Source organism: Lissotriton vulgaris, chromosome 6 (assembly GCF_964263255.1).
Source record: "Lissotriton vulgaris chromosome 6, aLisVul1.2, whole genome shotgun sequence".
Lineage (NCBI taxonomy): Eukaryota > Metazoa > Chordata > Amphibia > Caudata > Salamandridae > Lissotriton > Lissotriton vulgaris.
In genome coordinates this window covers 627089011-627161099 of record NC_141694.1, presented here as the reverse complement: position 1 = coordinate 627161099, position 72089 = coordinate 627089011, and positions in this window count along the sequence as shown.

Genomic DNA, 72089 nt, shown 5'->3' with positions numbered 1-72089 from the left:
TGTAGTGTAGGAAAAGCACGAACATTTACCCAACAAGGTAGCACTTACTGCTTTCTCCTTATTTGCTGCTCTTATCGGTCTCTGGCCTTTATAAACAAGAGACAATAACTTGCCCAGAAGCCCGGCCCCACACACACTAGGCTATGCAACCTCTTCCCGCCCTTTCCCCCACTGTGATGGACTGCTCACTCGAGGGACCTCAGCGCCTATGGGCGCGGTTGCAAAGTTACAGACACACGGGGTCACTGGAGACAACTCTTCTGGGCCTTTACGTAGCTGTAGTGTAGGAAAAGCACGATACATTTACCCAACGAGGTAGCACTTACTGATTAGCCAGTAGAAAGTACTCCAGTTGAGTATAGTGCAATTGCCCTGGGAATTTGCGGATTTTTTTGTGAATTTTTGGGAATTTGCAAACCGCGAATTCGCAAAATTCTCGAACCGCGAATCCGCAAAATTCACCCATGCTTAATATTCTCCCCTGTGCAGCCTCTCATGTCCTTGCTGTGCCACCTGCCATGGACACTGGCCCTGCTGCTCTGCTGTGTTGGACTCTCACCTGTGCCATGGACACTGGCCCTGTTGCTCTGTGTGTTGTACTCCTCCCCTGTGCAGCCTCTCATGTACTTGCTGTGCCACTGCCCTGGACAATGGCCCTGTTGCTCTGCTGTGTTGGACTCTCCCCTGTGCAGCCACTCATGTACTTGCTGTGCCACCTGCCATGCACACTGACCCTGTTGCTCTGCTGTGTTGGACTCTCCCCTGTGCAGCCTCTCATGTACTTGCTGTGCCGGTAGGCAGTCTAAATAGCGAGTTTTTTATATCGAATGGAGATAATATCAAGTCAGGAATATCGAGTCTGCAATAATATCGAGGTAAGTAATATCAAGGTAAGTAATATCGATTATAATAGTGAAAAAAAACATATAGAAGGTAGTAATATCGAGTTGTTAATATCGAGTGTGTAAAATATCGATTTTGTTAGTAATTAATTAATATCGAAAGTAAAAATATAGAGTGTCAGAATATCGATTGTAGAAATATAGAATGGCAGAATATCGAAAGTAAAAATATCGAGTATGAAAATATCAAATGTAAAAATATAGAAAGTTAAAATATTGAAATTATAAATATAGAGTGTAAGCATATTTATATATTTTTATTATTTTTTAAATATTAAGGGCTCCATTACGATGTCGGGCGGATTGCCTCCGCCAGGGTGGCGGTGGCCACCGCCACCCAGGCGGAGGCAATCCGCCCGACAACCACTCTCGTTTTCCCCTCCGCCTGATTAGGATGGCGGAGGGGACAATGGCGGACGGAAAGACCGTCCGCCGCTTTACCGCCGCGGTCGCAAGGCGACCGCGGCGGTAATAGATTAATATGGTGGCGGTGTCCAAAGGACACCGCCAGCCATATTACGATGGCAACATGTGTGGGCCTTTCCGCGGCGGCAATGCCGCCACGGAAAGGCATGCGGTGATTGCTGCGGGGGCCCCCTGCAGGGCCCCCAGGTTGGCGCCACTGTCTGGGGGGCACATGGGGGGTACCTATGGTACCCCCCAACATTTGCATATGCAAAGCGGCAGGCACCGCGCGGTGCCTGCCGCTTTGCATATGCAAATGCAAAAGAGCATTTTTAACATTGTGGCGGGCGGTGCAGAGTGCACCGCCCGCCACAATGCAAAAACTACAGGATGTGCCCGTCACTGTGGCGGGCACATCCTAATTCCCCCCACGGGACCCCCGCCTTTATGGCGGGCGGTCCCGTTCTACGATAGGGTGGCGGGCGGACAATGTCCGCCCGTCATCCTAATGGGGCCCCAAATGTAATTTATTTAAAAAAATATATATTATTATATACTTTTTCTTAAATATTTAAAAACAATTTTTTAATTTTTATAAAAAGTATATTAAAATTTAGGAGCGGGATATGGGTTTTTAGGTAAATAGGGTGGGTAGTGTTTTAAAAATTTGATATATTTTTGTAATATTTTTTATAATTTTTTTTAAAAAATATAAATTTTATATAACATTTTAAAATTAATGTATAATAAAATTTAGGAGCAGGATGTGGGTTTTTAGGAGAATAGGTTGGGGAGTGTTTGAAAAAAAAATGTAATTTTTTTTAATTTAAATTTTTTTTTATTTTGATTTAAAATTCAAAAATTAATGTATAATAAAAGCTAGGAGTGGGATGTGGGTTTTTAGGGGAATAGGGTGGGGAGTGTTTTAAAAATTAGTATTTAAATTTTTAATTTTTTTAATTTTTTTATAAAAATTTAAAATGTATTAAAAATGTATAAATTAATGTATAATACATTTTAGGAGCAGGATGTGGGTTTTTAGGGGAATAAGGTGGGGAGTGTTTTAAAAATTTGTATTTTAAATTATTTTTTTTTAATTTAAAAAAAAAACTAAATTTTATTTAAAATTATTAAATTAATATATAATAAAATTTAGGAGCGGGATGTGGGTTATTTGGGGAATAGGGTGGGGAGTGTTTTAAAAAAGTGATTTAAGAATTTTTTTTTTTAGTTAAAAAATTAAAAATATTTTAATGAATGTATGATAAAATTTAGGTGCGGGATGTGGGTTTTTAGGGGAATAGGGTGGGGAGTGTTTTTAAAAATTATATTTTATTTTAAAATTTTAAAAATAAAAAAAAAATTAAAATTAAAATTCTTAAAAAATTTGGGAGCGGGATGTGTATTTTTGAGGTGAATAGGGTGGAGAGTGTTGTAAAAATTTGAATTTTTAAGAAATATTTTTTTTTATTATAAAACAAAAAAAATGTAAATTTTAAAAAAAAAATTGATAAAAACTTTAGGAGTGGCATGTGGGTTTTTGGGGGGAGTAGGGTGGGGAATATTGTAAAATGTGTAATTATTAATAAAGTTTAAATAAAAAAAAGTTTACATTTTCAAAATGTATACTTAGTTTTAGAAATGGGATGTGTGTTTTTATGGGAATATGGACAGTAGTTACCTTAAAATTTTGAATCTTAAAATTTTTTATTTTAAAATTTCAAAATATTTATTTAGTTGATCAAAATTAGAAAAATGTAAATTAAAATTTAAGAGAAGGATGTGGGTTTTTTATGGGTATAGGATGCAGAGTGTTAAAAAAATTAGAAATTGTATAATATTTTACTAAAATGTTAGTAATACATTACAAGTACATAAATATTTTTTTAAAAATGACAAATATAATGGTTTTGTGTACACTATATTAACTGAGTTTGTTGATAGTGGAGTGGGATTACTTAAGAATATTGTTTGATGATCCTGCATCTGCTCTGAGTTTATACTTGGTGGAGTGGGAATAGTAAATTATATAGGTTGATTGTCCAGCACTTTTCCCAAGTTACTACTTGTTGGAGTGGTAATAGTAAATTATATGGATCTTGTGTCCAGGACCTTCTCTGACTTTGTACTTTGTGGAGTGGGAATAGTAAATTATATGGGTTTTGTTTCCAGCACCTTCCCTGACTTTGTACTTGGTGGAGTGGGAATAGTAAATTTTATGGGGTTCGTGTCCAGCACCTACTTTGATTTTGAACTTGGTGGAGTGGGAATAGTAAATTGTATGGGTTTTGTGTCCAGCATCTTCCCTAACTTTGTACTTGGTGGAGTGGGAATAGTAAGTTATATGGTTTTTGTGTCCAGCACCTTCCTTGACTTTGTAGTTGGTGGAGTGGGAATAGTAAATTATATGGGTTTTGTGTCCAGCACCTTCCCTGAGTTTGTACTTGGTGGTGTGGGAATAGTAAATTATATGGGTTTTGTGTCGGGCACCTTCCCTGAGTTTGTACTTGGTGGAGTAGGAATAGTAAATTATATGGGTTTTGTGTCCAGTACATTCCCTGAGTTTGTACTTGGTGGAGTGGGAATAGTAAATTATATGGGTTTGGTATCCAGCACCTTCCCTGAGTTACTACTTGGTGGAGTGGGAATAGTAAATTACATAGTTTGAGTGTCCAGCACCTTCCCTGAGGTTATAGTTTGTGGAGTTGGAATAGTAAGTTATATGGGTTTTGTGTCCAGCACCTTCCCTGACTTTGTACTTGGTGGAGTGGGAGTAGTAAGTTATATGGTTTTTGTGTCCATCACCTTCCTTGACTTTGTACTTGGTGGAGTGGGAATAGTAAATTATATGGTTTTTGTGTCCATCACATTCCCTGACTGTGTATTTGGTGGAGTGGGAATAGTAAATTATATGGGTTTGGTATCCAGCACCTTCCTTGAGTTACTACTTGGTGAAGTGGGAATAGTAAATTACATTGTTTAAGTATCCAGCACCTTCCCTGAGGTTATAGTTGTTGGAGTTGGAATAGTAAGTTATATGGGTTTTGTGTCAAGCACCTTCCCTGACTTTGTACTTGGTGGAGTGGGAATAGTAAGTTATATGGTTTTAGTGTCCAGCACTTTCCTTGACATTGTACTTGGTGGAGTGGGACTAGTAAATCATATGGGTTTTGTGTCCAGCGCCTTCCCAGAGTTTGTACTTGGTGGAGTGGGAATAGTAAATTATATGGGTTTTTTGTCCAGCACCTTCCCTGAGATAGTACTTGGTGGTGTGGGAATAGTAAATTATATGGGTTTTGTGTTCAGCACCTTTCCTGAGTTTGTACTTGGTGGAGTAGGAATAGTAAATTATATGGGTTTTGTGTCCAGCACCTTCCCTGAGTTTGTCCTTGGTGGAGTGGGATTAGTAAATTGTATGGGTTTGGTATCCAGCACCTTTCTGGGTTCCCACTCCACTACTTGGTGGAGTGGGAATAGTAAATTACATAGTTTGAGTGTCCAGCACCTTCCCTGAGGTTATAGTTTGTGGAGTTGGAATAGTAGGTTATATGGGTTTTGTGTCCAGCACCTTCCCTGACTTTGTACTTGGTGGCGTATGAATAGTAAATTTTATGAGTTTTGTGGCCAGCACCTTCCCTGACTTTGTACTTGGTGGAGTGGGAATAGTAAGTTATATGGTTTTTGTGTCCAGCACCTTCCTTGACTTTGTACTTGGTGGAGTGGGAATAGTAAATTATATGGGTTTTGTGTCCAACACCTTCCATGTGTTTGTACTTGGTGGAGTGGTAATAGCAAATTATATGGGTTTGGTATCCAGCACCTTCCCTGAGTTACCACTTGGTGGAGTGGGAATAGTAAATTACATTGTTTGACTGTCCAGCACCTTCCCTGAGGTTATAGTTGGTGGATTTGGAATAGTAAATTATATGGGTTTTGTGTCCAGCACCTTCCCTGGGTTTGTATTTGGTGGTGTGGGAATAGTAAATGATATGGTTATTGTGTCCAGCACCTTCCCTGAGTTTGTACTTGGTGGAGTAGGAATAGTACATTATATGGGTTTTGTGTCCAGCACCTTCCCTGACTTTGTACTTGGTGGATTGGGAATAGTACATTATATGGGTTTGGTATCCAGCACCTTCCCTGAGTTACTACTTGGTGGAGTGGGAATAGTAAATTACATTGTTTGAGTGTCCAGCATCTTCCTGGAGGTTATAGTTGGTGGAGTTGGAATAGTAAGTTAAATGGGGTTTGTATCCAGCACCTTCCCTGACTTTGTACTTGGTGGAGTGGGAATAGTAAATTATATGGGTTTTGTGTCCAGCACCTTCCCTGACTTTGTACTTGGTGGTGTGGGAATAGTAAATTATATGGGTTTGGTATCCAGCACCTTCCCTGAGCTACTACTTGTTGGAGTGGGAACAGTACATTACATTGTTTGAGTTTCCAGCACCTTCCCTGAGGTTATAGTTGGTGGAGTTGGAATAGTAATTTTTATGAGTTAAGTATCCAGCACCTTCCCTGACTTTGTACTTGGTGGAGTGGGAATAGTAAATTATATGGGTGTTGTGTCCAGCACTTTCTTTAAGTTTGTACTTGGTGGAGTGGGAATAGTAAATTATAATATATGAATGTTTAGTATTTTGTGAAAGTACATTTAATGATATTAACTATGTTGAACTCATGTTGTATGGTAAAATTATTATTACAATATTAATTTCTTTTTGTAATTGTTAGTAATTAAAAAAACATTAATTAGAGTCTCAGCATGTTTAAAATATTTTATTATTTTCAAAAAGTAAGTTGTAAAACCAGAAGACATAAAATAATTTTATTGACATTTTTGAATGTTATCTAAACATTTTTATTTTCATTAAATCAATAAAACATATTTACATTTTCATCACAGTTGTACATTTGTCTGAAAACATTTTTGCAAACATAATTTATTACAATTATTTTTGAAGTAATATTTATTCAGTGTACATTTTTTGTTTATTTCACAGATTTAATGTAAAAATAAAAATGTATTTGACACGTTATATATGACAACTTTTTTAGAAATTTCTAACATTGTGTTGTAGTACACATATTTATAAACATTAATACAAAAAGGTAGGTTTTGTTAACATTATTATAATATTTACATTTGTGTTTATTGAAATAAATTAATAATAATAATTTTTACAGATACATTGCTAATGTTTTTAGGTAAAACATTGGTTTATACAAACAGTAAATAATAGTAATATTAATAACAGTATTGTTTATTCATACAGTCATGTAAGTAATTTGTAATAAGAAAAATGTTTTTGTATTTAATATAAAGTCATTGAAAATAACATATAGTACATTGGAATAATATTTATAACAATGTTACATTTTTATTTAATTGAAAAAAATAAAATAGTTACATAATGTATATTGTAACATGTGCAAAATAATTTTAAATGTTATTTAATGTTAATAGAAATTGGACTATTTGTTTGTTTGGGCATATTTTGTAACCGCGCCATGTTATTTTGGGTCATTTCGATTTCGAAGAGCTCGCGGTTGGAGACTGCTTTGCTTGTGATATGGTAAGTTTAATTTTAAGTACTTTATTTAAGTTATATGTTTAGTTTGAGAGTTTGTGGAGTGTGTGTAAGTTTTCTATTGTTTGGTAGTTGTAGTATGTGTGTGTTTTAGGAGGTAGTTAGGCTGCCCGTGTCTGTGTCAGTAAGAGGGGACGAGTTACATTCACAACTGGCACTGCTGAACCTGCACCTGTCCACCCTGTTGCCCTCAGTGCAGAGTCTGTAGAGCTCCTGCGCCAGCTTTGTGTGGGCCAGACTGCCCTGCTCAACGCCTTCAGTAAACATGACAAGAAATTAGGCCAGGTGGATGCCTACATGGAGGGCATACACTCTGATGTGGGTGGGCTACACCGTACAGTCCAGGCTTTGTCATCTTCAGTGACGTCTGCCCTTCAACAGGCACATGCTCTCATTCCTTCTCAGGTGCCTTTGTCCACCCCCCAGTCAGTGGCCACATCAGATGACAGTGACCATAGTTCGCATGCGTCACAGGCAAGATACAGCAAAAGGAGCACACAGCAGACACAACCCAAGCGGTCCCACCCACAGACACCATCCCCACAGAAGCGCAGAGCCACCCCAGAATGCAAGGACAAGAGCCCGTCAGGAAAGAGCAAGGCAGAAAAAGCAATGAGGTTGACATCAGGCTCACATGCATCAGAGGCATCACCAGCAAAGGACTCTCCTGTCCCTAAAACTTCTCGCAGAGCTAGGCGTGCAGTGTCTATGCCCTCTGAGGAGGTGTTCTATAGCAAGGGTACCCTAGTAAGGGCACAGGGCCACATCCCCCCACCAAATCAACTCCAATTTCAAGCCCAGTGAAGCAGGTGGAGGAGGGCACTGTAGGGGCCACTCCTGGCAAAGAGGCAAAGTAGGGCACTGTAGGTGGGACACCTGGCAAAGAAGCAAAGTAGGGCACTGTAGGAACCACTCCTGGCATATAGGCAAAGGGGGGCACTGTAGGTGGGACACCTGGCAAACAGGGGAAGGTGGTCCATAGGTGTAGCCAGACAAAGTGTTCCGCGATCGGGACGAATTTTGCTCAGGAAGCACTTACAGGGTTACAGCAGGTGCCCAAGTTGAAGCTAATTTCTTTGTAACCATTTACAAAATGGTTACAAAGAAATTACATCAATATGGGCACCTGTTGTAACCCTTTAAGTGCTTCCTGAGTGGCGCCTCGTTGCCTCCTTGCAACTATTCTCTGACCCTGCTCTGAACATCGAAGCAGGGTCAGAGAATAGTTAAAATTAGGCAACGAGGCTCCTGTCACAAAAATTAAACCTCAACAGGAAGCACTTACAGATATAAATAAAGCAGGTGCCCGAGTTGAAGCTCAAATTCAGTAATGCATTATAATCAGCCCAAGAATCTAGTTAGCATGGTTGATGCTAGGCAGGTGTGCTTTCTCCCCAGATCTACGTCTACAATTAGCTGTAATCCGTGATGGGGGTCTAGGCATCCACGAGTTTCTCAAGCGCAATCCCCCTGTACTTCCAGTGACCAGAACTTACTGCTTTCTCCTCATTTGCTGCTCTGATCGGTCTCTGACTTTTTATAAACGAGAGGCATGTGAACTTGCACAGAAGCCCCTTCCGTTTGGCCCCTTCCCACACGCACTAGGCTATGCAACATCTTCCCTCCCTTTCCCCCACTGTGATGGACAGCTCACTCAAGGGGCCTTGGCGCCTATGGGCGCGGTGGCAAAGTTACAGACACACGGGGTCACTGAAGATAACTCTTCCGGGCCTTAACGGTGCTGTAGTGTAGGAAAAGCACGAACATTTACCCAACAAGGTAGCACTTACTGCTTTCTCCTTATTTGCTGCTCTTATCGGTCTCTGGCCTTTATAAACAAGAGACAATAACTCGCCCAGAAGCCCGGCCCCACACACACTAGGCTATGCAACCTCTTCCCGCCCTTTCCCCCACTGTGATGGACTGCTCACTCGAGGGACCTCAGCGCCTATGGGCGCGGTTGCAAAGTTACAGACACACGGGGTCACTGGAGACAACTCTTCTGGGCCTTTACGTAGCTGTAGTGTAGGAAAAGCACGATACATTTACCCAACGAGGTAGCACTTACTGATTAGCCAGTAGAAAGTACTCCAGTTGAGTATAGTGCAATTGCCCTGGGAATTTGCGGATTTTTTTGTGAATTTTTGGGAATTTGCAAACCGCGAATTCGCAAAATTCTCGAACCGCGAATCCGCAAAATTCACCCATGCTTAATATTCTCCCCTGTGCAGCCTCTCATGTCCTTGCTGTGCCACCTGCCATGGACACTGGCCCTGCTGCTCTGCTGTGTTGGACTCTCACCTGTGCCATGGACACTGGCCCTGTTGCTCTGTGTGTTGTACTCCTCCCCTGTGCAGCCTCTCATGTACTTGCTGTGCCACTGCCCTGGACAATGGCCCTGTTGCTCTGCTGTGTTGGACTCTCCCCTGTGCAGCCACTCATGTACTTGCTGTGCCACCTGCCATGCACACTGACCCTGTTGCTCTGCTGTGTTGGACTCTCCCCTGTGCAGCCTCTCATGTACTTGCTGTGCCGGTAGGCAGTCTAAATAGCGAGTTTTTTATATCGAATGGAGATAATATCAAGTCAGGAATATCGAGTCTGCAATAATATCGAGGTAAGTAATATCAAGGTAAGTAATATCGATTATAATAGTGAAAAAAAACATATAGAAGGTAGTAATATCGAGTTGTTAATATCGAGTGTGTAAAATATCGATTTTGTTAGTAATTAATTAATATCGAAAGTAAAAATATAGAGTGTCAGAATATCGATTGTAGAAATATAGAATGGCAGAATATCGAAAGTAAAAATATCGAGTATGAAAATATCGAATGTAAAAATATAGAAAGTTAAAATATTGAAATTATAAATATAGAGTGTAAGCATATTTATATATTTTTATTATTTTTTAAATATTAAATGTAATTTATTTAAAAAAATATATATTATTATATACTTTTTCTTAAATATTTAAAAACAATTTTTTAATTTTTATAAAAAGTATATTAAAATTTAGGAGCGGGATATGGGTTTTTAGGTAAATAGGGTGGGTAGTGTTTTAAAAATGTGATATATTTTTGTAATATTTTTTTTAATTTTTTTAAAAAATATAAATTTTATATAACATTTTAAAATTAATGTATAATAAAATTTAGGAGCAGGATGTGGGTTTTTAGGAGAATAGGTTGGGGAGTGTTTGAAAAAAAAATGTAATTTTTTTTAATTTAAATTTTTTTTATTTTGATTTAAAATTCAAAAATTAATGTATAATAAAAGCTAGGAGTGGGATGTGGGTTTTTAGGGGAATAGGGTGGGCAGTGTTTTAAAAATTAGTATTTAAATTTTTAATTTTTTAAATTTTTTTATAAAAATTTAAAATGTATTAAAAATGTATAAATTAATGTATAATACATTTTAGGAGCAGGATGTGGGTTTTTAGGGGAATAAGGTGGGGAGTGTTTAAAAAATTTGTATTTTAAATTATTATTTTTTTTAATTTAAAAAAAAAACTAAATTTTATTTAAAATTATTAAATTAATATATAATAAAATTTAGGAGCGGGATGTGGGTTATTTGGGGAATAGGGTGGGGAGTGTTTTAAAAAAGTGATTTAAGAATTTTTTTTTTTAGTTAAAAAATTAAAAATATTTTAATGAATGTATGATAAAATTTAGGTGCGGGATGTGGGTTTTTAGGGGAATAGGGTGGGGAGTGTTTTTAAAAATTATATTTTATTTTTAAATTTTAAAAATAAAAAAAAAAAAAAAATTAAAATTAGTAAAAAATTTGGGAGCGGGATGTGTATTTTTGAGGTGAATAGGGTGGAGAGTGTTGTAAAAATTGGAATTTTTAAGAAATATTTTTTTTTATTATAAAACAAAAAAAATGTAAATTTTAAAAAAAAAATTGATAAAAACTTTAGGAGTGGCATGTGGGTTTTTGGGGGAAGTAGGGTGGGGAATATTGTAAAATGTGTAATTATTAATAAAGTTTAAATAAAAAAAAGTTTACATTTTCAAAATGTATACTTAGTTTTAGCAATGGGATGTGTGTTTTTATGGGAATATGGACAGTAGTTACCTTAAAATTTTGAATCTTAAAATTTTTTATTTTAAAATTTCAAAATATTTATTTAGTTGATCAAAATTAGAAAAATGTAAATTAAAATTTAAGAGAAGGATGTGGGTTTTTTATGGGTATAGGATGCAGAGTGTTAAAAAAATTAGAAATTGTATAATATTTTACTAAAATGTTAGTAATACATTACAAGTACATAAATATTTTTTAAAAAATGACAAATATAATGGTTTTGTGTACACTATATTAACTGAGTTTGTTGATAGTGGAGTGGGATTACTTAAGAATATTGTTTGATGATCCTGCATCTGCTCTGAGTTTATACTTGGTGGAGTGGGAATAGTAAATTATATAGGTTGATTGTCCAGCACTTTTCCCAAGTTACTACTTGTTGGAGTGGTAATAGTAAATTATATGGATCTAGTGTCCAGGACCTTCTCTGACTTTGTACTTTGTGGAGTGGGAATAGTAAATTATATGGGTTTTGTTTCCAGCACCTTCCCTGACTTTGTACTTGGTGGAGTGGGAATAGTACATTTTATGGGGTTCGTGTCCAGCACCTACTTTGATTTTGAACTTGGTGGAGTGGGAATAGTAAATTGTATGGGTTTTGTGTCCAGCATCTTCCCTAACTTTGTACTTGGTGGAGTGGGAATAGTAAGTTATATGGTTTTTGTGTCCAGCACCTTCCTTGACTTTGTAGTTGGTGGAGTGGGAATAGTAAATTATATGGGTTTTGTGTCCAGCACCTTCCCTGAGTTTGTACTTGGTGGTGTGGGAATAGTAAATTATATGGGTTTTGTGTCGGGCACCTTCCCTGAGTTTGTACTTGGTGGAGTAGGAATAGTAAATTATATGGGTTTTGTGTCCAGTACATTCCCTGAGTTTGTACTTGGTGGAGTGGGAATAGTAAATTATATGGGTTTGGTATCCAGCACCTTCCCTGAGTTACTACTTGGTGGAGTGGGAATAGTAAATTACATAGTTTGAGTGTCCAGCACCTTCCCTGAGGTTATAGTTTGTGGAGTTGGAATAGTAAGTTATATGGGTTTTGTGTCCAGCACCTTCCCTGACTTTGTACTTGGTGGAGTGGGAGTAGTAAGTTATATGGTTTTTGTGTCCATCACCTTCCTTGACTTTGTACTTGGTGGAGTGGGAATAGTAAATTATATGGGTTTTGTGTCCAGCACCTTCCATGAGTTTGTACTTGGTGGTGTGGGAATAGTAAAATATATGGGTTTTGTGTCCAGCACCTTCCCTGACTGTGTATTTGGTGGAGTGGGAATAGTAAATTATATGGGTTTGGTATCCAGCACCTTCCTTGAGTTACTACTTGGTGGAGTGGGAATAGTAAATTACATTGTTTAAGTATCCAGCACCTTCCCTGAGGTTATAGTTGTTGGAGTTGGAATAGTAAGTTATATGGGTTTTGTGTCAAGCACCTTCCCTGACTTTGTACTTGGTGGAGTGGGAATAGTAAGTTATATGGTTTTAGTGTCCAGCACTTTCCTTGACATTGTACTTGGTGGAGTGGGACTAGTAAATCTTATGGGTTTTGTGTCCAGCGCCTTCCCAGAGTTTCTACTTGGTGGAGTGGGAATAGTAAATTATATGGGTTTTTTGTCCAGCACCTTCCCTGAGATAGTACTTGGTGGTGTGGGAATAGTAAATTATATGGGTTTTGTGTTCAGCACCTTCCCTGAGTTTGTACTTGGTGGAGTAGGAATAGTAAATTATATGGGTTTTGTGTCCAGCACCTTCCCTGAGTTTGTCCTTGGTGGAGTGGGATTAGTAAATTGTATGGGTTTGGTATCCAGCACCTTTCTGGGTTCCCACTCCACTACTTGGTGGAGTGGGAATAGTAAATTACATAGTTTGAGTGTCCAGCACCTTCCCTGAGGTTATAGTTTGTGGAGTTGGAATAGTAGGTTATATGGGTTTTGTGTCCAGCACCTTCCCTGACTTTGTACTTGGTGGCGTATGAATAGTAAATTTTATGAGTTTTGTGGCCAGCACCTTCCCTGACTTTGTACTTGGTGGAGTGGGAATAGTAAGTTATATGGTTTTTGTGTCCAGCACCTTCCTTGACTTTGTACTTGGTGGAGTGGGAATAGTAAATTATATGGGTTTTGTGTCCAACACCTTCCATGTGTTTGTACTTGGTGGAGTGGGAATAGCAAATTATATGGGTTTGGTATCCAGCACCTTCCCTGAGTTACCACTTGGTGGAGTGGGAATAGTAAATTACATTGTTTGACTGTCCAGCACCTTCCCTGAGGTTATAGTTGGTGGATTTGAAATAGTAAATTATATGGGTTTTGTGTCCAGCACCTTCCCTGGGTTTGTATTTGGTGGTGTGGGAATAGTAAATGATATGGTTATTGTGTCCAGCACCTTCCCTGAGTTTGTACTTGGTGGACTAGGAATAGTAAATTATATGGGTTTTGTGTCCAGCACCTTCCCTGAGTTTGTACTTGGTGGATTGGGAATAGTACATTATATGGGTTTGGTATCCAGCACCTTCCCTGAGTTACTACTTGGTGGAGTGGGAATAGTAAATTACATTGTTTCAGTGTCCAGCATCTTCCCGGAGGTTATAGTTGGTGGAGTTGGAATAGTAAGTTAAATGGGTTTTGTAACCAGCACCATCCCTGACTTTGTACTTGGTGGAGTGGGAATAGTAAATTATATGGGTTTTGTGTCCAGCACCTTCCCTGACTTTGTACTTGGTGGTGTGGGAATAGTAAATTATATGGGTTTGGTATCCAGCACCTTCCCTGAGCTACTACTTGTTGGAGTGGGAACAGTACATTACATTGTTTGAGTTTCCAGCACCTTCCCTGAGGTTATAGTTGGTGGAGTTGGAATAGTAATTTTTATGAGTTAAGTATCCAGCACCTTCCCTGACTTTGTACTTGGTGGAGTGGGAATAGTAAATTATATGGGTGTTGTGTCCAGCACTTTCTTTAAGTTTGTACTTGGTGGAGTGGGAATAGTAAATTATAATATATGAATGTTTAGTATTTTGTGAAAGTACATTTAATGATATTAACTATGTTGAACTCATGTTGTATGGTAAAATTATTATTACAATATTAATTTCTTTTTGTAATTGTTAGTAATTAAAAAAACATTAATTAGAGTCTCAGCATGTTTAAAATATTTTATTATTTTCAAAAAGTAAGTTGTAAAACCAGAAGACATAAAATAATTTTATTGACATTTTTGAATGTTATCTAAACATTTTTATTTTCATTAAATCAATAAAACATATTTACATTTTCATCACAGTTGTACATTTGTCTGAAAACATTTTTGCAAACATAATTTATTACAATTATTTTTGAAGTAATATTTATTCAGTGTACATTTTTTGTTTATTTCACAGATTTAATATAAAAATAAAAATTTATTTGACACGTTATATATGACAACTTTTTTAGAAATTTCTAACATTGTGTTGTAGTACACATATTTATAAACATTAATACAAAAAGTTAGGTTTTGTTAACATTATTATAATATTTACATTTGTGTTTATTGAAATAAATTAATAATAATAATTTTTACAGATACATTGCTAATGTTTTTAGGTAAAACATTGGTTTATACAAACAGTAAATAATAGTAATATTAATAACAGTATTGTTTATTCATACAGTCATGTAAGTAATTTGTAATAAGAAAAATGTTTTTGTATTTAATATAAAGTCATTGAAAATAACATATAGTACATTGGAATAATATTTATAACAATGTTACATTTTTATTTAATTGAAAAAAATAAAATAGTTACATAATGTATATTGTAACATGTGCAAAATAATTTTAAATGTTATTTAATGTTAATAGAAATTGGACTATTTGTTTGTTTGGGCATATTTTGTAACCGCGCCATGTTATTTTGGGTCATTTCGATTTCGAAGAGCTCGCGGTTGGAGACTGCTTTGCTTGTGATATGGTAAGTTTAATTTTAAGTACTTTATTTAAGTTATATGTTTAGTTTGAGAGTTTGTGGAGTGTGTGTAAGTTTTCTATTGTTTGGTAGTTGTAGTATGTGTGTGTTTTAGGAGGTAGTTAGGGTTTTCATTTTGGTTCCGGTTTACTAATTTTGGGTTAGTATGTTGATGAGATAGGAGTAGGGTTAGAAATGTAACAGAATGATTTGTATTGTGTTTAATAATGTTTTATATTGAATGTTGGGGTGTATTGTGTGCGGGTGGGTATGTATTTTTTCTATTTTACAGGTACTTTATGTGGATTTCGTTTTTGGGAGAACATTGCGTTTTTTTTCATAAGAAGGGTCTCTATTATTTTTTAATACATTAGAGACACACTTTCTACCATTTTCGGTTTTTCCTGGAGCGTTTATTATGTTTTACACTATTTTCGGGTCTTTGATGGCTTATCACTGGATCCATTATGGAGAAGAATCGTTATGGATCTGTTTTTTTAAATTTTATTTCTATTTCATTTCCATGGAGCGTTTTTTCTATTTTTGTGAACTATTTTCGGGTTTTTTAAGGGTTTCCTAGTGGATTATGTTCTGCGTGCAGAATTACGGAGGAAAGTGAGATCCACATTCTTTTTTTCTGCCCAGCTTATCGGGAGATCCGAAGGTTCTGGATTGTTCCCCAATGCAGGAACCTTGGATTTAAGAGGTGTCTGGCCGCCTTTAGAGTTTTAAAAACTGATCTGTCAGACCATATTGTGTTCGCTATGGCCAAGTACCTGGGCGCCCTCTGGTCTATCAGAAGGAAATGTCTTAAAACACAGACCTGAGTGCAGACCGGTTTTTGGTATACAAGGATTCCTTTCCAGTGATGTTTTTATGGATTTTACAACTTGCTGTATAAAATATTTAAATGTACTGTTTTTATAAATTGTCTTTTATGGTAAATTTTTACCGAAATAAAGATTTTTGAAATTGAAATTGATTATGTTGGAGCAGATTTTTTGGGATTCCGTGTTATTTTTGGATGACACCTTTTGGATTGTTTTGGTGGATTATTTCGAAGGAATTAATTATTTGGTTACAAAGGTTTTTCTTCAGCAGCAAAGTGAGTAAGTATTTTTCATTTTTTTATTGGGTGGGATTGTTATGTTATTTGTTATGTAATTTTATGGTATATGTTAGTAATTGTAAGGAAATTATTTAGATATATTTAAATAAATATATTAAATATATTTCAATAATTTTGTTACAGTTTCTAACATGTTTAATATCTATATTTTATGTTTACTATTTGAATATTGTAGGTATGTGAATTATGTTTAAAGAATTGTTTTAACTAAGGTAGATAGGTATGATAGGTCTCTGGTAGTTGGGTATAGGGTTACTTGGCTTTGTAAGGTGTTGTACTTTTTTTGGTTTCTTTAGTTAGTTTTGGGCCTTTTTGTGTTATAGATTGCTCCATTCGGAGTTCTTGATAGCTTTGCTCTTTTTGTAATGCTTGTAGGAGTTTATGTAGGGTTAGGGAACCTCTGCCTGTACTTGCTTGGAAAGCATTGTGCCATCCTTCGACAGCGTTGTTGCTTTTAGCTTGTTTATTTAGTGTACTTAGATAGACGTTCCACCAGGGGATTTGGAATTTGGGTTGCCTTCTGTGTCCAGATCTGTGTAGTCTCCCAACCCATGTATCCTCGAAAAAATCTAAGAGAGGGCTTAGTTTAGTTTCATTTTTTTATAATAGGGGCTGTCTATTAATAAGTTGTAATGTTCCACTACGTCTGTAACTGGAACGTAGGCCAGTGCAATTAATTTTTTTACCTGGTAGGCAAAAGTACTATCAGTGCAGTATTGGGTGCTTAGGGCAGATTTTTGTAAATGTTTCCATATACATTTGTTAAAGTGGTAGTAGCAACCTTGGATTGCTGTGTGAGGGTAGGTTTTTAGAATAGTATTTATCATTGCTTTCTCAAAGTCAATGATAATTTTTGGGGGGAAGTAATTATTTGTTAGGTCTTTTATTTTATTTAGTACCTCAGTATAGGTTGCTTGCTGTTTGTTGGGTAGTAGGGCATATATGAAGGGGATATTGCAGTTTTGATAGTGTCCATGGATGGTGTATAATTGGTAGAATGGTTTTGGGCATACTGAGAATGTGCCATCCATCATCCATGTTTCACATTGGTGTAATTTCACCATATTGTTAGCTGTAGCAAACATTATAATTCTTTTTTCTTTACATGCATTGTCATATATGATGAAAGGTTCATTATTATGGGTTATTGTTAGTTCAGGGGGTATTTGGACTTCCTCAAATGTTTTTGGGGCAGGTGGTGTAGCTGTAGTTATTCTTTTTTGCCTAGCTATTGTCCTTTTTAGAGAATCTATAGAAGGGACTTGACTTGATGCATGTTGGGGGAGAGTTCTTAGATGGTCTTTAAGAATAGTTGTAGATGGGTGGTCTGTGTTAGTGCTTGCTTCTTTTAGTGAGTCAAGAATTTGTCTAATTTCTATTTCTGTAACGTTGGGAGGGTGGTTATGTTCTGTTGTGTTTGTTACAGTTGTTTTATTAGTTATAGCACAACCATAACATTTGTTACTGTAATATTTACTGCATTTCCAAAACACTTTCAATTGATGTTGTTTTTCTTGGGTATATGTGTAGCCCATACAACAAAGGAGCATTTTCCCTTTCTGTGAAGTTACAACTTTAGCTTCTTCTGTCATTGTTCTGGTTTCTTTCTACAGTAAATAAATGTTACATACAGAAATTTAGGATTGTTTTACGTTTATCATTACATGTATCACATTTGCACAGTATATTTACCAGTTTTTCAGTTGTTTGGAGGGCTGTGCTCTGTGTTTTGATGGTTTTCTTCTCTGTTTCTTTTGTAGATGGCTCTGTTTGTAAAAGAAAAATAATTTATTGTATATGTTTTTTTCTCAAGTATTGGATTCCTTTTCACTTGGACGTTTTCTTTCTAAGTTTAGTTTTATAACTTGTCTCTGTTATTTTAGTTTGTATACTTACTTTGTTTTTAGAGTTTATAGGTTTGTAAATGTTGGCCTTTTTTTCTTTAATTGTGGTATATCTGCAATAAATGTTAAAAATGAAAGAAATTGATTAGTTTATTGTTTAATTTAATATTTGTAGTTTGTAGTGTTAAGCCTAGTAGTTAATGTCAGGTACTTACTTTGGTATTCTTTATCCCTTGTTTGATGGCAGCAGTTTTCTGTTCTGGTGAAAATTTGGCAGAGTTTCCCCTTCTTCACGTTTTGTAGCACCAAGTGGCTCTAATTGTGTGTTTTCTATCTTTATGTAGTGTTTGAATTATGTGTTGGTTGATCTCATTGGTCGATGTAAATATTTGGTGTGTTTTATTGGTTGTTTGAGACATTTTGAATTTTTTTGGTAGTTCAGTGAATCGTTTTGTAGATGGTAGGTAATGATTTTATATTGTGGTGCATTTATTGTTATTTTTTTTTATTTAATATTGTTTAGTAATGTGACCTGTATAATGTTTTATGTGATTATAATATGTGAACTGATTGTATTATAAAAATGTTTTATATGTGTTAAATGTTGCAGTTTATTTATTGTTTAATTGTAGTATGTTATATGTTATATAAGTATGCTGATTTATGTTATGATTGAAGTGTTTTATTATAGATATATTCCTATATTTATTATGTATAGTGCAGTCGATAATTATTTTTTTCGAAATTTTAATGGTCTATATTTTAGTTTTCGATATTTTTGATTATTTCTTTATGTGTAATGAAAGTCGATATTTTTTAATTGCGATATTTTTTAGGGTTGATAATGTTGTTTTCGAGGTTTTTTACTATCGATATATTTGAGTCGATATTTTTGTAGTTTTATGTTTAAGTATAGAGAGTCGATATTTTTGTAGTCGATATAATTACGTCGATAATTTTTGTAGTCGATATTCGGTCCGTCAATATTGTTTCAGTGGTCCGTTGTGCCACCTGCCATGGACACTGTCCCTGTTGCTCTGCTGTGTTGGATTCTCCCCTGTGCCATGGACACTGGCCCTGTTGCTCTGCTGTGTAGTACTCTCACCTGTGAAGCCTCTCATGTACTTGCTGTGCCACCTGCCCTGGACACTGGCCCTGTTGCTCTGCTGTGTTGGACTCTCCCCTGTGCAGCCTCTCATGTACTTGCTGTGCCACCTGCCATGAACACTGGCCCTGTTGCTCTGCTGTGTTGGACTCTCCCCTGTGCCATGGACACTGGCCCTGTGCTCTGCTTTGATGGACTCTACCCTGTGCAGCCTCTCATGAACATGCTGTGCCACCTGCCATGGACACTGGTCCTGTTTCTCTGCTGTGTTGTAATCTCCTATGTGCTTCCTGTTTGTAGTTTGCCTGTGCAGATTATCTTGCATATGATCACTATTTTGTGCCTTGCTCTTGTCTACTGTTGTTCTACTGTCACATCTGTGCAATATGTAAAAAAAGACAGTTACTCCTGTTGTGTGTTTTGTCAGTGTCCTTGCTGATTAAAGTTATTTTGGTATGTGCATGTATTGCTTGTGCCCCATGCTCTATGTGCCACTTCAACATTGCCAAGATCTTTGCCCGCATCACATTTTTAAACATGGGTGACAGGGTCTTCAGTCCATTCAGACACTGATACTTGTGTTATCTGTGTTGGCTCTTTTGCCTGAAATGCAGTTCTCTTTTTAGTAGTTTGCTATTGTTGGCTACGTTGTTGCCATGTCAGGTTGGGGTACACTGCCAGCACAGGGTGTGATGCTGTGCACAGGTTTACATGCAGGCTGAGCAATGTCATGATGTATGTGTGTTATTCCTGTATATGTGCCCAGCTGTGTATATGCATGGTCATTTTGTGTTGGCCCTTAGTCCTGGTCCCCTGGCATACATGAGATGTGTGCTCTAGGGTGGTGAGGAGGTGTGCAGTGTGAAGGGTTTGACTTTGTAGTGGGTGTGGATGTGTGTGTGCCCCTGGATTGTGATAGCCACACATGTGTCACCCAGGAGTTGTGTGCCTGTTGTTTGGATTGTCCTGCCCTGTGAAAATGATTGTATGCACTTGTGTGAGTTGTCTGTTGTGCACTGTGCAGTGTGTTGGTGTGTCCATGCAGTTCTGTGTGACTCTTCCTTGTTGTTTTGGTCACTTGTGAGTGTGCAAAGTGTGTTATTTGCATATCAGTGTTGTGTTTGTTTGATCATCAATGTGTGTTGAGTGTGTTTGTGTAGACTGTGTGGCCCTGCTGCTCCTCACTGGCATTGTGTTTGTGTTTCTCATGCATTGCAGGCACATGTGCCTTTTCGTCTCCTGTATGGCATGGTGTGTGTGGTGTAATGCCATCACCTATGGGTACCACTAGTGCCTAGCCGTTGTCGGTCTGCACTCCCTCTATTTGTGTATGGTACACCCCTGATATGTCTACTACTGACATGCAAGTCAGTTGACTGTGAGGTCAGCTGTCCCCTTTGTTTACATGTGTATGTGCATCCCCATCACTTCATTTGTGACACTGTGCCGTGTGGTGCAGTTCTTGGGCTAAGAGTGATGTTCCACTCTGGACATTGCCCCAATGGTTTATGTGTGATGTTCCTGAGCTATTTATCAATGAGGATTGCCCATGTGCACTTGAGCTGTGTGTACTGCTCAGTGCTCTGGTGTAGATTGTTCTGCTCTTGTATCCCAGTGTGGTGCATCCTGTTGTTGTTGTGTTGGATTTATGTGTGTTGGCTGTGGTATTGCTTCACTTCCTTCACTTCCTGGGTGTGGTGTTGTATTTGTGCTGTGCTGATTTGTGGTGTGTGTGTTGAGGTTGTGTCAGTCATGTCTGTGTGTAGCTGTTATGCTTGTTGTGCACACACTGCTTGTTGTGCATACTGTGTTGTGTGTATGTGGGCTTGGCATTGCCTGATGTGCATCCCCTGATGTCCTATGCCGTTTATTGATTTGTGCTTTCATGTGCATCTGTGGTTGGTTTCATGTGGCAGTGTAGTTCCGTGCAGGTGATTTGTGGTATGTTGTGTGTGTGTTTTGTTCTTAAGTGATGATGTTGTGCACTCATGTTGTGTCTGTGCTCCCATTGCCTTTCCATAGTTTTGCTGACAGGGTATGTCTGTTTCTGTTGGGGTTCTGTGTGTGTTCCTGTGGTTTTTGTGTGTAGTTTTTGGGCAGGCATCTGCTCAGGCTTCCCTGTGCAAGTGTGTCTGTTTGTGGATACACCCAGGGTGTTAGTTTGTGTGTGTATGTGCTGGGTAGTATTGGCAGCCTTCAGTGTGTGAGGCACTGGTGTTGTGTGTTCCTTGTCAACCACTCCTACAGTAGCAGTCTCCCTGGTTGTTTGTTGTGTGGTGCAGGGGTTGTATTGTGCTTGCTTGTTGCTGAGCTTGTTGCTTGTTGCTGTGCATGGGGGTGCACAGGATGGGCACCTGGCCTGTGACTTGATGGGGTGTGTTGATGTGTGGTTGGGGGTTGCGTGTCCCTGTGGTCTCTGTGCTCTGCCCATGTCTTGGAGTGGCCGGGAACGGGACGTTGCTGCTAGTTCACGGTTGATGTTTGTCCCGGATGCAGAGGGGTGACTTGATGACAGGTGGGTAATATGTGGGTGCCCTTGTGGATGTGTTGTGACCCCCAGCAGGGTGTCTGCAGTGGAATTGGACCCTGTGTCAGCCTGTGTGTTGTATTTGTGTAGTTGCGTACCTGTGGCAACGTCCGCGGCGGCCCTTTAGATGGTAGTGCTGTAGCAGGTACATCACCGGATCCATATGTAGAGCTGGGTCCATGGCGTTCATGACCGGGTGGAGAGGATCGGGTCTCTGCTATGGCGCTCAGCTGTCGAGTTTCCACCGTCTCTGGTTGGGCGGTGTCTCCGCTGCGGTGCGTCTGCCTGTTTGGGTCATCCTAATATGTGGAGTGGGGCGAACGTCATTCCGCATGGGGGTGAGTCTCCATTGGCTCCCACCGCTGCGGTGGCTGGCGCATTTTGATGGCTGAGCGCGTCGCTCCACGGCGGACGAGAAATCACCTATGTTTTGTTATACTAATATGGCGGATGTGAGTACCGCTGCTCGTGGGTGGAAAAAGGCATTTTTCCGCCCGCCAACACCGTGGTGGTGCCACCGCCCGACATCCTAATGACCCCTAAGTGTTTTTGCAAATGTCACAGTAGGCACCATCCCTTCTCTTCAGTCATATATAAATATGTGCTATAAGTTTCCTTAAACATAAGTACTTATACATTTATCTTGTTCTCTGTTAGCAGTACAGAAATGTACTCCTATATTAAGAATTGGCCTATCCATTAACTCTCATTCTTATTTACAAGGTGAGGAAAGGGCATTCTGTATACCTTTTTTCCATGTAAATATAATCTCATCATACACACCACTTTGCGTTGAAAAGGTGTTCTATGGGTTTTGCTGCGCGTGTTTGCACAGAACAGTCATAAAACAAGACATATGTACAGTTTTATCAAAAATTATAAAATCTGGCCATGTTTGTGAATGCTGCACCATCCTCCAATTGGTGTAACAAAGCACAACAAGGAGAATTGTTTTCACTTCTCCTCATTTTTTCTCTATCAATATATGCTACAATGCACAGCATATATTGAAGGAGAAAAATGCCTTTTCTGATAGTTTTTGTGCAGAAAGGTGTCCCTTCCTGCACAAAAACAATCTCTGAATGACACAGACATCCTTGCACCATGGTGCAAGGGTGCCTGTGTCACATGACTGCAGCTTACGCAGCTGTGCAAAGGAAAACACAGCCTTGCAACACATGTATGTACATATGTTGCATCCCTGTGCTTCGGAAGTACCACAGCATGCTGTAGCTAAACAGTTGACAGTGTCATGCTGCAGCACTTCTTTATAGTTCTGCACTTATGCATTCTCCACAATTCACAAATGCATTCTTTCAGTCAATTATGCACTAAACATACATTCATCTAAACTTTCACACACTAGCATGCAAGTTTAGCTCTTTTTTTTTAACCAGAGTAGGTAGTTCTGAAAATAACTTTTTTTTTGTTTTGTAGTTTTGTATTTTTTTTGTTTTTTTTGAATGATTTTATTGATTTTGTAGGGTTTTACTAAACTGTGAAAAAATTTAAACAGGACAAACAGAACCAAAAACTATGAGGAGAAAAAAAAAGAAACTAACAACGGTGGTTGTCGATAGCCCGACAAACAAGGTCTACTGATTGTTCTCCATAAGCAGTTAGACAATTGCATTGTACGCAATTCATCCTCACCCTCGCAAATTGGGGACGTATTACTGGTGGTGAAGTTGAAGTAGACTGTGTTGTCCCAGATGTGCTTGGAACAGCTGGTGGTGCAGGAACATTTTCTTGTAACCTTCTCATCTCCTCTCGTGCAAAGTTCACAGGATGGCGTGTCTGCAAGGGCTTCCTCATGCTAGCTGTTCCACATGAGTATTTTTTGTTTGAGTCTCCTCTGGAGAGGACCGCCTTGCAGATGTTACATGTGACATTTGTCGCATTTACCTTTTTTTGCCCAGGTGGGTAAGTAAAAAACTTCCACACAATAGATGTATATCTCTCTGGAGGGGGAGGTTCTGGAACAAATTCCTCAGTGGTAGAATGTTCTGAATCTGAAGAAGAAGGTTGGTTTATAGCCATTTTCAAAATTATCAGGACAACCAGGTCTGCAATCTGCAAAAAACAGAAGTTCTTCTCAGCAGGTCTTCTCCTTAGGAAGTTCTAAGAAGAATGATTGAAATGGGTGGGGACCTTCAATACTTACAATAGGAAGTGTAATGAACCAATCAAATCTCTTTTTTTCTGGTCACATGGGGTACGCGTAGGGTGCGCATACAAGGTCGCACTCAACTGGCACCCAGCGTGACTTCGGGAAATTGCATTTAAAAGTAATGTAACTTTTTTGAAAGTTAACGAATATTATTTTTATGAGTAGTTTAGATAATGTCTTGTCTTAATATTTATAATAAAAAAATATATATAAATATGTTTTTGAACATTAAAAATGTTTGCGGGGGTCGCGCACCTATCGCACACCCTACTCGGATCCTATACAGCAATCCTAAAATGGCAGACACGTTCCGCACAGTGAACGAGAAGGGTGCGCTTTGGGTGCGCGACTCCCAAAAAAAAAAAAGGAAGAAAGAAAGAAAATAATATAAATATATTTAATTTCTTTTTAAATATATTTTTATTAAATATGTCTAATGTCATTTAAAAAAAGATAGCTAAAAAAATTAGATTAAAGCAAATGTAGTAAAACAATATGAAAAAAAAATAACAATTCATAAATTTAAAAAATATTATTGAAAAACCTTTGTAATTCATTGAAAAAACATAGGTTATAGACATGTTATAGTAAAAAATTATCATTTAAAAAAACTTTGAAATTCACTGAAAAAACCAAAGGTTTCAGGCATGTTATAGTTAGGAATTATCATTTTAAAAAAACGTTGAAATTCACTGAAAAAACCATAGGTTTTAGGGATGCTATAGTTAGCTGGACATTTCACTCCTACAAAAGCATTGAAATTCCTCCGTTATAGTTAGTTGTACTAACTATAACTCGCGCACCTTCAATCCACTGCTGATGATGTCACATATTACATCATTCATGACATGGTCAGGTACATCACCGCACCCGGAACCAGAACGCAAATCTGAACGGCACCACCGCCGAACAACTCCCCGCATTACGGGAATTCTTCTTTTCTATTACAAAAATCGCTACACTACCTCCATCCTAGAATATGAGGATTCTATACAGTCTCCTAAACCCCGAGGCTTCATAATAACTCAGCATGACTACTGAGTAGAGGATCCCCACCACTAATGTGAGAGAACCTCAATTGAAACAACGATTCGTTACCCTACAGATACTGACAACCCGGTCTCGAGCGGAGCCGGGTCAGAATTATCACCGGCACTGCGACCTGTAGTTATAATTCTCTAATCTACAGCCCTGAGGAGTCGCGGAAAAGTGTGTTTTTCTTGCGACGAAACACGTGTCGGCTGGCTTTCTGGAATCAATAAAAGAAAATCTGAAACACTGACTATCGAATCCTTCGCCTTTAACACATGAAATTTTTGTCCATAGAGACATCTTATTGCTTTAAACTTTATTCTTTAGTGTGCAACAGGTTTGTTTCTATTTGTTTATAGTGTGTCCTCCAGACACACTTGGAGGGGTTTCAGGGACTTGCCCCTCACCTGTATGCACCTTTGCCTTACTGCATTCTCCTGTGCGTCAACCCAAGCAGTGCGCCCAGTATTTCCCTCACACCTAAAACCCTGTCCTTTGTTGCCAGTGACATCACTGATGACATCACTGATGACATCTCAAATGACATCACTGATGACATCATCCACGTGACAATCTGATACAGCTCATCATTCACTAGTATAACTGGCCAACACTAATTGTAAAATATGGAATTCCATATTTCAAATCATTGACACACCAATACAAGTCTCTAAAAACATAGTCAGTGATTCGTACATCTACATACACATCAAAACACTTACCTGTAGATTCACTCATTCATGCTAACAAAGATTAATATAAAACTATTAAATATACATTTACACCTACATCGACATTACACATTAGCACACATCCTATTCTCTTTATGCAGTCATCCTACTCACTTATGCAAACAATTGATCATACTTACATTTGCTCAGCTACACACTTATACAAACACCACTTTATCTATTTACATAAATAGTAACTCATACTTAGTGTGTTATAAAATCACTATTACGAGTATACAGTTTTCAATACAGTCACTGATACAATCACTGAGTCTTATATATACTTATTTATAAACAACAACTGTCACATACAGTACCTTTTATATTTCTACTTTGTTGGATATTTATCATTGAGAAATATGTATATACTCATCAGCACACCCATAAAGAGATTCAGTCACACAAGCAAGTGTTTTCACGTGCAGTCTTAAGCTCATATACCTACTAAATGAACTATTTACACATCTTTGGATAGTCACACACCTCCCATTCAACTACACACACACATTCACTATCCCATACAAATACTTACTTAACTAATTAATACTGATATAAACTTTCACACACCTAGTAACCAACTTATGTAGTAGTTTACACAACAGTTAAAGTAAAACAGAGATCCACACAATTGAATCACTATCCCATATATATTTAGTGCGACACTTTAAATTACTCTCTTAGACAGTTCTACTAAATCCACCATTGAGACACTTATACATCCACTCATTCTTCAATGCACATTGTTACATATGTATTACTTATTTAAATATCGAACCAAACAACATTCACTGGATGATGTCATCAGTGATGTCCTTTGAGATGTCGTCAGTGATGTCACTGACCATGTCATGAATGATGTAATATGTGACAGCAGTGGATTGCGGCGTGTGAGTTATAGTTAGTACAACTAACTATAACGGAGGAATTTCAATGGTTTTGTAGGAGGGAAATGTCCAGCTAACTATAACATCCCTAAAACCCATGTTTTTTTCAGTGTATATATATATATATATATATATATATATATATATATGTATATATATATATATATATATATATATATATATTCACTGAAAAAACCATAGGTTTCACACCAGTTATAGTTAGCTGGAAATTTTACTGACATAAAACCATTGAAATTCCCACGTTATAGTTAGTTGGACTTACTATAACTTGCGCGCCTGCAATGCACTGCTGATGACGTCACATATTACATCACTCATGACATGGTCAGTGATATCACTCATGACATCACTGATGACACCATCCTTGTGACAGACTGACAGACCTATTTTCAGTGTAATGTAACCCTTGAAACACATATTCAAAAATGGAAACTAACATTTTCAAAAAAATAGAGATACCCATACCAGATACAACAACCAATTCAGTAATTCCACCATCTATATACACATCCACTCATTCAGCAACAGTTTTATATAGTCACTCATACATATACTCACTCATCATATGTAGTGATACACATATACATACTGTTACACACGGACAGTCATCCAAAAGTTACTCACACACATACTCACACATGCAAATAAACTATTGAACATCCATTTATTTGCATATACAAGTATACACACAATAGCACCTTACTTCTAAGGAAACTTACACATACTTTCTCTCTTGAGCAATCACTTATAGAAACACATACTTATTTAAACAGGAACTCTTTCAATCTCTCACTCTCACATATACTCACTTATATACATTAATACTCACATATACTAGATTAAAACATATGTAGTTACTGATAAAGACACTAGTGAGACAGTCATTCACTCACTAACACACACATATGGGAGAGCGTCCCATTAGCGCTATTGCCTCAAACGAAAACATCATCGTGACATATTGCGTAGCCGCGTCCACGTGATATGCACGGCGTAAGCGCACCTAGAAGCACTCGAGCGAATACGATCGTGCAATGTAAACATGTGACGCGCTTACGCGACGCGCCCGGGGGCGCGCCGCGTAAGCGCGTCGGTCATGTGACCTGAAAATAACACTTTTTATTGGTGCAGAACAGTTTTGGTTTCATAATGATGAAATCCCTGGTCTTGTGACCTGAAAAAAAAACTTCTCATTGCTTCAGGCCTTTTTTTTTTCCAAATGATGAAAGACCCCACCTTTTTTCCTTATTCTGACTTTGTCCTTTGACTTAGGAATACCTGTTTTGCAATCTTTGAGGTATATTTTGTACTTTAAAATGGCTTCAATAGCAGCAGCAGCTGGAGCATCTGCACCACCACCACCACAACCACCAAGAGGACCACCACAAGATTACATTGGTGGTCAAGAAGAGGAGGAGGAGGAGGAGGAGGAGGAGGGGAGGAGAAGATGGCTGCAAGAACACAATACCCCATACCAGCCAAAACCACACATTGTAGGGGAGTTTTTTTCGATCCCAGGCGGCAAGAAAAAAGTCAATGCGGCCAAGGTGACTTGCCTAATCTGTGGCATGGAACTTTCCAGGGGGAACCCTAATAAAAAATACTCTTTTGGAAACAACACCATGATTCGCCACATGCAGCGCAGGCATCTGATGAACTATTCTGCTGCAGAGATGAGGGAACTGGCCAGTAACCCTCCCCAATCTTCAAGCACCACCTCCAAAAGAAATCAACCCACTCCATCGGGACCAGAGGCAAGGGAGACGATCCGTTGCATTCAGCCACGGTTTGCGGATTTCCGTATAACATGTATCCATTGTGGTAAGACCATCTCCTATGGTGAACTGAGCATAAAGCTTATCGTCCTTGCTGGGGACAACCACAAATGCCCCAAAAAACCCTAATTTTTTCTTATTTTTTTTTTGCTCCAGTTGAGCTATTTTCAATTCCCTGTTTTTTCGTTTCTCCCCATAAAAATAACAAAAAAAATATAAAATAGTTCATAAAAGCCAAAAAAAGTACAAAATGTTCCAAAAACACAAAAAAATATAAAACAACTAAAAGAAGAAAAAAAACTGTTCTTTTTAGAACTACCTCCAATTTATAAAAAAAGGCTACATTTTTTAATAACTCTGTCATTCTTCTTTCCCCATGGGCCGCTCCCCAGTGCGCGTACCGGGCGCTCCCCCCGCGCAAATTAAAAAAAATATATATATTTTGCACCGCGGGCCCTTTTATAGCCCCCACATCAAACCTAGGGGGTCAGGGGTGTCTACCCTGCCCCCTTATGGTCATTTCCCCCCTTTTTTTCCACCTCTTGTGTCTCTATCCTACCGAGACACAAGATGGCGGCCGGTCCGGACTGTTTCGAATGTTTACAGACACCCGAGAGCCAATCAGCTTTCCGTGCGCACCTCGCGTGTCGAGCCCGCTGCGCTCCCCGGTGCGCGGCTATAGATATATATATTTTTTTGAACCTAAATTACTCAAAATCCACTGGAGCACATATCTTGAGACATAGCAAAGGCACATCGGGCTACCAGTCCCTAACATTTTGCCAAGTTTGGTGGAAATCCATTCAGCCGTTCGGGCTAAAAGTGAGTTCGACCGCCCTAAGGAAATTAACATGGAGAAAACACGGTTTGGGACCCCCTTTTATCTCGGCATCCGCTTGACGAATCCCCCCAAACTTTCAAGGAAGGACCGGAGCTCTGCATATATATAAAAGTTATAGTTAGGAAAAGCGTTTGTTTTGCCAATATCTTTAAGCCAAATGTCTGACTAACTATAACGCCCCTGAAACCTATGGTTTTTTCAGTGAGTATATATATATATATGTATACACACACATATACACACATATATATATGTATATATACAGCTACACGTTTTCTGCCTCCATGCGGTATCAGAAAAAAGAAAGGCCGGCACACTGGTATCCGTTTTCCAAAATTTATGTATATATACACACACACATATATTTCCATAAATATATATATAGAAGTTCATTTAACTAGAAAATATTTGTAAAATATATTTTGTTTAATAGTGAAGTAAATTAGTTTTATATATTTATTTTAAATATAGAACAAAATAAACACTATTAACTTAACTTTGAATGAATCCTTAACTAATATAGATTTATTAAATTGAATACAAAATATTTTTGATATTTCAAATAAAAAATATACTCTCACCTAAAGTTAAAAAAAAGTAAATGTTTGATATGAATGAATAATTATTAAAAGTGGTGTATTGAATTAATAAAAGTAATGTAATTATATTTATCAAAAGTTAATGTTAAATGAATTCATAAATTTAAAAACTTTATTAAAATATGTAACTATTAAATTGCAAATATGTTTGTTTCGTAATAATATTTATTTAGACGGTTACCATTTTAAATTAATTCAGTTTAACTTTATTTTTCATAATGTTGTGAAACCGTCACTGCCATGGTGAAGCACTTCTCCGCCCCCAAATTATGATGATGGGCGGTGGGCTGGCAGACACAAAGTCTGTCTGCCACGGGTCAGCCGCAGGCAATCATTACAATTGCCTGGTGGACCAACACTGCATTTACAATATGTTGGCAGTGCCTAGCAGGCACCGTCTGCCATGTTACAATGCTTCATCCCCGCCAGCCGTTGTATGGCTGTGAAACCGCCACTCACAGGCTGCCGGGGATTGTATGTGGGGTCCTGTTGCGGGCCCCCCTTGTGTTGGGGGAGGTGGGTGTGCACTGGGAGGTTACCTATGGTACCCCCAACTATGGTACCCACCTACATTCCCTGCACCAGGTGGCAGGCACAGTGTGGTGCCTGCCACGTAGTGCAGGGAAATGCACAACATACATTTTGGGTAAAAATGAACGATGCGCCCGTCACATTGGCAAGACCGCCGCATTGCGGGCGGTCCCAGTACCCACATCAATGGTGGATGGACTCAAGTCCGTCCACCATCGTAATGATGCCCTAAGTCTTTCCTTTCATTATTTTATATGGAGGGTATTGCTGTACCATTGGTTGGTCATGTGTGGTACTGGACGTACTCCATTTCTGAGCTGGAGCAATTTATTGCTATTTTGGGTCTCTTTTTGCCACTGGTAACTTTAGAAGCTCAGCATGTGAATAGAAATGGTCTTCCTATTTGGTGGGTGGGTGCATTCTCCTTCATAAATCCCTTCCTAACCCTTCCTAAACCTGTCCTTACTCCACAACCTTTCAACCACTCCACAGGTCTGTAATAAGTGATGGGAATGGCAACTTTTTGTAGTCAACGTACCAATGTAGTGGCAGTGCACTAGATCAAATTACATTAGTGACATCACATTTGAAGCTTAACTGGTACATTGTGAATCTGTCTTTCCAATATGATAAAAGGCTTAGCAATAGGGACTTACCATGGACACTTTCTAGAAGGAATATAGAAACTGGAATTGAAAGGTTCACTTAACTATGTAAAAAAATGTGTGCCGAATATGATGCAGATAATTTTAATACGAGAAAACAATTTGTGCGTAACTGAGCACAGTTAATCACACATTTGTATGCTAGTTTAACCAATATTGAAGGTGAAAATTGTCCCATCAAGTCTGTACGGCCAAATTGGAAGTTAGAATAGAAGAGTGAGCCAAACTGCGGCAATGGTAAACTTGCTTCTGTGGGTAATGCGCTGGCATTGAAATATGGGCATGATTAAGACAATGGCCATCTGGGAAGCAAAGAGGAAACTGACATGGAAGTTCACTGATGGCACAATGAAGACTGACAGTGGAATAAATGCTTAGCTTGGAAATTGTGAATCTGCCATAGTCTTGTAAACTAACATGTAAATATTGGTGTCTCTGTGGCAATTTTCAGAGTGCAATGTAGATATATCTTTCATGTTCCGGAAGAAGATATATTTATGTTGGGCATGGCCACCCACCGAAAAATCTCTTTTTGGACCTCCCAAGGGGTGCCTGGAAATCCTGATTCATCCAACGGTGAAACCGGGGACAAAGCACAGGCCAACACCCTACAATGAGGGCAAGTCCCTTTAAGGGCTGCTGAATCGTTCATCAGCTGTTTAGCCTGCTCAAACACTGTACTGATTAGATTTGAATGAGGTGAGCTTGTGGTGCATGGCATGGTTGCACAGGTAACCATGGGTGAGCTGCACCCTCTTCCTAGACTACCCCGCCCTGTACAAGGCACCTGTTTGGCTGGGGTGCTGCCGCTGCGATGGAAATGGCCCGTGGTGGCCCTTGTCACTACCCCCCAACCTCTCTGGGCTCACTGGACTACACTCTATGTGCATGCAGACTGAGGTGATAGAAGCAACACTCACCACACCCAAGGAAGCAGAGTCAAGTTAACAAAATTAACCAGGGTGGGTTCAGTGGTTGAGAGCGAAGTGGCTGATGTGCGAAGACATAAATGCAACACATCTGTGGTGCCTGGAGCACATTGCACGGCCTGTGGCATTGCGGCAGGAACCCCATCAGAGCAGGCCTACATGATATCGCTATTCCATACTGTGTGCATGGCCTGAAGGAGTGAGCGTCATTACATCTTGATTCCCCTGAGCTTCAAGGGGGCCACTCGATTAGACCAGAGTAAGCAAAGCCCCCACATCCAAATTAGCAGAGATCGGTGCGGTGAATTAAGGGGTGATGTGGAGACTGCAACTGTATCAGCTGGGGAGCGCCTGAACCAATGCGGTGACTACTGTGGCACCTGAGGTGCTTTGCACCATCTGTATCTCTCGAGCATGCAACCCATGCATCGAGAGTCACCTTAGGCCCAGGCTGAGAGAGGCAATTATTCCGATTTATACACTGCAGTGGCCTGGAGGCATGGGGGTGACACATGTCATCCCTGGTAGTCTGAGGGCCTCATTGATTCCCAGTTTGACTTAGGGCCTTGCACTCAAGCTGAACACAACCTCCAGGGAACGATTGATAACACCTACAACACACAAGATGATGTGTGATATCAGCTTCACAATATGAACACCTCCATAGCCAGCAACTGTATAGTAGCTCTTCACTGCCAAGGAATGCCCGTGAAACACCTATTGGGACCTTAATGTGACAAGTTGCAGATTTCTACCACTTCCACAGTGCATGTACTGCTGCAGCCTACCTTCCCCTCTTCTCTCTGGGCCTTCTGTGCAAAACATTTTGCCCTCCTGGCTGGATTGGAGGCCGAATTGCCCTACTGACTTATTAACGGACACGCACACCTGTGATGCTTTGTGTAAGTACCATATGAAGCGCTCCATTGCACAAACAGTACCTACCCTCCTGCGAGTACATAGCAGGGGCACTGCGGTTACCTAGGCCTGGTCGGGTAAAAACTTGTGTTTGCCCTGACTGTCAGACAGCACCACCAATGGCATTGCACTAACCTTGGCCCCACCTCATTAAGTCTGTCACCACTTATTACTGTGCCCGAATATCGCATGCCCGACACCCTACATGTGACCTTGCCATTGGCATGGCAAGGTACAGCTGTACCTTACTTGGAGGATACAACAGCCCAATCCTTTCTCCAGTGCTCGTATGCCGCATTCCATATATCGCCCACGGGTGTGTGATCATGACTTGCGACTGACCTGCTTTACATCTTCAGCATCTCATAGCCCACCACACAGTGCACTCCTAGGAACGTTACAATGTGGCATACTAAATCCACTAGACGGACGAGTCAGCAGTGCCATAGGCCATCCCAACATAGTCACTTTAATGGCTCCTCCACACTTACTCTTGAGGACTGTAACCAACCCATGATTTTGGCTCTCCTTCTGACAAATTGGATGTAATACTCCCAGAAATACGGGTCTCCAGATCTGCCTTTAAGCACCGTATTAACATGCAGCCTGATTTTGGCATCCTACCTGATAACCATCGCAAACTTTCTGATAAAGTGAAAGCAGCTGAAACCACATTGTCAACGCTGGCCCCTCACCAAGCTTCGCATTCAACTGCAAGTGTTGTACTCCAGAAGCAATTTACAGCAAAAGATGTCAAAGGTCGCGCACCCCGCAACAGAGGAATGCTTTCCTGTCTAGCTTAATACTTCCCCAGAACTTAACGACTTTGCGAGTGACACTTCTATAGGAATGATAGATGCCACCCCTGGAGGCACGAAGCACTGCTCCCAACTATTGGACCCGGACCCCCAGGTTGCTCCCGGTCCCGCCCCATCCGAACCCACAAATTAATACTTGATGACCAGAGCTGTGGGTAAAAAAGGCCATGTTTATTAAAAGCCATCACACAAACATGACAATATATATTTAATACAATTCAAATTCCATACAATATTGATTATCAAATTCAATCTCCAAACGATATTTACATTTAAATTGATCATAAAATCATAATCCAGTAGCATGAATAAAAGAACTCAATTTATATACCAAGAATGTTCTTTATCGCTCCAGCACGAAGGGGCCTTCTGGCTCGTGCAAGGCGCAATCCACCTGCATCCTTGAGAGGTGAGCCCCTGACATCTGGACCTGGACCTTGTCCGCCAACCTAGGGGCCCACCCCTCCACCACCAGGCTGCTGAAGGTGGATCGTAGGATCACCAGGCTGCTGAAGGGGGATCGTAGGGAATAACCAGCGGCAGCTGCCCCATGCCCTAGATTATAAGCTAGCGTCCTTGCCCCCAGCCGGTGTCTCCATTCTCCCTGGGGTGAGCTTACCATCTCTTCCCCCCAGTGCTGGCCTAGGGAGTATGCAGGAGGCATCCCCTTAACAATGTAAGTGACTTTATGTGGCCTCCTTCCCTCCACTCTTAATTCACAATCCTACACCTTCCCAAGCTCTAACTCCAAGGGCTGGGTGGGTGCGAGATTCACAGGAGTCCCCTGACCATGGGGCCGGCGTCGTAAGGAAGAGAGGGCAAGGACCTGAGCAAGGTTGGGGATCATGACTTGCAACTGACCTGCTTGACATCTTCAGCATCTCATAGATGGCGGGAGTCTATTTAGGGCAAGGTGCCCTAAATAGGCTCCCGCCATCTCCTCCCCCCTCATTGACGGCCCCTTCCGGAAGTGACATCGCGACATTGCCTCAGACGTAATTTCCTGCCTTCGTTTCACCCAATCCCTTGGTGAGGAGCCACGAGGGCAGGGCCAGGATCCCGGGGTCCCGTGTCCTAGTGGCGCGCTTCCTGATAGTTTGCGCTTTTCCACTAGACGGGCCCTTGGCACCTCCCTGCTTAAGCCCGGCCGGGCATCGGAAGATCTTTCTTCTTACAGACTGCTCTTTTTTTTAACTTCAGAATATAAAAACCTTAGTAAAGTGCTGCCCGCCGGTTTCTCCATTTACTTCCTGATCACGTTCACATTGACCAATGTGGCTTTGTCCCACTCAGGAGCATATCTCTGAACGTCCTATGCCTATACCAGGTAATAGAAATAGCACACAATCCTTGTTCCGGTGCTGGTAGCCTCTCACTAGACCCTAGACTGGAAGTATATGTTTTCAATTTTTTTAAGTTTACTGTTCCTTCTGCCTTCATTGATTGAATTAGGCTACTTTATGCCAGCCCTACAGTAAGAGCCAACATGGGCATGCTCATCTCACAATATTTGGTATCCTGAGGAGCATGAATGGACTTGTCAGTGGTTTGAAATAGGTTGACTGCCGCCTCTCAGAAAGTAACACAGTATATTTGGTACAGGTCTATTTTACGGTGATACTCGAACAGACTTTTTTCGAATGAACGGGGGACCTTTGAAGATAGATGCTACAGGCGAAAGCCTCTTTTAAAGAATTGGAGCCATAACAAGGCTTTTATAACACCTTCAAGAATACAATTCCATTATATCCTGTGGAAATTGTAATACAGCTGATGAGATATCTGTTACATTTGCAAGGAAGTTTCCCGCCCACCAAGATCATAAATAGGCCCTTAGTTAGATGGCCCTATAAAAGCCTGTACTCCTATTAGCACACTTCACTAACCCTGCTGAGGGCCCAATGGGAAGTAGACCTTGGTTGCGCAATCTATGACAAGGAATGGAGTTTTCTTTGAGAACGCCTCAGCATGATACCCTGCAAAACATATTTCAAATGTATCCAGTTCTCAATATTACATAGAGCATATTTGACACCCTTTAAATTGCACAGGAACTTCCCTACTGCTGCATCTTCTTGGCCAAATGCAGCATCAAAGATGCGGGTCTACTACATATGATTTGGTCATATCGAACCCTAATCTCTTATTGGGTGGAAGTCAGGGAATCACTTAGGTCCCTTATGGGGACCATACACTGGGACACGGCAGAGCATTGTCTTCCGGGACTATGCCCTAGACCTAAACCCTCTAAGACTGAATCCAGTTTTGTGGACTTAGCACTTTTCCTCACCAGGCCACAGACAACTTGCTGTTGGAAGTCTCCCACTGCACCCCTCGTGGAGGGCTGGCGTGATGAAGTTTAGCACTGGGGTTCCACTATGAAGGCAGCGTTGCGGAGGGTGGAATATAATGGGCTGCATAAACAGACCATATCTATGCTATCAGACGCCATGCTGGAACAGTCCAAAGGACAAAGAGATAATATTGACTGATCCTGGAGCATGAGTTGAGATAAGCATTTGCAGATCACGCCTCTTGACATTCCCCTATTACCCAATATTACTACCTCAGTATTGTATGTTAACTACTATAACATCTTGGGTGAAGAGACGACTCATGCTCATATTTCATTAGGTTGATTGACTCACAAATGTGGGGCCAGCGCAGTAGAGAAACTTGAGGGTGAGGGAGGTTGCGTTGAAGCTCCTTTTGCTCTTTCCTTACTTGATCTTTATTTCATTAATAATGTCATGACTTCATGTATTGTACATGGTTGGAACCATATTGCCTGTGAATTCTCCTATGTATAAGTACCTGCTGTTACTCGGCAGGCTGTATCACTATTCATGATAATCTCCTTGGAAAAAGATTGTGTTTATGTTTCCAAAAATGCAATAAAATATGTTTAAAAAAGAATATATAATTATAAATATTTTACTTCCTTTGAAAAAAATGTTATATATGCAATGACGTATCTGTTTATGATATTGAGTATGAAACTATGGTAGAAGGTACACAGATCAAATTGTCACAATATCAATGAGAAATATGCAATTGTACATGATAATTTAAAATAGTAATTACATTAATTTAAATCAAATCCTATTTATGTGGTACTGCAGACATTCAAGCCTCAGTTGAGAGCAGGAGACTTTAGGAGAGTTATGGATCAACAAGAAATACTGCTGTATTTATTATAGTGCAGGTACAGCAAACTGCATTAATAGTGCATAGCCATACAAAGTTGCTCAGTGTTATCACTCTTGGTACTCCTCACATACTTTTCAGATTCCATTTTTTTGCTAACTAAGTCAGCCTATTGAACCAGTCACCCAGAAGTGAAATGTGGCCGCGGCGGTAGGAGTTTGACTTGTTCAGTTCAGTTACCCATTGAGTTGTGTACCAAGAAACATCTGTTATTCAGCGCCAAGATACCTCTGGGTGAACGTGCGCTTTACAAATACACATGTTATGTTAGAGGCACGCAATCAAGGTTTCATAATCCCAGTTCTAATGATAGCTGACCCTAAGGTGGTTACAGACCATGAGCTGCCTCAATCACAATGAACAGTGATCTGCTGCTTTGCACCAGTGGCGGCTCCCCCATTAGGGTGGAGGAACGTCACCCCACTGCTGTGTACCCAGTAAAGTAAATTATGAAAAACACAATGGTAATAAAACAATTTTATTTTTCATCCTGCAGGTTGTCAGTCAAGTCTTAGAAGGGCAGGGCTTCCTGGACAGAAGTTGCAGCACAGAGGAGAAGTGGTGAACACTGCAAGTGTGCATTTCGGGCCGGCTATCTTACGACGCCCAGCCTGACATGGGCACTCAGATCTCCGCAACCCCAGCTGTGTTGCACAGTCAGGTGGAGAACAGAGTGGCTCCCAGGCCCTAAGTGAGCGCCAAGCCAGCCACTCCAGCCAGTCCTGGTGCTTCTCTCATGCTAGGTTATAGTGAGTGCAGCATCTGGATTCTCGTAGGTGAGCTCACTAGAATCGGAAGGCTGTGCACCAGCGCATGAACTAACAGGACAGGAGCAGAGCCCTGCGGCAGCGACTGGTGGGTAAGTACCCTGTTTAATCTTTTTTTTATTCTCCCCCTCGCTGCCCCACCAGTTTAATTTGACAGCAGTGGCCACTGCTTTGCACCCAGCTTGGTACTTAAAGGGCAACGTTGGTCACTTGGTCTGCAATTGGTGAGTGTCAGTGCCACAACATTGCTAAATGTGGCCTACAGTGACCGCGACACCACGTGGGACTGGTGTCCGAATCCCCTCAAAAGCAAAAAATTACCTGCCACAAGGGTAGCTGTTCCCAAACACAGGGGCTATGCTAATCAGCCATCCAACAGTGGTATACAGCATCAACAGGCCCGAACGTGTGATGGTGCAAATGGCTGTTGAGCTTGGCTAGAAAACTTACATTAGTTCTGGCATGTCAGGGGCTCAGTGCTCTTTCCTAAGTGTCACCACTGCCCACATTCAATCCTCCATGATTCCAGAGCCTACAATTGAGTGCAGCATACATGTCAACATTTTAAAGCCAGACAAGTGGGAGATTTAAAAAAAAACATTTTCGGGAGAATGTGTGTTCCCCACTGACTTACACTGAAGCAGAGACAATCTACCTGAATTGGGTCTATTGTGATGTATGGTAACAGACAATCTGCATTTCATTTTTGGCATTTTAATAACATAGCACAAACAAAAACAGCATTATAAACTCTGGTGAACAAAAACAGAGTTGAAAAGTCTGTTTTCGGTTGCGCTAACGATGCCTGTCACATGCTCTAATCTACCTGTCCAAAAATTAAGGAGAAGGGGTTAATCTTTGATGTCAAAAGTTATTTTTGGAGGGGTGGATTGGAGCCTGCATGACAGGAATCAACGTTTTATTTTTGGCAGTTTTACAAAACTCTGAATTAGGTTTGTGCAAGCAAGAATCAGGAGGTGGGAGACTAGCCTAGAATTGGGATGGTAGGCATGTATGGTGCAGGGCACTGCTGGGTGCTCACCAGTGTCGGGTGATTTCAGAAAGACCGATTTGGTGGATGGCAGCAATGGTGCTGAAGAGTGCACTGCTCAGACTGTCTTCTTTCCCAGCTCTCTGCTGCCCCCTCAGTTTACCAGTTTTCACTATTCAAATGCACTTGGACATTGCAAATTGAAGGGAGCCTATCTCCTCTACTTCTCTCACCATCATCATTTAAATGCTTTCTTACACAGCCATTCACAGGCTCTCTGCCTATCTCATTTGCCCATCTTCACGTACGCAATCATTACACTGGTACAAACCTCAAGATTTCCCCACCCAGCAAGACTGTGGGACCCCCACCCCAATTCACTAGTACCAGTTAAAATCACGCAGTCCAAAACACAATTGAACTTTTAGACACCTCAACATATGAAACCAATTGAAAATCCTTCTACAATTTGTCCTAATAGCATAATTCTTTCACATGCTGTTATCTTCCATAAAGATTAACCACTTCAACATACCCGTCAAACAGAGAAGCATACAACCACCCCAGAAAGGGAAGGGAAATGAGACACAGGCAAACCATGTGATTTCCACATCATCAAACAGTTTGGTAAGGTTTTAAAAGCAGGTTTAAAACATATGGTCTTTGGATGCCTTATTATTGTCACTTTGTGGGCATGTAAAAGGATTAGGAGGTTCTGAATTTTAGCCTTTTCAAACTGAGTAAACACTTATGCGTGGAAGGAAGAGAGGAATCTTTCAAGATATGGTACATTCCTGTCCTCTGCCTGTGGTGGTGTACAATCTGCAGCCTAGTGCCAATGCAGGCACACTTGCGCCATAGAGCAAGGGTGCCTGCATCACTGGCAGGAGTATTGTTGTGTAGGAAGGGACACCTAACTTCACAAAAACAATCCTAAGAGGCATTTTCCATTTTGTAAGTTTGCTGCAGAATGCAGCTCACTTAGGGCCCGATGTAGGTAATCCCAGATTACCACTTCTTATATACCGAATCATACTGATTCGGTATTTAAGAACTGGCACTGGGGATGTAGGTATTTTTACCTAATTGATTACCGAATCAGTAAGATTCGGTATTTACCGATTCGGTAATTAACAAATCGATATTTGGCATTGATTCCTATGGGCCTTGAAGCCCATAGGAATCAAAGGCAAATACCGATTCGGTAATTACCGAATCGGTAAATACCGAATCCTGCCAGGGGGAACAGGGTGTCACTTTGACACCCTGTAGCACCCCTGTTTTTGGCTTATGTGCAATGTGACACACATACAGGCCCTTAGGGCATGTATGTGTGCCACATGGCACAGGTGTACATGCACAGATGTGCATGTACACAGGAATTGCTTATTTACCACCCAATTGTATTGGGTGGTAAATAACGAATTCTTAAAGGCCTCTAGCACTGTCAACAGTGCTACCTAAATTAGAATTTACAGATTCGGTATTTTAACCGAGTCTGTATTTACCGATTCGGTAATTGTACCGATTCGGTAAATACAGAATCGGTAAACATACGGAATCTGTAAATAAATGCCTCCTACATTGGAAAAGGCAAACGGCCGAAGTCAGCCGTTACCGACCGGTAAATGCCTTCCTACATCGGGCCCTTAGAAAGTAGAAACAAGGAGGAGAAATAAGGATGTTTATCCTTGTTGTTGGTCTGGTCAGAAGGTGTTGGTAAATCTGGGATTTTTCAGAATACATGGGCAGATGTGTGGGAACACACACACCACCCAAGTAACGCCCCCACAAACCCTAGTAATGCAAGACAGCGACATGCACTGTCTTGTGCTATTCCAGATTTACCAAGCCACGAAGGTTCAAGCAAGGTGGCCTTTGTTTTGCTTGGTAAACCTAATTCTAGGATTTTTGCTTTGCCCTAAGTCCGCTAGCATGGAGCAAGGATGAAACAAAACCATAATAAATCTGGGCCTCACTTTCTACTTCACAAACACATGATTTAAAATGTATTGTTTGACCCTGAAAAGCACACTAATATACATTATTCAGTACTTCTTACAGTGTATTTCAATAATGCCTTTTGAGATCATCACTTACAATGCTGTAAATGTATGTGTTGCGATTTACACCTCTGCTTACACGTACTTGTACACTTTTTCTTATTCACATACATTGTTATAGGTTCACTTGGGATGCAGTGCCAGCCCCAAGGCTTAATACTATGAATATTGTGCGATATTTTTCCAGGGTTGCTTTTTTTCCCTTATGCAGAATTTTGCTTACCATACAAATGTGCATTGATAAATAGTAGTCCATGTAGAAATTGCTTTCTCTACACTGCCACAAAGTTTCCTATCCTGGATGAGGAATTATCCCAGTCATTTGCTGTAGTAAATTTCAAACCATTTCCACCGAAGATTATGCCATTGCCAGCAAATGTCAGATTATTTGGGTGCTCATACTCACTCAGGGTCAACCACACTGTCCATCCTATGCATAGATATGTACTACTCCTGAACTGTATGTGGTCCTGTTTGAAATGTTGCAGTAGTAAAAACGTTTATTCTTGGCAGGCATCAATAGAGACAATTTTGACCATAAACAGGTTTATGGATGTAAATGGCTTGGCCATTTGAGTCGCATCCCTTTTTAGAAGCAATTTCTGAAAACATATTGTAAAATGAAAAGTTTTGCCCAAGTAATTATTGGAGGGAGAACCCTCTCAAGCACTCCATGCAGTAGTTTGTCTCTCGTGGTGGTCAGGGGCTGGTATGACAAAAGTTGCCAGGCTGCTTTCAGTTGCCAGTCTGGCCCTGGCAAGCTTTTCTCAACACCACCTCCAGAGACACAGGTCTCTAAATGAGCCCACTTGCACACAATCCATTCTTTAAATGGAAGCAGACAGGGCTTTGTAAAGTAGTGGGCCCTAGTCCCATACATTTGCAAAAAAGGAACACATACACAGGGGCCGATCACGATGCAGGCAGGAAGGGTTACGACTATCGGTCGCAGCCCTCCTGCCTGCTTCGTAATCAATGATTTGGATTCCCTTCCCACTGAGGTATTCCGATGGGCTTACTTGGAAGGGAATCCAAATCAGTCTTCCGAATAGCTTATGACAGGCTTGGAGAGCCCGCCAGCCATTTTGAAGGCCCACAGTAATCTCCCGGCCGGCCCTTTCCGGCCAAGGGATTACGATGTCAGCTTCCTACTGCCTTTTCGTACCGGCCTTTCCGGCACAAAAAAGGCATTGGGAAACAGCTTTGGGGACGCCTAGCCCTGATGGCTATTGCCTCACTCACTGCCAACAGGATCAAAACAAGTCGAAGGGTATGCACTCCTGGAGTATTTATGCAGATAGAAAGGCTATTTTAAGAGGAGACTAGCATGATACTGTCAAATCTGATGTTTACATGATCCAGTAGTATTATCTGTTACCGCTGCTTGAACTCTCCAGAATCTAAATCCATGAACGTTCAATGAAGAGCCAAGGGAGACTAATCGTAATGTTTTCCAAATTAAAAAAGCTATGTTTACAACAGAGAAATGAAGTCTACAACTTTTTCGATAAATTCACATTCAGAAGCCTTAAAGTGGCCGAACTTGAAATCACCAGTGATATGCACGACATGAAGTAGCCATGTCCCCACTTATCATAGCTGCTGCAGTTGTATCTCTCGTGTGAGGATTACCTTCTCACTGGAATTCCCTTGAGGCCCTTGCCCCTGGATTCCTACGGACTGCTTGTGCTGTATGGGGCCTCCCATAGGCTTTGCAGAACTCCCAACAGGGTCACGCCCAAGCTCTATGTAACCCCAAGGGTGGATGGTCCAACGGTCGTGTTTGCTCTTTTCAGCAGGCCTCAGGTTCACTGAGGTTCACAGACGGTTTTGGGGTGGCCAGCCTCCCACGGCACCAGGAATGCTTTGTTGGTCTCCGGGTGTTTCAGGTGTTTGCATCCATTTTGATGCTGCAATGCTCCATAGATGTTTCGGGTGATGCATCTGATACTGATGAAAATTATCATGTTAAATATGTAAGCAAAAGGGAGAGAAAAGGATTTTCTTGTGTAGAGGGAATACTCCTTGTCCCCTTGATCAATGATAAACAACAAATGGAGGAGTACCACCAGGGAGCGCCTCAGTGCCTCTTTATAGGATATATAGACGTGCACAAGATGCTAAAGAGGACAAATTTATCCTTTGTTAGAAGACCCGTCACTCACCAACATAGTTGGTGACATGCTTCATCATTGGGGTCTCACCCGGATAGCCGAGTGCCATCCGGGTGTGCTGCGACACCACACTACAGTGGAGCGGATTTGTTTTTTGGATTTTATATGTGAAAGTGAGAAGGTTTAAAGTGATTATTAAAAGTAGTCCAATGAACTACTCACTGACAGGACTTTATTCTGGAGTGATTGGGCAACAATTCAAATTATTAGAAGGACACCTTGCCTGATTAGGTAGGCCTATGGTGTCACGAATAGTGTTATAAGATAACATTGGTCTACATGTTTCAACCACTAAAGCAAATGTTGGGTTTTCGTCAGGACCAGTGGTGGTAGCCCGGGTGGTATGCACTCGCTAAGGTGTAGCCTACCCTTGACTACGTGAAGAAACCACAAAAAAACTTCTAGTGGTTTAAAAACTGTTGTTCTTCTCCACCACTCCTAGAAAAGAAACTTGAAACGCTTAGTTAGCTAGCTTCATGGGCGTCGGGTTTGCTGAGACTACATCCTGATACAATTTGTGAAGAGTCTTAAAAGGCAGCTGCAAGTGGCGATGTCTTGCTTGGAGTGAGAGGGACTGGATGGACTTTGTAGCCACTTGTAGTTTTTCTTCGGAATGTGCAGTTGCCGGCCTGAATGCCATCTATTTCAAGCCGCTAGTGACTGTTGATTGGACGATCAAACTGTGAAGTGTGGGGCCAGGATGCAGATCATGCATGTTTGTGGCTTAGAGTGGTCCTCTCACAAAGCTGTCTCCAGTGACATCTCTGCTCCCCGGTGGCTGGCTTGTGTTGATGGATACCCTCTCCGGTGCTGGTACGAGTCCTTTGTCCTAGTGCTCTCTGCCCTTTTCTTTTGTGCACCCGTGGTCATTGTTCACCATGTGGCATTGTTGCACTCTCTTCTTCTCTTCCACTCATCAACGACGTGGCATCAGGCCACTTTTTTCTCCTTTTTCTCTTGCACGGTGGTATCGTGCCATGTTCTTCTTTCCTTCTTTTCGACTCCTTTATGATATGGCATCATGCCACGCTCTTCTCGTTTGCTCAGAACTCTAGCAGGTCCAGTCCCTTCCTCCGGGATTTTCTCGGTGCTCCACTACCTGGATGGAGGATCACCCTTTCATCTTCTTCTCTCGAGGACGTAGCACATGCACCTAGTGCCTGTGCCATTGCAATTCTTGCTCCTGCCTCTGTTCAGGCATGCTTGGCAGGGGCAATCACTTTGTGTGATATCAATACTGGTCAATACTGGTCCAACAGTGGCTATTCTGTGCAACAGGCGGCTGGCTGGAACAGACTCTTCCTGTTCAGCATTGCTTCTTCTCTTCAAAGAGGTCTCTCTCTCCTGGGCTCCTGCCCCTTCTGTCTGGCTCTCTGGTGCAGCCTTTTGCTCTCCTCTGACATTGTGTACTCAGTCCTCTTCATGGGGGCACATTTCTGACACTTTGCATGCCCATTTTCTAGCTTGCTCTGGTGTCCATTCACAATGGGGGCGTGTGGCGTCACCGAGGTTTGTGTAGTGCTCACTTATCTCCTCAGGTACTTTTCCTCTTCTCTCAGGACAAAACTTGGTGAGCCTTCTCCTGGGAAAGCTGATATCTAGCTGCTTGCAGTGGCAGCAGTACTTGATGGCTCTAGAAGTCTGTGTTGAAACATTTTTACTCCCTCTAGGGACCGTTACGCACTCTGGTGCTCCTCACAGGCACCATAACCTGTGAATCAGTAGCTAATGCAACTTTATTCCTCCTCCCCTTGCTAGGCGCTACCCTTCCTTATGCTCGGCTGCATGGGGCTTCTTGAGGCTTTTTTGCTGGGGATTTGCAGTCTCTCCCCTTCATTTGGAGCAGTTCAGTTCAATGCAGGGGCATTGCAGGCCATAATATCCCCTGTGCATGGTTGTGCAGCTTGGCTTCTCAATCTTAGCCCATAGGAGCTGTTTACACAGCTCAAGCCATGTTAACAAGTTATCAACGTGGGTCCCTGCTTGATTCTGCTGCAGGCAGGGGAATGCTCATTGGGGCCATCCAAACTCTGTCTGTGCTTTACTAGGTGAGGCATTACTAGCAAGAGCCCTCATGCTCAGTGTGGTTGTAGGGCTCATGCAGATAACATCTTTCTGAGGCAGAGTTGGGGCGATGCTATCAGTGCTCTCTTTACTTTCACTTTAGGTATAAGCCTGTGCCATGTACATCCCTGCCATGTCTACCAGCTATCACCTCTGGGAGTAACTGTGTCCTGTACCTAGTCATGGAATTGACAATTTTAAATTAAACCGTTTCCTTATTGCGGTTATGTTCATTTTGATTGATACTTGGAATTTGTCTGTACATTACATATGTTATTTTAAAATATTATGGTCATCTTATTACCTTTCTGATGTCGAAGGGAATGCACTCCAGGAGTGATTATGCTGATAGAAAGGCTATTTTAAGAGGAGATTAGCATGATACTGTCAAATCTGATGTTTACCTGATCCAGTAGTATTATCTGTTATGGCTGCTTGAACTCTCCAGAATCTAAATCCATGAACGTTCAATGAAGAGCCAAGGGAGACTAATCGTAATGTTTTCAAAATTAAAAAAGCTAGGATTACAACAGAGAAATGAACTCTACAACTTTTTTGATAAATTGACACTCAGAAGCCTTAAAGTGGCCGAACTTGAAATCACCAGTGATATGCACGACATGAAGTAGCCATGTCCCCACTTACCATACACTTTATATTCACTTGATGGTAGTACTCCATCCATTTACTGTAACTGTCTTGAAGCCAGGTGTTCCTTGGAAAATACTGCTTTCATAGGCAGCAGTTAAACCTCTCTCAACACCTAGCATTCTTGCCATGGGTTGCCCCTAACGTTTCTCCTCAGATTTCCAGTTTTTGCTGGCTTTGGTTTTGCTGGTCTTAGACACACTTAACCAGTGGCAAAGTACATGTGCTTGCTCCTTAAAACATGGTAAACTGGCTTATACCCTTTACTTGTAAGTTCGGAACTGCTAAAGAAGCAATACCAGCAGCAGCCCTCCGCTAGGGCAGGGGAGGGTCGCCCCACTGCTCAGTGCACAGAAAAAATAAGATTATAATAACAGAACGTTATCATCATTTTAGTTTAAGTATGAAGCAAAGGTTAGGGTGGATAAGGTCGCTCCTGCGTCAGAGGGAGTAGGAGTGGTTAGTTCACCATAATCGCGTGTGACGATTTGACCGGTTGGATTGGGCTGGGAAACCATTGTGCGCACTAAGCATGCTCTCTACCGAGCTGTATAGCACAGCCTGGGTGGAGAACATGCACATGCTCTTACTCCCTGTTTGAGTGCCAAACCAGGCCACTCAGACCAATCATGACACTGCTGTTATGCTGGTGACAGCAGCGTCGTGATTGGCTAGGGGAGTCTTGGAGCCTGGGTGCTGCTGGGAGCCAGGAAAACAGGAAGGATGGAGGAGAGTGGTGGTTTGCAACCGGTAACCAGCAAGTTAATCATTTTTTTCTTCTTTATTTTTAACCTCCCACGGCCATTGCCTACCAGTTGCCGCTGAGCACCACTTGTGTCCAGGGCCTGTAAGATAAATGCTACTAGTTCTTCTGCGATTCAGAAAAGGGGGTGGTGATGAACAGAGTGTCTGAATTAAGCAGACCACTCTTACCCAGTCCAAAGATCAGGGCTTGATCCATCACCGTTATTTATCTCACTGCACCATCCCAGCTCAGAACCTGGCTATATGCAAATCAGTCTGTCCCTGGCCCAGTGCATCATGGGAACAGGGCAGACTAAACTACCAAGCCAATTCTTCACCAGAAAGGAGACAAGCTACCGGGGACCGGTTTCTGGCATTTCAGCCGTCTTCGGCCCGGCTTGCTTGAATCCTGATGGTGCAGTGAGAAAGGGACTCATGTCTGAGTATACCCTGCCACACCTATAGTGGCCAAAAACGATTCAGAAAAGGGGGTGGTGATGAACAGAGTGTCTGAATTAAGCAGACCACTCTTACCCAGTCCAAAGATCAGGGCTTGATCCATCACCGTTATTTATCTCACTGCACCATCCCAGCTCAGAACCTGGCTATATGCAAATCAGTCTGTCCCTGGCCCAGTGCATCATGGGAACAGGGCAGACTAAACTACCAAGCCAATTCTTCACCAGAAAGGAGACAAGCTACCGGGGACCGGTTTCTGGCATTTCAGCCGTCTTCGGCCCAGCTTGCTTGTATCCTGATGGTGCAGTGAGAAAGGGACTCATGTCTGAGTATACCCTGCCACACCTATAGTGGCCAAAAACGATTCAGAAAAGGGGGTGGTGATGAACAGAGTGTCTGAATTAAGCAGACCACTCTTACCCAGTCCAAAGATCAGGGCTTGATCCATCACCGTTATTTATCTCACTGCACCATCCCAGCTCAGAACCTGGCTATATGCAAATCAGTCTGTCCCTGGCCCAGTGCATCATGGGAACAGGGCAGACTAAACTACCAAGCCAATTCTTCACCAGAAAGGAGACAAGCTACCGGGGACCGGTTTCTGGCATTTTAGCCGTCTTCGGCCCGGCTTGCTTGAATCCTGATGGTGCAGTGAGAAAGGGACTCATGTCTAGCCCTGATCTCTTGACTGGGTGAGAGCTTTCTGCTTAATTCAGAGACTCTGTCCCTCACCACCCCTTGTTGTAAATATTTTTGTCCACCCTAAGCGTGGAAGGGTATTCTCAGATGTGAGACCCTTGCTCATTGCACCATCAGGATTCAAGCAAACCGGGCCGAAGACGGCTGTAATGCCAGAAACCGGTCCCGGGGAGCTTGTTTCCTTCCCAGTGTAAGAATTGGCTTTTGTAGTTTGGTTTGCTCTGTTCCCATCATGCACTGGGACAGGAACAGACTAATATGCATACAGCCAGGTTCTGAAACTGGGTTGGTGCAGTGAGCTAAAAAACGGTGTTGGATCTAGCCCTGATCTCTTGACTGGGTGAGAGCTTTCTGCTTAATTCAGAGACTCTGTCCCTCACCACCCCTTGTTGTAAATATTTTTGTCCACCCTAAGCGTGGAAGGGTATTCTCAGATGTGAGACCCTTGCTCATTGCACCATCAGGATTCAAGCAAACCGGGCCGAAGATGGCTGTAATGCCAGAAACCGGTCCCGGGAGCTTGTTTCCTTCCCAGTGTAAGAATTGGCTTTTGTAGTTTGGTTTGCTCTGTTCCCATCATGCACTGGGACAGGAACAGACTAATATGCATACAGCCAGGTTCTGAAACTGGGATGGTGCAGTGAGCTAAAAAACGGTGTTGGATCTAGCCCTGATATCTTGACTGGGTGAGAGCTTTCTGCTTAATTCAGAGACTCTGTCCCTCACCACCCCTTGTTGTAAATATTTTTGTCCACCCTAAGCGTGGAAGGGTATTCTCAGATGTGAGACCCTTGCTCATTGCACCATCAGGATTCAAGCAAACCGGGCCGAAGACGGCTGTAATGCCAGAAACCGGTCCCCGGGAGCTTGTTTCCTTCCCAGTGTAAGAATTGGCTTTTGTAGTTTGGTTTGCTCTGTTCCCATCATGCACTGGGACAGGAACAGACTAATATGCATACAGCCAGGTTCTGAAACTGGGATGGTGCAGTGAGCTAAAAAACGGTGTTGGATCTAGCCCTGATCTCTTGACTGGGTGAGAGCTTTCTGCTTAATTCAGAGACTCTGTCCCTCACCACCCCTTGTTGTAAATATTTTTGTCCACCCTAAGCGTGGAAGGGTATTCTCAGATGTGAGACCCTTGCTCATTGCACCATCAGGATTCAAGCAAACCGGGCCGAAGACGGCTGTAATGCCAGAAACCGGTCCCCGGGAGCTTGTTTCCTTCCCAGTGTAAGTGTAGCGATCGCTACCATCAGCAAGGCACAAGGTAGAGGATTTCGAATATCCTGTCCATGGCGGAAAAACTACAAGTCCCAGAAGGCCATCCGGCGCTGGGGGTTGGCTCAGTGGGAGGACGTGATATAAGCGCCATCTCCGGAACGTAACGGGGCTTGTCAATCGGATTCCGTATTCGCTCATTGTGGATGAGCCTTCCTTGCTTCAAGTCAAGATTCCGGAGAAACATCGCCGATCAAAAGCCTGCGTGGCCAGATTTCCTAGTCTGCACGACGCCGAGCAACAGCCAGCGTGGTCAGAATTCGTAGATTGCCCGACGCCGATCAACAGCCAGCGTGGTCAGATTTCTGGTGGAGAACCGTTGGTCCTGTAACCCTTCCAGTCGTGCAAGTACCAAGAGGAAGCGGGCTCGCCTCCTCTTTAATTGTAGTGTCTTGTTACTATTACAAACGGCGTCTTTTCAGCCGCCATTTCTTGTTTACATTCCGGGGAAAACCTTGGTGCCTGTTGTCAGTGGCTACTGACACAGTTTGGTAAATGTTCTAATCGTAACCACCAAGATACCGTGGGTTTATTACGTGGAGGTTCCACGTTTTTGTTAGTGTGTAAATTCAAAGACTTATTTGAGATTACTAACTAAGTAACAGCGGAGTGGCGTTAACTCCTCTGTACTTCTGGTCGCCTATATGTTGGGTTCTGTATTTTGAGGATTCCTTTAAGGATACATGGGGTGGAGAAACTGAGTCCCGGTACCAGTCACCTCATGGTAACAGACCAGACGATACCTGACGTGCCATTCCCCGATGCCAATCTACCTCCCGGCCCCTATTCGTACAGGTCCAAACAGTGGGTTTATTCCATTGTGGGGGTTTGTGCGGAGCGGAGTCGGAAGGACTATCGTCTATCGTCTCTGCGGGCCATCAGTAGAAGGTTAGTGGCGCTTGCGTACTCTTGCGCTACCCTCAATCCTGACAGATTGACAAGCCCAAGAATACAGCCCTGCCTAGACGATGGATACAAATGCCACTCTTACCGCCCTGTTGGAGAGTTTTACAGGCCTTCAACAGGAAGTCCAGAATTCCCGGTTAGAGAACCAGGCGTTATATAAAGAGATATCTGAACTACGTAAAGACGTATCAGATCTAGCCATGAGAGAGCCGGTGGCGAAACCATTGATTCGGCCGGCCACTCTGCAGCCTCCCCCTTCCTTCCAAACAGGGGGTTCGCTCGCAGCCCCTTCCACTTCTGCGGAGGCCACACCGACTGTACATATCATCCAAAATCATGGTATACCCCTGGCTCCACCCGAAAGGTTTTATGGGGACCCAAGAAAATTTGAAACCTTTTTGAATCAATGCCGTTTGCATTTTCTATGCAAACCTATGGTCTTCCAGGACGAAGCATCCAAAACGGCTTTTCTAATGTCCTATATGGGAGGGAACGCGTCCAGCTGGACTATTCCCTTGCTCGAAAGAGACGATCCCGTTCTACATGATTTTGCTGCCTTTTGCATCGAACTCAGGAAATTGTTTGATCGGAAGTCTCACATGTTGTCCTTGGATCATGAATTAATGACCTTGAGACAAGGGTCCCAAGATCTGTTGTCTTACATCACGACATTCAACCGTCTCATTGTAGAAACAGACTGGCCGGCCCAGAAACGGATCTCCTTGTTCTACCAAGGACTCCGGGGGGAATTAAAGGATGTCTTGGCTCAGGTGGTGCAATTACCAACTACCTGTGCGGAGTTAATAGACCTGACTGTCCAACTAGATCACCGGCTATTGGAAAGAAAGGGAGATAGAAGAGGGGGAGATTACCGACCCTCTTACCCTTTATTTAAATCCCGACAGGGGGTAGATGACAAAGCTAAGACACCCGAAGGACCAGAACCCATGCAAATAGGGGGAATACGTGGGCCCCTTTCTCGGGAGGAAAGAGACAGGCGAAGGAGGCTGAAACTCTGTCTCTACTGTGGTAAAGGGGGGCATTTCATCAATGACTGCCGGGCAAGGAATTATGTCCCTGGAAAAAAATCCCCTTCCCCGAGGGCAGGCAGTTCTTAGTTCTGATGAACCGGCGGAAAACTGTCGGTCTTAAATCAGGTAGAGACCTCTGGTTTGAGACGACCGCATGATCCGGTCTCTCCTTTTGTAGCTAATACCTTACACCCTGCAGTCGCCCATATGAATGTAAACGTCGCTCTATGGGTTGCCAACCAAAAACCTGTACAGGTAGATGCCTTGTTAGACTCGGGTGCGACAGGTAATTACATAGACCAGACCTATGCCTTTCGTATGGGTATTCCATGTGAGAAGAAAGCTATACCTGAAACGGTTAAAACTGTGGATGGTACCATACTAACGTCAGGCCCAGTAACTTACCATACGTTGGCCCTCGTAATGAGGTTTGGGGAGGATCACTGTGAATATATACAGTTTGACTTGATCGATGCCCCTCAGTTCCGGCTCATTTTAGGCATGCCCTGGTTGACACTACATGATCCGGTGGTGAGTTGGGCTTCCCGTACTGTGAGTATGACCTCTGAATATTGTAAGGAACATTGTCGAGAAGGAATGCATCACGATTTTCCCCTTGTTCCTTCGATCGCAACCTTCTTGGCTCATGAATGTGTGGTGGATGCTTATTGTTGTGCCAGCCCTCTTCCTGAAGAGTACATATCCTTTCAGGCCTTGTTCGATAAACAGACCGCTACCCACTTACCTCCACATCGTACCTACGATTGTCGGATTGATCTCGTTCCAGGCGCTGATATCCCCTGTAGTAGGGTGTATGCTCTAACAGAAAAAGAAACGTTGTACCTCAAAACCTATCTGGAGGACAATATCGCATCTGGGTTCATCAGACACTCTACTTCCCCGGCCTCGTCACCCATGTTCTTCATACCAAAGAAGGATTGCGATGAATTAAGACCATGTATAGACTACCGCGCTATTAACAGGGTGACCATAAAGAATCGCTATCCTCTCCCCCTCATTCCGGTATTGATGGATCAGCTGAAAGGGGCGCGGTACTTTACAAAACTTGATCTCCGTGGGGCTTATCATCTAGTCCGTGTGATGAAAGGCGACGAGTGGAAAACTGCGTTCCGAACAAAGTTCGGTCTTTACGAATACCGCGTGATGCCCTTTGGCCTCTGCAATGCCCCCGCCGCCTTCCAGTTTTTTATGGATGAAGTGTTGAGGGGGTGCTTGGAGACATTTTGTGTGGTCTATATTGATGACATTTTGATCTATTCCGTGTCTCTAGCCGATCACATCTCCCATGTGAAAATCGTACTGGAAAGGCTACAGCAGAACTCCCTGTACGCCAAACTCGAGAAATGCCTTTTCCATGTCCAGCAAGTAGCCTTCTTGGGGTACGTGATTGACGCTCACAGATTTCGTATGGACATGAGTAAGGTGGATGCCATCATTACATGGAAAACGCCACGGAACGTTAAATCGGTGCAAAGCTTTCTCGGATTTGCCAATTACTATCGGCGTTTCATACAAGATTTCTCCAGAATCATCCATCCCATCACAGCCCTCTTGCGAAAGAATGTTCCCTTCAAATGGGGAGTGGACGCCGATTCCTCCTTCCAACTCCTCAAAGAGAAGTTCACGCAGGCCCCCATCCTTCGACATCCAGACCCCACGATTCCGTTTGTCTTGGAAACTGATGCTTCTCAGTTTGCTCTAGGGGGAGTCCTTTCTCAACGCCATCCTACCTCTGGTCAACTCCACCCGGTGGCTTACTACTCCAAGAAACTCTCTCCGTGTGAAATCAACTACTCAATCACCGACAAAGAGCTTTAGGCCATCAAAAGAGCATGCGAAGAATGGAGGCATTACCTTTTGGGAGCGTTGCATACGGTGGAAATCATCACAGACCACCGCAATCTCCTGTTCCTAAAGACGGCGAAGGCCTTGACTCCTCGACAATTGAGGTGGACCCTCTTCTTTTCTGACTTTGATTTTGTGATCAAATATAGACCAGGAACTCGCAACGGGAAAGCAGATGCGCTATCCAGGTTGGGTGAAGAAGAGACTACTACCTGTACGGAACCCCCTTTTATCTTGCCAGGAGCTGATTCCACGGATAGAGCTATCGCCTTGATCACCTCCGAAGATTTCCCGGACGACGTTCGGGTTGCCCTAACGGACTTCGATATTGCTGACTGGGTACAGAAAGAGCCCGAACATCGAAGTGAGAAAGATCACTTGGCCTATCATTTCCATGCCTTATATATCCCCAACCCTGCATTACAACGCAAAGTCCTGGAATGGTCTCACGATTCAGCTTTAGGGGGACACATGGGCATCTTTAAGACTATCGCCATTGTGGAACGTTCTTTCTGGTGGCCTGGGGTCAGAAAGGATACCAAGGAATACGTGCAGAACTGTGCTATCTGTGCACAGGGGAAAGCCAGTCACATCAAACCTCCAGGACTGCTACAACCGTTGCCCATTCCACCCAAACCTTGGCACACCTTGTCCATGGACTTTATCGTAGAGATGCCCCCGTGTGAAAAACAAACTGTGATCCTGGTAGTGGTGGATCATCTCACGAAAATGGGACATTTCATTCCCTTGCCAGGCCTACCTTCCTCCAGTGAATTAGCCAAAGTCTTCCTCCAACACATCGTCCGTCCACATGGATTACCGAAATTGCTGATCACCGATAGGGGGACACAATTCACTTCCCGTTTCTGGAAGGCTCTCTGTGCCATATTACAGATTGATGCGCGACTCTCGACGAGCTTCCATCCGCAAACAGATGGAAAAACGGAACGTCTAAATCAGACGTTGGAGCAATACCTGCGGTGTTTCTCTCTACAGAACGCCTGCGATTGGACCGCACTCTTATGGTTGGCAGAGTTTGCTTACAATAACGCGGTACATACTACCTTGGGATGTTCCCCCTTCTTTTGCCTCTATGGATTCCATCCTAACATGCTCCCGTTTGAATGGCCTGCTGAATCTATGGTTCCTGCCATACATGAGCACCATGCTCATCTTCGAGCTATACTGATTGAGGCCCGGAATAATCTCGAACATGCTCAAGATTCCCAGAAAACATATGCGGATAGGAGACGTACTCCTGAGCCTGAATATAAGGTAGGGGACAAGGTATGGCTTTCTACGCATAATCTACATATCAAAGGTCTGACGAAACTGAAACCGAAGTATGTGGGTCCCTATGGTATCTGCGAGAGGATAAACGCTGTGGCCATGAAGCTCTCATTGCCTGTATCATGGACTATACATCCTGTCTTTCATGTGTCACTCCTGCGTCCGTGCCTCCCGAGCGTGAGATTGCCTGATCGTCCCCATCCGGTGGAAGTCGAGGGCCACGAGGAGTATGAGGTGAGTTCTGTTCTGGACTCCCGTTTGGTACGAGGTCCAGTGGATTGGAAAGGGTTTGGTCCCGAGGATCGGACCTGGGAACCCTTGGACCATCTGCATTGTCCCGACTTGGTGGAACAATTCCATGAAAGGTTTCCGGGGAAGCCGGGACGTCCGCCGGGACGGCGGTCCACGAGAGGGGGTTCTGTAGCGATCGCTACCATCAGCAAGGCACAAGGTAGAGGATTTCGAATATCCTGTCCATGGCGGAAAAACTACAAGTCCCAGAAGGCCATCCGGCGCTGGGGGTTGGCTCAGTGGGAGGACGTGATATAAGCGCCATCTCCGGAACGTAACGGGGCTTGTCAATCGGATTCCGTATTCGCTCATTGTGGAAGAGCCTTCCTTGCTTCAAGTCAAGATTCCGGAGAAATATCGCCGATCAAAAGCCTGCGTGGCCAGATTTCCTAGTCTGCACGACACCGAGCAACAGCCAGCGTGGTCAGAATTCGTAGATTGCCCGACGCCGATCAACAGCCAGCGTGGTCAGATTTCTGGTGGAGAACCGTTGGTCCTGTAACCCTTCCAGTCGTGCAAGTACCAAGAGGAAGCGGGCTCGCCTCCTCTTTAATTGTAGTGTCTTGTTACTATTACAAACGGCGTCTTTTCAGCCGCCATTTCTTGTTTACATTCCGAGGAAAACCTTGGTGCCTGTTGTCAGTGGCTACTGACACAGTTTGGTAAATGTTCTAATCGTAACCACCAAGATACCGTGGGTTTATTACGTGGAGGTTCCACGTTTTTGTTAGTGTGTAAATTCAAAGACTTATTTGAGATTACTAACTAAGTAACAGCGGAGTGGCGTTAACTCCTCTGTACTTCTGGTCGCCTATATGTTGGGTTCTGTATTTTGAGGATTCCTTTAAGGATACATGGGGTGGAGAAACTGAGTCCCGGTACCAGTCACCTCATGGTAACAGACCAGACGATACCTGACGTGCCATTCCCCGATGCCAATCTACCTCCCGGCCCCTATTCGTACAGGTCCAAACAGTGGGTTTATTCCATTGTGGGGGTTTGTGCGGAGCGGAGTCGGAAGGACTATCGTCTATCGTCTCTGCGGGCCATCAGTAGAAGGTTAGTGGCGCTTGCGTACTCTTGCGCTACCCTCAATCCTGACAGTAAGAATTGGCTTTTGTAGTTTGGTTTGCTCTGTTCCCATCATGCACTGGGACAGGAACAGACTAATATGCATACAGCCAGGTTCTGAAACTGGGATGGTGCAGTGAGCTAAAAAACGGTGTTGGATCTAGCCCTGATCTCTTGACTGGGTGAGAGCTTTCTGCTTAATTCAGAGACTCTGTCCCTCACCACCCCTTGTTGTAAATATTTTTGTCCACCCTAAGCGTGGAAGGGTATTCTCAGATGTGAGACCCTTGCTCATTGCACCATCAGAATTCAAGCAAACCGGGCCGAAGACGGCTGTAATGCCAGAAACCGGTCCCCGGGAGCTTGTTTCCTTCCCAGTGTAAGAATTGGCTTTTGTAGTTTGGTTTGCTCTGTTCCCATCATGCACTGGGACAGGAACAGACTAATATGCATACAGCCAGGTTCTGAAACTGGGATGGTGCAGTGAGCTAAAAAACGGTGTTGGATCTAGCCCTGATCTCTTGACTGGGTGAGAGCTTTCTGCTTAATTCAGAGACTCTGTCCCTCACCACCCCTTGTTGTAAATATTTTTGTCCACCCTAAGCGTGGAAGGGTATTCTCAGATGTGAGACCCTTGCTCATTGCACCATCGGGATTCAAGCAAACCGGGCCGAAGACGGCTGTAATGCCAGAAACCGGTCCCCGGGAGCTTGTTTCCTTCCCAGTGTAAGAATTGGCTTTTGTAGTTTGGTTTGCTCTGTTCCCATCATGCACTGGGACAGGAACAGACTAATATGCATACAGCCAGGTTCTGAAACTGGGATGGTGCAGTGAGCTAAAAAACGGTGTTGGATCTAGCCCTGATCTCTTGACTGGGTGAGAGCTTTCTGCTTAATTCAGAGACTCTGTCCCTCACCACCCCTTGTTGTAAATATTTTTGTCCACCCTAAGCGTGGAAGGGTATTCTCAGATGTGAGACCCTTGCTCATTGCACCATCAGGATTCAAGCAAACCGGGCCGAAGACGGCTGTAATGCCAGAAACCGGTCCCCGGGAGCTTGTTTCCTTCCCAGTGTAAGAATTGGCTTTTGTAGTTTGGTTTGCTCTGTTCCCATCATGCACTGGGACAGGAACAGACTAATATGCATACAGCCAGGTTCTGAAACTGGGATGGTGCAGTGAGCTAAAAAACTGTGTTGGATCTAGCCCTGATCTCTTGACTGGGTGAGAGCTTTCTGCTTAATTCAGAGACTCTGTCCCTCACCACCCCTTGTTGTAAATACTAGTTCTTCTGCAGCACTGATTGTGCTCTGCCACTTAAGTAACACCTTAAACAGGTCTCAGGCCTGCCATTGCAGCCTGTGTGTACAGTTTTAAACTGCCATTTTGACATCGCAAAGTAAACCTTTGCCAGACTCAAATCTTCTCTTTTAGTGCATACAAGTCACATCTAGGGTATGACCCGGACAGCCCATAGGGCAGGGTGAAATGTATTTAAAAAAGTACAATATCTACTTTTAAGTTTTACAAGTCCTGTTAGTGAAGATCTCCTAAATTCATTTTCCACTACTGCAAGTCATATCTCTCCTATAGGATAACATTCAAAATACCTTATTACATTTTATAATTGCAGTTTCTGAATGGGAACAGGCAACTCCTTCATGTTTGGTGTCTTTCGAATCGCAATTTTAAATCCTAACATATAGTGAAGTCAAATTGTACCTTGCAATTCTGAAATGCAACTTTTAGAAAGTTCTTTATACACAAAGGTGTTGGCCCTAGATCACACAGCTAGACTGGGCCCATAATGTACATGAAAAAAATATAATCTAGCTGATAATTTTAGTGCTGTTTCACATTATCAATATAAGCCCAAGCTGAATGTCTCGATCAACATAATTTATTATGTTATTTCTTTAAGCAATTTTAGTGACATACTCAGATTCTTATTTCAAAGACAGATCAAGATAACACTTGGGGCTAGATGTAGGAAATTCCCATTTACAGACTCTCAAATACCGAATTTTACCGATTCGGTATTTAAGAGTCTGTAAATGGGAAGGGGGCAGATTTAGGTAATTTTAAAATCTGAATTACTGAATCTGTAAAATTCGGTATTTACCGATTCTGAGAATACAGAATCGCTATTTCCCATTGATTCTTATGGGCTTTGAAGCCCATAGGAATTAATGGGACATACCGATTCTTTATTTACAGAATCGGTAAATACAGAATCCTGCAAGGGTTCAGGGGGTGTAACTTTGACACCCTAAAGCACCCCAAGTACAGGCTTATGTGTAATGTGGCACACATACATGCCCTAAGGGCATGTCTGTTTGTCACATTGCACAGGTGTGCATGCACATCTGAATTTGGTATTTTACCACACAATAGGATTGTGTGTTAAAATACCGACTCTTAAGGGCCTGTGACACTGGAAACTATGCCACCTACATTTGTAATTACAGAATCAGTATATTTACCGATTCGGTAATTTACCGATTCGGTAATTTTACCGAATCGGTAAATATACCTATTCTGTATTTTTTAGCCCCCTACATCTGAAAACCCTAATACCGGTCGGAAACGGCCGAAATCAGCTGTTTCCGACCGGTATTAGGGCTCCTACATCTGGCCCTTAGTTCTTACATTGATACATCTCACAAAATTAGATAAGAACTAGACATAATGAACAGAATCATTTCCACATGACAGTAGTACATAAATCACAAAAACAAGTTTCCAAACTCAACCAGTCAAATTCACGAAGCAACCCTACTCCGAGTTCATTGTCAAGTTTACATAACATTCAAGGGTTGCTAGCCAAAGGGAGTAGAATTCGGGCCCGCGGGTTTACATCTTCAAATATAATCCCCTGTGAGCCTCTTTCTATTTTTAGCACATCTTTTGCCCTTTGGTATTGCGTGCCGACGTGTTTCAAATCTCAGTGCAATCTTTAGGATTAACTTCAGGGCTAGGACTGGGTAATATCTAAAAGAACAAAAAACACTGAGATTTCTTAAGTATTTCCCTTGCTTTTCTAGTTGTCTTTTGGTTACTTTAAAGTTGTAACATACCAAGTACCTGCCTAAAGTCGTCTTTTCCTTTAGGGAATTGCCGAATCGCTTGTGTTGCCAACCATCTGGTCTGAAACACAAACGATTCCATTAAAAACTGATATTGGTTGAAAAAAGATTCTACATAAGACTCTTGCAACACAGTCAATTGACTTACTTGTATACGTATTGAAAAAGTCTTAAATGGCAGCCTCAGGTTGGCAGTACGTGCGCCTCAGCGGGAGCTTAAAGTCGTATTTTTCCTGTATGGAAGTGTCAATCACTCGTGTTGCTGACCGTCTGGTCTGAAACACAACCAATTTAATTATTATTAGTTCAGACAAGGTCCTACTTAAAGTTATTGGATAACACAGTCAAAGGACTTACTTTTATATGTATTGTAAATATCTTGAATGGCAGCCTTGGATTTGCAATGAGATCCCCTCAGCGGGACTTTCCCAGATAGAATTCAGATGTTTGTCTTTAAAAATCTGTAACAGACGTGACTGTTACAATTTTGCCCGCTCGTGAATTTGATTTTGCATGCTTAGGGGTTGCGCCCACATACTTAAAGTACAGAACATGTGGCAGCTTCAGCTCTTCGTTCACAACGTGGGCTCTTCGTTCACATCGTGGTTATTTACCGCAGCATAGGAATCTGCTTCCTCATATGCATGTGACTTCTGTTTTCAGAAGGGCGTGCTCCTGAACCATCAAGGTGGTGCCTGGATCTTGTTGTTCATTGTTAGTTATATGGACAGTCTTTCATATTGATGGTTGCAAAGGATATTTTTTGCCTTAGCCGTTTTGTTTCTGTAGCCTGTGTCTGGGTCACATGACCGGGTGTGGGTGACAGTTGGCATTTCTGTATTCCTCCTAGACAGCCACACACAATGAGAAGCATATGTTTGACTGAATGGGCAATCCCTGGCAGGATGAGAGGGATGTGCTGGGCCCAGCCCCACCTACACTTGAATAGACTGTGACTTGTGTCCGCACAAAGGGCTGCATATGTCCTGTGTTTAGCTGGAAATGAGGGTCATGAAGGCAGGACGCCTGTGCACTTCAAGGACAAGTCTCTGGAAGCATCTCCTCGCTTCAAAAACACAACAATGTATAAATACTGGACCTCAGATACCACCATTGGAGTACACATCTGGACCTGTGGATACTCTGCCAATAAGAAGGACTGTTGTACTGCTACAAGGACTGCCACTTTGCTGAGTTGCTGCTCTGAAGGAATTTCTGCCCTACTGTGCTAATCTGCTGCAAGCTGCCCTTTTGCTTGGGTGAGAAGGACTAGACTTGCATCACTTGAACCTAGAGCCCAAATTGTCTCTAAGGGCTAGTTGGCTAGCCTCATGATCTGAAACCTCAGGGACACATAAGGCTTCCAACAGCCTTTCACCAGCACCTTGACGCTGCCTACTGTGAGTCTACTCTACCAAGTGGTGCCACCCTAGTCCTGGACCCTCTGTGGATCCAGTGAAACCGATACATCTCCTTAGCTCCATGGCGCAACCCTGAGCAGAACCAATGTATCTCTGCTGCATGAATTGCACCTATTCCAAAGACCCGCATCACCACTGCATCCCACATTGCCTTCCGAACGGCCACTGCACAACGCATTCTTGATGCAATCCATCACATCTCTCATCAATGGCAGCCTTGACAATGATGCCGGACTCCACATAACTGCCTCGCAGCTCTTTGGAACCTATGCACCATCTGAACTTTGCGCTGCATCCCGATTCCGGACTTGGCAACGCAAGCCCCATCAACAGCATCCTCAATAACATTGTAGACCCTTGCGTTGCAGCCTCACTGCATCTCAGTACCGATGCATCGTTTCGGCTGCACGACGTATCTTTGAAGCAGATCCTCTCAATGCTACGCAAAACCAGGATTTAAGGTAACGGGTTCAGTGGGCCTAACGGGAACTCTGTAGCTGGCAGGCACTACATTGCAGTCAGCCTGAACGTGTGACTTTGTTTGGGTCCAGTGCAGCTAGATATCTACATCTGGTGTTTTGTGCTTTTTAGTGCTATTTCACTAAAATCCTTTCAAATGTAATATCTCTGGTTCTACTAATTGGATTTTTATGATCTGGATCTTGTTCTATTTATTAAAAGATGTTCTATTAATCCAACTTAGTGTGGAATCATTTTTGTGTGGTGTTTTCACTTTATTACTGTTTGAAATGTTGCACAAATACTTTAGACATTGCCTCCAAGTTAAGACTAACTGCACTGGGCCAAGCTGCAGTGGATTGAGCACAGCTTAATTTAGGGTTGGCATGTGCCTCACCCTGCCAAGGATTGCAGTTGCTGCTTGACCAGGACTCACACCCCATTCAACCAACAACGCCAGTATCTCACACCTGACCTAACAGAGGCACCATTCATAAGTGCCTGGACATGGCACCACCAATGTGGCAGACAACTGCGTGTACCAAAATGGCTACTATAGCAGGGATTCACTTTCTTATAGTGCTGTGGCTTTTGATGAAAATAGATTTTATTTCACAGCTGGAATAACTTCTGGAATGCGGAAACGACCTGAATTCAATTATGATTTGCTTTAATTGCTAAACTATCGCTGTTTTCTAAACTGCAATGGTCACACTGACATAATGTAGGAAATTGATTATATATACTGTGCATTCCTAAAATAGGGAGACCTACTGACTTTCCCAGTGCCTGGTTTACTATGCTTGCGTCACATTTGCATCTCTCCACACGAGGCAATGACGTTTCAGAAAATGATAGAATGTTGGCTGCTCATTCCACATTTGCAGGTACTCACTGCCAGTGGTACCTATCACTACCAAAAGGGCTGTCCTTCAGTTCACGCTGCAACAAACCACAGCTTTAAATTCAGCTCCTGAAAAGTATATTGAAGTTTGCAGAAACTAACACCAGATTTACAGCTAGATTCATGAAAGGAAATTGCGCTCGCAAAGGGCCAGATTCTGAGAATCTGGCTCTTTGCGAGCGCAATTTTTGCATTTGGGATTCATCATCCCAAATGCAAAAATTGCTATTTGCGAAATCGCATATTTGCGAGGAATTGCATTTAAGGAATCTCTATTAGAGATTCCTTAAATGCAATTCATTAACCAGTTTTAAATTGCGAATTTGCAATATTTGGCCGCTATTTACCAGGAAGTCTGACTTCGTGGTAAATAGCGAAAAAATAGAAAAATGCACTTTAGTGCATTTTTCTCTGTTGCATGTTACACACACACATGTCCTTTGGACATGTGTGTGCGCAACACCTATGTAAATTTACATTTCAGGGGTACTACAGGGTGTCCTTTGGACACCCCTGGCAACCTTGAAATCGCTATCTTATTTGCGATTAGCAAATTGCTAATCGCAAATAAGGAATACTCCCCATTCATTCCTATGGGCCTTTGGCGGCCCATAGGAATGATTGGGGAGTATTCCTTATTTGCGATTAGCAATTTCCTAATCGCAAATAAGGAATGTGTAGGAATCACAATTTATTTAGCGATTCCTACACGAATCCCGTTTTGCAAGTCCTTAATAGCGATTCCTTAATAATCGCTATTAAGGACTCGCAAAACGGCTCTTTGATGAATCTAGCTGTTAGTGTTCTTATCTTATGAACCAGCAAAACAGTGCCATGTGCTTCTCATACTAAGCATTTCAGGCCTCTAGGTCAATGCAGTTAAAATTCCAAAGTAAGTAGCTCACGGGATTCTAAATATTTAATACTTTTTAGACAAGCATTGAAGTAAACGTTTCGCAGCATCAGAGTGAACCATCAATCACCTCTTCTATTAGTAACTCAGTCTGTTGTAGATAGAGAGAAATACAATTCCCATTCCCAGAGCTGCTGTAAATCAATATTGGTTTACTGAAATTCTAAATGTCCTGGGAAAAGGGAGACCCCTGGCTCTCTTATGAGTTGGTTTAACAGGCAGTAACCTACTACCGAGTTCATCTTATGTACTTCGCGGAGCAAGCAACAGTTAGGTTATATAAATGGAATTTCTGAGCAATTCCAAGTGACAATGCGGTCATATTTCTAATATGTGTGACAATCTGTGCAATTCCTCCTTAAGCAGTGTGGGAAAATTCTCAGTTCTCAGATTTATTTATCAGTGAGAATTTAAGATTCTTTGACCTTTCTTAAAGGAGGCATATAGTGAATAATTTCACAATAGTTTTACAACCCAAGCAGACATAAACAGGCAAGGAATCATTCCAGAACCCTTATTACTGATCATTGTTGATGATGTGAGATCGGACACGATTTTTATTTTTCGCTAGGTGAACCGTTAAAAGTTTGTCCATTTATTGTATTTCTAAAGCACAGGATGGGATAACAAGTTGATTGCACTTACATGGATAGTTCCAGAGGGCAAGACAGGAAGTAGCCCAACTTATATGTGAGTAGGTCTGCCTTGACAACAGCCAGACCTTATGTAATCAACAAAAAAATGGGTTTAAGAAGTCCTGCAAAGGGGCGTGGCCAAGATGGCGGCCGAGTGAGAAGTCTTTCTCGGTCCCTCCATCGCTGATTTCCCTACAGCCTTGTTTGAAGCCTTGCAGAGGTCCCTGTCTGCGCCCGGAGGCTGCTGTGGGACACCCGGACACTGCCTGAAGTTTGGCGGCAGCGGGTCCACTGGGACGGGCGCGGTGTTTCGCCGCCGCGAGACCGGGAGCTGAGCCCTGAGCGGCTGGGCCTCTCCGCCGGCATGCCATTACTGGGGTCCCCGGCGCCGAGGCCTAGCAACGTGGTGCCTCGCGCCAAGAGCAAATACCGTCGCGTGCCGCACCAACAGCTGGCGGGCTGCAGCGGAGGCCTCGGATCGCGCTCTCCCGCTGAGAGCGACTCGGCTGAGCGGGGGCTCGGCCTGGCGCCGGTCAGCAAGGGCTAGGCCTCGGTGTGCGACCAACCGCATGGGGAGCAGCGGCGGCGTCCAAGGTGGCTCCCGCGCTGCACCCCTGTAGCACCAGAGATCAGCAGCACTGAGGACGGGCCTTGCAGGGCCTGCAGCGCTCTATCTGCCCCGGAGACCCTTGTGGAGGTAGCGGAGGCGGTTGGCCTTGATACGGCGGCCCAGCAGTGAGTGACCTTTGCGGCCGCGGCCTGTAGTGGCCTTAGCGGCCTTCTGCATTACTGCGCGGGGTTCTCCCCCCCCCCTGCCCGGACTTGCAGCGGAGCAGAGAAGACCGCAGGCATAGAAGGCGGATTGGAGGTGAGGCTGCGTTCCCCCTTGGGCCTGGCTAACAGGCCCGCCACTGCGTGCCATCGCGGTCAAGGACTGGGCCCTGACAAGAGACACTACCCCACGCTGGGGAGCCCGCCCCGGAGGACTGCGACAAGGGGCCAATCGACTCGGAGGAGGCGGCGGGGCGGCGCGGGCCGTGCCCTAACGGGGCCCCGGGGAGTGTGAGCTGCGGGGGTCCCGTGCGACATAGCCCACGAGTGCAGCCGATTGGGTGATAGCGACAGCAGGTGTGGTGGGTGAGAGGGGCGGCGGCATCATGACGACCAACAAGATGAAGAAGGAGAAGGCCCTGAAGGACGGAGCTCAGAAGAGCTCGCCGCTGCGAGCAACACCGGTGGCAGATAAGCCCTCGGCTCCGGACGACAACGAAACCCCGGCCACCAAAGCTTTCATGAGCGAGCTCTTCGCGGCCATAAAGGAGGACATTTAGGAGCTGCGGACACAGCTGGCCTTGGATCTCAGGGAGGTGAGGAGGGACGTCAACGCCATTGGTGACAGAGTCGCGACCTTAGAGGACCACCATTTGGAGACCGCCGGGGACATACACCGGCTTCAACAAGATGTCCTGCGCCTCACGGAGCAGAATCTCGACCTACAGGCGCACACGGAGGACTTGGAGAACAGATCTCGGCGCAATAACATCCGTATCCAAGCAGTCCCGTGGATAGGTGAGGGGTCAGACCTGCGGGAATATGTCGATGGCCTCTTCCGTCACATCTTGCAGGACGACGGCCTCCGTGAGATTCACTTGGACAGAGCCAATAGGGTCGGCCTTCCACGTGGAGCTAATGCACCGCCCCCGGATATCCTAGTGTGCGTCCACGATTTCCAGCTCAAAGAAAAGATCCTGCAGAAGGCGCGTGAGCACACCCCCTCGTGTTCCGTGACCATCGCCCGATGCTCTACCAGGATTTGGCGGCCTCCACCCTGGCCAAGCGAAGAGGCTTTCGACCGGTCACTGCCTTCCTGTGGGAGCAGGGGGTCCCCTATTCCTGGGGGCACCCCTTCAGGCTGGTCTTTCGATGGAAGGGCAAGTTGGTCCAGGTATGATCCTTGGAGGTGGCCCGTGAGCTGCTGGGACTGGAAGGAGCTGATCCCCAGGCGGAGCCCTCGTCCTCTCCTTCGAGGCGTCGCCATCGCTCCACAGATTGGCAAACTGTAGGTAAGCCAACGAAGCCCTCAGGTCCAGATTTGTCTATCAGTTTGCAGGAGAGGGATGCGGCTGTCGCATCTGTAGCAAAGGCGACGGAGACGCCTGAAGGGTCCTGAATTCTGTACCTGAACACTTCCCCTCTGCAAGATGACTGCTGGCGGCGGAGGGACCCGACCGATGGACTCTGATGGGTAATGTACTGCCACGTCCCCTGTGTATACTGTCCTGTATCAGGATCTGGGTGGCTGGTGGGGATAAGTCCGTGCCCTCAGCCCTTTGTACTTTTTTGTTGAACTTTTGCTCCCTCCTGTTGTCTTCTACATGGGAGGGCACTGTCAGACTGTTGTGGGTTCTGTTTCTGGGGGGGTTCCGGGTGGGTAGGGGGGAGGGGAGTTGAGTTGGGAGGGGTTTGGGAGGGGGGGTACTCCGCATCAGCCGTTGTATGCCGCTATGTTGCTGCTGCTCAAACGTTGCAGGGAGGGCGATGTGTCTGACCTCAGTAGTGCTGCCCTTGTCTCACCCTTGCGATGGGGAGGGAGCTGAAAATTGTTAGTTTACATGTCCGAGGCCTTAACAGCCCCATTAAGCGTGCAGCGATTCTCTCACTTTTGTAAGGGGCGGAAAGCGACGTCTGTCTATTGCAGGAGGCGCGTCTCCTTGCCAAGGACACTAAAAGGATGAGGGACAGGCGCTTTCCGACTCAGTTATGGTCGTCTTGCACTGCGAAGAAGCAGGGAGTAGCGATACTGATCAGCGCAAAAGTGCGCTGTAAGGTGCTGTCTTAGGTAGTGGAAGTCAACAGCAGATTTCTTGCGGTCAGGATTCAATGGGGTGACTCCTGTCTTATCGTGGGCTTCCTCTATGCCCCCAATGTGCAGCAAGAACCCTTCATGACCTCAGCGCTTGCGGAAGTCCTAGCTTCCCCGGACCCCTGGGTGCTGGTGACTTGAATATGGTGATGGACCCGGCCCTTGATAGGTCCGAGGCACGCTCCCATCCGACCGGGCCATTTCCAAAGGGGGTCTGCTCTGGCTACAAGAAGGGGGGCTTCATGATGTGTGGCGTTCCCTGCACCCACTAGAGCGCGACTACACCTACTACTCTGCGGCCCACAAGACCTACGCGCGCTTGGACCACTTTCTCGCCTCTACCTCCCTGATGCCCCAGCTTTCCTCGGCGGAGATTGCTCCGCACTCCTTGTCTGACCACGCGCTCAGTTCCATGAAGGTGACCGGGGGTGGCGGCGGGCGGGCTCCCGGGGGCTGGCGCCTGCGCGATTCTCTTCTTAACTCCGCTTCAGTGGTGGACCGCTTGCAAGACACGATCACACACTACTTCGCCACCAATGATGTAGACGGCATGTCGCTTAGCTCAGTGTGGGAAGCACTTAAACTGGTAGTGCGGGGTGAGTGTATAGTGGTCTCGGCCTCACTAGCGAAACTGCGCAGGGAAAAGCGCGAGGAGCTTGAGCGCGACGTGCAATGGTTAGAGGCGATCCACAAGCGAACTGGTGCACAACGGGTCTGGAGAGAGCTGGAGACAAAGAGGCGCATGCTGAAGCATCTAGACCTTGACCGGGCCGAATACACGCTTTTAAGCCTGCGCCACAAATTTTATCTTAGCGGCGATAAAGGGGGCAGAATGCTGGCGCACCGCTTGAGGGCCCGTACGCAGTAGGTGACCGTTCCAACTATCAGGTTTCTCAGCCTCCTTTTATAAGAAGTTCTGCGGGGTCCTGGCCCCCTTCCTAACGCGCCTCTTCAATTCCTTCAGGGAAACGGGGAATGTGACTCCGACTATGGCTGAGGTGGTTGTCACAGTCATCCATAAGGCTTGTAAGGATGCGAAGGAATGCGACTCGTACCGCCCCATCCCGCTCCTTAACATAGATATGAAATTGTTCTCCGGCATCCTAGCCGCGTGCCTTAGCCCGTTTATGGACGGCATGGCATCATTGAACCTGACCAGGTGGGATTTATCCCGACGCGGTAGGGAGGCGAAAACACCAAGAGGACTCAGTGCACCGGTCCCGCACGCAGGCCTGCTTCCTCTCCATAGACGCCGAGAAGGCATTCGACGGGGTTGACTGGTCGTACATGTTTGCGGTCCTGAAGACATTTGGGCTGGGGACACCTATGTCAACTGGGTTCGCTGCCTCTATACTTCCCCCCGGGCCGCGGTGAGGGTTAATGGCTGCAGGTCTGAATACTTTCCTATCACCCCCTGTCGCCCCTGCTCTTCGCGCTCTACATGGAGCCGTTCGCTCAGCGCCTTCGGGACAATGCAGCCGTACAGGGGATCCATTTTGGTGCGGATGAACACAAAGTGAGCCTCTATGCTGACGACGTGATTCTGTCCCTCACCCACCCTCGCTCCTCTCTGAGACATCTTTCCCATGAGCTGCCGGAATTTGGAGTGGTGGCCGGCTTTAAGGTCAACTACTCGAAATCCCAAATTCTAAATCTTTCGGTGCCGGCGGAAGAGGTTCGGGATCTTCAGAAGGACTTTGAATTTCAATGGGTCCACACGGACATCCAGTACTTGGCGATCCAATTGGCAGCCATGATTCCGCTGTCGTCCTCAACCACAGGCTCCTTCTGGACCAAACGGCTAAGTCTGTTTCGGATTGGTCCCGGCTGCAATTGGCCTGGTTTGGCCGCTTGGCTGCGATAAAGATGACGATCCTCCCTCGTATCCTCTATCTTTTCCAGGTGCTGCCTCTGCGCCCCCCACCGGGAGCCCTGAGGAAGTTGCAGAGATAGCTCACCACATTCTTGTGAATCATAAACGCCCCCGAGTTGCGTTCGCCCGGATAACAGCGCCCCGAGATGAGGGTGGCCTGAACTTCCCTTGTGTAGAGGCATACTATCAGGCGTCGTGCCTGCGCTTTATCCTTGAATGGAATAGACCCTTGTCCAGCAAGCACTGGCTCTTTATGGACCAGACGGGGGCGGGCCGTAACATCTGGCGCGAACTCTGGCTCCTGCGTAAACACAGGACCTGGGGCCTGTATTCGTCACTGGTTACTTCGCCGATGCTGGCTGCGTGGGACCGGCTGGCGTACAGGCGTGGCTGGATCATTTTCCCGTCACCTCTGACGCCTATAGTAGATAACCCGGAGTTCCCCCCGGGATGCGCCTCGCCGGTGTTTCAGCGCTGGAGGGAGCTGGGCTGTAAGAGAGTGGGTCACCTCTTTCAACCTGAGGGGCTGATCCCGTTCTTCACCCTCCGCCGAGAATACTTTGAGTTGCGCGACTCTGACGCCTTCCCTTACTCGCAAGTCGCGCACTGGGTTATGCTTCCTACTAACATTGCAGACATGTCGCGACCCATGACAACCTTAGAGCGCTGGGTAGTCTTTAAGAAGGATGACCGCAGACTTATCTCTGAACTCTATGCTTTAATCATGAAGCGTCCACTCACACAGCGCACCAAGGCGCAGGTTCGGTGGGAGACGGAGCTGGGGCGCCCACTAACACGCAAGGAATGGGACAGGGTACATTATCGCGCACATCATACTGCTTGCTGGGTCTGAGGCTGCTTTCAAAATAGTGTTATACTGTTATCACACGCCGGTGAGGATCCACGGGTGGGACCCTAAATGCTTGAGTCTTTGTTGGAGGGGCTGTGGTGCGACTGGTACCTTGACGCATCTGCTCTGGCACTGCCCCAAGCTAGTGTGCTACTGGCGGGAGGTTCTGGATGACATAGACAATGCTTTTGGTATTACCTTTCCTAGAGTCCCAGAGCATGTGCTACTAGGTCTACCTCATCCTACCCCGCAGGGTAGACAGATAGCCCTGGCTCTTCTGGCAGCGCGCTTAGTCATCCTGGTGCAGTGGCGTTCACCTGCCGCCCCCGACCCGAGGAACTGGATCAGGCGTCTTTGGTTGCTGTTGGGCATGGAGAGACTCTCCCTATGTGTGGATGGCAAAGGGGAAACATATGCGGAGCTCTGGGCTCAATTTATACACTAGCTGTCTCTGGACCTGCAGGAGGTAACATGCCCTAAATTTCTACAGGTATTACAGCTTATCCCGTTGGAACCGGCAGGGGCGAGCTCATGAGGGCCTGGGAGTTGCTCTTTGAGAGTGGCAAGGTTCCGGGGAGTGAGGGTGCTGTTGGAGGTGCGGGTAAGGCTGATGCGGAGTGGGAGGGAGGGTGGGAGGGAGGGGGGTCCGAGGGAAGGGGCAGTTGGTGGGGGTGGGCAGGTCTTTGGTTCTTTCTTGGTGTTTATTTTTCTGTCTTTATAAAAAGTAGCATCGACGTCCGAACTGGTTGTACCACTTGGCTAACAGTCTATCCTCGGAGGGTCGCCCTCCGGGTTGTAGACCTTATGGCTGTGTTTCAACGTTGTCTTCCCACGCTCTGCCGGACGGTGGATGTAGGCAGTCTAGCTGTGTTTACTGATGAGTGTCTGCTGATTAAAAATTGTTTGATTCTAAGAAGTCCTGCAAAGAAAGGGTCTTTGACCACATGCTGGTAGTCAGGAGTACAAAAGTGATTTAGCTCCACATAGCTGTGAATATTTGAGGTATTTAGACAGCTGCCCAGGCGTGAACTTTCAGTGCCACACACATGACATGGTAATACTAATAAAATGTCTTAGATAACTAGATAATTTACAGTGTTTGTTTTTCTCTTGCAGCAGCATAGATGAGTAGTAATGAGGACTATATTTCAGTCCCAGCACCTTCACCTTTCATCATTAACTTTAGACATAAGAGGGCAGTTTTGTGTTTGAGACGAATATAGGCTGCCCAAGGCTACACTGATCTACATGGATCTACATGGATTCTTAGCTTGATAGTTCACTTGACATTCAGCCTTATATGATCAACAAAGAAGAGCTTTCAGTGTACTACAGAGCAAGTGGCTTAGACTCCACCCATATGTTGGTTCCCCTGAGTACAGGATCTGATTGGGCCGTAGTTGTGTGTGTCCAGTAAAAAGAGTGCTTGTATTGTACCTTTTAGCTTGTGGATACGCTTATATTTGATAGAAGGGTTGAGTTGTTCATGGTGGCAAGACAATGATCATGGCTATAGGCATTTGTTATAAAAAACAGCTACAAACTATTTACAACACCCCTATGAGGCAGACACCTGCTGCTATCTTTAGTTTAAATATTCAAAGAATATGCTATTTTCTGCTTCTATTCTTTTAAATTATCTTGCATATGTTGCTGATTTTGTGTGTGTTTTATTGTGGTTGTGTCAGATTGTGAATGCAGGAATGAGTCAATGGATGGGTAAATGGATGTATGAGTGCAAAGATGAGACAGAGTGCTTGTATGATGACTTATTGAGTGCATAAACCTGATGATAAAAAGGCAGTTTCATTCATAAGCCAGCCCTATTGGCATGCTTGTTGTGAAACGTCTGTTGACCACTGAGGTTAGGATCTAAAAGCCTAGGGAAAGACCGCAATGGTTATGTATGAGACAGAAAATGGCTGCAAGGTTCATATGCCTATAGACATCTAAACAGACTCACTGGTATTGGAATGTCTTGAAGGGACTGAGAGAAATGTAAGTTTTTATTGATTTCACAAGTTTCTGATCACTGCTTCAACTGGTGTTAACACAAATCTGAGAGCTGCACAGGACAGTAGGTCTCTGTAACCCTTCCGCATGCTTCAGTAATGCCCGGTTACTCACCGGTAATAACCATTACTCCGAGTCCTGGTCTCCCCGTCCCATTCCTGATACGTGAGCAGCTAGTCTGCTCTACAGAACCCCTACCTAGCTGAGCTGTTGGCACTTCCCCCTAGGACGACGTCACCATCACGTGACTACAAAAGGGGGAAGTGCCGGAAGAACCATCCTGAGAATACCAAAGACAACAGAACGAAACACATACAATCACCCACAGAAAACCCAAACCAGGGAGGGAGGGAAGGGCTCAGGAATGGGACGGGGAGACCAGGACTCGGAGTAATGGTTATTATCGGTGAGTAACCGGGCATTACCTCCTCGTCCTGGTCTCTCCGTCCCATTCCTGATAAGTAAGCCCATACCCAAGCACACGGTGATTGTAAGAAAAAACAGACCAGAAAATTTGCAGTAAACAGGTCCATTTAATCCACAAAAGAAAGTACAAATCACAAATCATGTACAGCAGATAGGACCGAAGCCCCAAAAGCAGCGGAGGCCGCCATCCCCAACTCCAGACGATAATGGGCAACAAAAGTGTGGGGAGAAGCCCACGTAGCAGCATTGCAAATGTCACGCAAAGAGGCACCCCTGAACATGGCCCAGGAGGACGAAACGCCCCGAGTCGACCGACCCTGAACAGAAGAAGGCAGGGGACATTGGACCGAAACATAAGCGGAAACCACTGCGCCCTTGACCCAACGAGACAAGGTGGACAAAGAAGGGCGAAGTCCCAGACCCGACAGGCCGTAGGTGACGAACAGGGAATCAACCTTACGGAAACCAGCCGTACGCTCCAAGTAGATGTGGAGAGCCCTCAACACATCCAAAGAATGGAGAAGCTCCTCCTCAGGAGAGGCAGGAGCCGGAAAAAACACAGGGAGAACAATATCCTCCTGACAGTGAAAAGTTGAAATCACCTTGGGGAGAAAAAACTGACTCGGACGGAGAACGACCTTGTCAGCGCAGAAGCGCAAGAAGGGGGGGGAAGCCATCAGCGCACCAATCTCACCAACCCTACGCCCAGAGGTAATGGCCACCAGGAAGATAACTTTGGCAGAAAGAAAATTCAGGGCCACGGAGTCCAAAGGCTCAAACGGGGGACCCGTCAAAGCCCTTAGAACCAAGGGCAGATCCCAAGGAGGCACAGGGGAACGGGAGACAGGACGTTGAAGCAAGAAACTCCTCAGAAGGCGAGCCACCAACGGGGAGACAGATGAAACAGAGGAACCCCGAAAGGCAAGAACGGCAGCCCACTGCGCCCGCAGGGAAGAAACCGCCAGTCCCAAGACAAAACCATCCCGTAAGAAGTCCAACACCCGCACGGCCTCACAGGAGGCAGGAGAGAGATCCCTCCCAAGACACCAGGTGGAAAAATTCTTCCAGTGACGGGCATAAGACTTCAAGGTGGAAGGACGCCGGAAAAGCTGAAGACACTGGGCAACCTCTAACGAGCAACCCAGACCCAGCAAACTCAACCTCTCAAGTGCCAAACCCCCAGCCGGAGGCGACGCAGGGAGGCAAGACTGAGAAGAGGAGCCCGCAGGGGGGAGGGAGATAGGGGAAACCTCCAATGAGGGCAAACGGCAAAAGTCAACAGAAGGGGAAACCAAGACTGCCGAGACCACTCTGGAACCACCAGGAGAACCTCCGCCCGATCCAAACGAATCTTCCGGAGGACCCTCGGAATTAATGCAAATGGAGAGAAGGCAAACAGCAGACCCCCCGACCAAGGAATCGAGAAAGCATCTGTCGCCCAAGCCAATGGAGACGGAATGATGCTGCAAAACAGAGGAAGAAGGGTGGAATCCTCCGAGGCAAAAAGATCCAGCCAAGGAAGGCGGAATCGGAGGACAATCTGTCCGAACAGATCCGGGGACAGACAGAGGGACACCGAGGAGGGGAACACCCTGCTCAAAGTATCCGCAGGCCCATTCTCCTTCCCCGGAAGATAGACCGCCTAT